At 40.2% G+C, this 72,089-nt stretch overlaps 22 non-coding genes across 22 annotated transcripts; all 22 read left to right on the top strand.

Annotated features, from left to right (window-relative positions):
* Positions 1-15,299: 15,299 nt before the first annotated feature.
* Positions 15,300-15,372, top strand: trnak-uuu (transfer RNA lysine (anticodon UUU)). Its single transcript has one exon. It is a non-coding gene; the product is annotated as a tRNA-Lys (tRNA).
* Positions 15,373-17,082: 1,710 nt separating this feature from the next.
* Positions 17,083-17,155, top strand: trnak-uuu (transfer RNA lysine (anticodon UUU)). Its single transcript has one exon. It is a non-coding gene; the product is annotated as a tRNA-Lys (tRNA).
* A 1,710-nt stretch (positions 17,156-18,865) lies between these two features.
* trnak-uuu (transfer RNA lysine (anticodon UUU)) lies at positions 18,866-18,938 on the top strand. Its single transcript has one exon. It is a non-coding gene; the product is annotated as a tRNA-Lys (tRNA).
* Positions 18,939-20,648: 1,710 nt separating this feature from the next.
* trnak-uuu (transfer RNA lysine (anticodon UUU)) lies at positions 20,649-20,721 on the top strand. Its single transcript has one exon. It is a non-coding gene; the product is annotated as a tRNA-Lys (tRNA).
* Positions 20,722-22,431: 1,710 nt separating this feature from the next.
* Positions 22,432-22,504, top strand: trnak-uuu (transfer RNA lysine (anticodon UUU)). Its single transcript has one exon. It is a non-coding gene; the product is annotated as a tRNA-Lys (tRNA).
* Positions 22,505-24,214: 1,710 nt separating this feature from the next.
* trnak-uuu (transfer RNA lysine (anticodon UUU)) lies at positions 24,215-24,287 on the top strand. The gene has a single exon. It is a non-coding gene; the product is annotated as a tRNA-Lys (tRNA).
* A 1,702-nt stretch (positions 24,288-25,989) lies between these two features.
* Positions 25,990-26,062, top strand: trnak-uuu (transfer RNA lysine (anticodon UUU)). The gene has a single exon. It is a non-coding gene; the product is annotated as a tRNA-Lys (tRNA).
* Positions 26,063-27,759: 1,697 nt separating this feature from the next.
* Positions 27,760-27,832, top strand: trnak-uuu (transfer RNA lysine (anticodon UUU)). The gene has a single exon. It is a non-coding gene; the product is annotated as a tRNA-Lys (tRNA).
* Positions 27,833-29,543: 1,711 nt separating this feature from the next.
* Positions 29,544-29,616, top strand: trnak-uuu (transfer RNA lysine (anticodon UUU)). Its single transcript has one exon. It is a non-coding gene; the product is annotated as a tRNA-Lys (tRNA).
* Positions 29,617-31,333: 1,717 nt separating this feature from the next.
* Positions 31,334-31,406, top strand: trnak-uuu (transfer RNA lysine (anticodon UUU)). Its single transcript has one exon. It is a non-coding gene; the product is annotated as a tRNA-Lys (tRNA).
* A 1,683-nt stretch (positions 31,407-33,089) lies between these two features.
* Positions 33,090-33,162, top strand: trnak-uuu (transfer RNA lysine (anticodon UUU)). The gene has a single exon. It is a non-coding gene; the product is annotated as a tRNA-Lys (tRNA).
* Positions 33,163-34,845: 1,683 nt separating this feature from the next.
* Positions 34,846-34,918, top strand: trnak-uuu (transfer RNA lysine (anticodon UUU)). The gene has a single exon. It is a non-coding gene; the product is annotated as a tRNA-Lys (tRNA).
* A 3,481-nt stretch (positions 34,919-38,399) lies between these two features.
* trnak-uuu (transfer RNA lysine (anticodon UUU)) lies at positions 38,400-38,472 on the top strand. Its single transcript has one exon. It is a non-coding gene; the product is annotated as a tRNA-Lys (tRNA).
* Positions 38,473-40,189: 1,717 nt separating this feature from the next.
* trnak-uuu (transfer RNA lysine (anticodon UUU)) lies at positions 40,190-40,262 on the top strand. Its single transcript has one exon. It is a non-coding gene; the product is annotated as a tRNA-Lys (tRNA).
* A 3,467-nt stretch (positions 40,263-43,729) lies between these two features.
* trnak-uuu (transfer RNA lysine (anticodon UUU)) lies at positions 43,730-43,802 on the top strand. The gene has a single exon. It is a non-coding gene; the product is annotated as a tRNA-Lys (tRNA).
* A 1,717-nt stretch (positions 43,803-45,519) lies between these two features.
* trnak-uuu (transfer RNA lysine (anticodon UUU)) lies at positions 45,520-45,592 on the top strand. The gene has a single exon. It is a non-coding gene; the product is annotated as a tRNA-Lys (tRNA).
* Positions 45,593-47,275: 1,683 nt separating this feature from the next.
* Positions 47,276-47,348, top strand: trnak-uuu (transfer RNA lysine (anticodon UUU)). The gene has a single exon. It is a non-coding gene; the product is annotated as a tRNA-Lys (tRNA).
* Positions 47,349-49,045: 1,697 nt separating this feature from the next.
* trnak-uuu (transfer RNA lysine (anticodon UUU)) lies at positions 49,046-49,118 on the top strand. Its single transcript has one exon. It is a non-coding gene; the product is annotated as a tRNA-Lys (tRNA).
* A 3,494-nt stretch (positions 49,119-52,612) lies between these two features.
* Positions 52,613-52,685, top strand: trnak-uuu (transfer RNA lysine (anticodon UUU)). Its single transcript has one exon. It is a non-coding gene; the product is annotated as a tRNA-Lys (tRNA).
* Positions 52,686-54,382: 1,697 nt separating this feature from the next.
* On the top strand, positions 54,383-54,455 carry trnak-uuu (transfer RNA lysine (anticodon UUU)). Its single transcript has one exon. It is a non-coding gene; the product is annotated as a tRNA-Lys (tRNA).
* Positions 54,456-56,178: 1,723 nt separating this feature from the next.
* On the top strand, positions 56,179-56,251 carry trnak-uuu (transfer RNA lysine (anticodon UUU)). Its single transcript has one exon. It is a non-coding gene; the product is annotated as a tRNA-Lys (tRNA).
* Positions 56,252-57,974: 1,723 nt separating this feature from the next.
* Positions 57,975-58,047, top strand: trnak-uuu (transfer RNA lysine (anticodon UUU)). Its single transcript has one exon. It is a non-coding gene; the product is annotated as a tRNA-Lys (tRNA).
* Positions 58,048-72,089: the final 14,042 nt, after the last annotated feature.

Below are 72,089 nucleotides of genomic sequence, written 5' to 3'. Positions count from 1 at the left end.
CTGAGGGAGTGCTGCACTGCAGGAGGTGCCGTCTTTTGGATGAGACTTTAAACCGAGATCCCATCTGCTCCCGTCCTGACAAAGTGTTTCGACCTGAAACCTTGACGCTATTTCTCTCCACGGATGTTGCCTGGCCTGCTGAGTTTTTCCAGCATTTTCTGTTGTTATTCCCGTCTGCTCTATCAGGTAGTGGGAAAAGATCCTGTGGCACTATTTCGAAGGAGAGCACGGCAGTTCTCCCCGGTGACCAGGTCAATATTTATCCCTCAAACAACATAACAGAAACAGATTATCTGGTCATTAGCACATTGCTGTTTGTGGGAGTAGGCTACCGCGTATCCTACATGACAACTGTTGCTTCACCCCAGAAGGACTTCATTGGCTGTAAACTGCTTGGAGATTTCTGGTGGTCGACATAAGTTCCTCATTATCCTCAGTTGTTCCCAACACCGCCTAATATCAGCAGCTCCACACACCCCACACAATATCCTCAGCTCCACCCCACCCCACCATATATTCTCAACTCCACCCAGCTACTTACCCGGCGCAGCTCCTCCTTAATATCGTCATCTCCTCCCCACCCCAAGAATATCCAAATCTCCTCCTCACCACAACTGATACCTTAGCTCTTCCCCACCCCACCTAAAAGCCTCAGCTGCTCCCCACGCCAAACTAACATCCTCAGCACCTACCTAACCCTGCCAGGTAAGCTCTTCTTCCTACCCGCTTATTATCATCAGCTCTTCCCCATCCCACCTAATATGCTCAGCTCCTCCACAGCCCACCTAATTATCTCAGCTCCTCCCACCCCACCTAATATACTCAGCTCCTCCCCACACCAACTAATATCTCTACTCCCCCCGACCCCACCTCTATCCTCTGCTCCTCCACACCCCAGCAACATCTTCAGCTCCTCCCCACCCCACCTAATATATTCAAACCTACCCACATCAACTAATATCCTCAGCCCCTCCCCACCTCATCTAATATCCTCATCTCCTCCCCACAGCAACTATGATTTCTGCCCCTCCCCACCCCACCTATATCCTCAGCTCATCCACAACCTATCCAATATCCTCAGCTACTCTGCGCCACAACCTAATATCCTCAGCTCATTGCTCACCTGCTCATATCCTCAGATCCTCCACAACCCACCTATTAACCTCAGTTCCTCCCCACCCCACCTAATATCCTCAGCTCCTCCACACCCCACCTAATATCCTCAGCTACCCACCACCCCACCTAACTGCATCAACTCCTCCATCTTCCTAATATTCTCAGCTCCTCCCCAACCCACCTGATAGCCTCAGTTACAACCAGTCCCATTTAACAAGCTCAGCTCCTCCGCAATTCATCTAATATCAACAGCTGCACACGCCTCCACCGAACATCCGCAACATCTCTGCACTTATCTCTGCATACATTCAGCAGCTGCCAATCCAGTGGGTGCGAAGAGCTGTCATAGGTTATCAATCAAATAGAGCAAGATGTTCCTGTCAATTCTTTGCAATTCGATGTAAGAGCAGAAATCCGCTGACAAATCCCTGGAGGAGAAATTGTGATTGACAGCTGTAGCCTGTTTGCAGAAATAGGTGAAGGGAGTACCTTCCCCTCCATAAACTGTCAAAGAACTCCACGTGCTTATGTATGCACGCAGTCTGCAGCTGTCAATCAAACCTTCTCCTCCTGTGAACGGTGCGGGAACTTCCTGCTCTTACATGAAGCTGTAACCAATTGACAGGAAGTTGTTGTTGTTCTATCTGATGCGGAATCTATGATTGTAAATTGTACGAATATAACAGAAGACCCTCCAGTTGTATTTTAAATGTCGTTATTTAACGTCTACGGAAGTTATTTTTTTAATATTGGTCATATTGCACAGATGTGTTCAATAATGGTAATGCTCTGATCGCCCTCTCTGCTCCGTGCAGTAACTGCAGATAATTAGTGACTGAACACGGCGCTGCTACATTTTTCAGTGTAAAGTGGAAATATTTTAGCCCGTATTTTCCGCACGCGCTGAAAACCGATACTGCCGATCTGTCAATAATCCTCTTTAGAGATCGCACGCCTGCCCTGGAGAATGGCCTCTGCAGGTGGAGAATTCCACTTTCTGCAGAATCTCTGCCCACTGATAACATTTATAAATCTTATGCCTGGTAAAGGTAGGTGTGAGGGCTTCTTTTACCAGCATAAGAGTTTCATTTTTCTTTTTAAAAAGGTTATTCGCTCATTTATATTTTAAAAATGCTTTCAGAAAAGCTAAGTTTATTTTTAGCCCCTTAAAAAAGTAATTATTTTTTTCAAAGTTTTAATATATTTAATTTAATGTAATTTTAACTAATTAAGTACGTGAATTAATTTTTTTAACATTTTAGTTTTTTTTGATTGATCACCATTCAAAATTTTGAAAGGTCTAAGCTGAGAGGCCGGTCAAAACTGTGAAGGGTGATTCCCTCCTTCGATTGGTTCCATTGATCCCGGGGACGCTTGCAAACTGCCTGCATTTCAGGGATACCAGGTCCTCTGCGCACGTGCACCAGGTGAAGCACAGGAGTGGAAGTTTCTGGAGCTCCGGAACCCACAGGTAAGGGCGTAATATTTTTTCCAGATTGGGAGCATCCAAACTTAGGAAGCCTCTGATAGAAAAATCAGGGCCAATTGTGCAACAAGAAAGATTGCTAAACTGCGTTTTTGAAGAATTACTTATGACTTTTGAATCGAACCATATAGCTGACTTGAGTCATGCTCTTTCTGAAAAATTGCAGTCGTGTAAATGATGTGTCATAAATCGCAACTTCTACAAGAAGTAACTCAGGAAGTACTACTGAACGGCCAGCTGAGGGCGCCGCCCGAGGAGTATAAATATTCAGGCGTTGGCCCAACGTGGCCAGAGACATTCTGGAAACAGGAAGCTAGTGGCTACTAACTAGACCTCCATGTTTTGTTACAAGTCGATTAAAGCCTTGCATTATTTACAACCAAGTGCATAGTGAGTCTTTATTACGTCAATTTAATCGACTTGTTATCGTCTCCAAGCCTTGGGTGATTCGGCACAGCCAGCTGCAAGTCGAACTGCAGAAAGGGACCTGGGCAAGAAACTGATCCATCATGGAAAAACTCCTTAGACCCACTCGTCTTGACTTGGATGCGAATGCACCTGCGGCAGCGAAGGTATGGAAGCATTCATTTCGTACCTTTAGCAACTTTCTTGAAGAATGTGGGGCAGGTGCCTCTAATAAGTTATGAATGCTTATTAACTACGTATCCCCTCATGTGTATGATTATATTGAGGACTGTATAGACTACGACACTGCTATCGAAATTTTACAGCAGGTGTTTTTCAAGTCCCTGAATGAAATCTTTGCTGGACACCTATTGGCCACAAATCGGCAGCAGCCTGGGGAAGCATTCGAAGAATTCCTCCAGAAACTTCGCAGGCTCAGCAAAGATTGTAACCTTAATGCGGTACAGCTGAACAGTATCAACAGGAACTAATCAGCGATTCCTTTATCAACGGGATTGTGTCCCCTTTTATACATCAGTGCCTGCTGGAAAATAAAACCCTCAATTTACAGGCTGTTTATGACCAGGCGTGTTCCCTGGACTTGGACAAGAAGAATGCAGGCACTTATATCCCACCACATGGACGGGTGGCGACTATCACCCTCAATAATTCTTTCGATAGGTCTCGTGTTGATGCCCCAGCTGATGATGACTCTACTCTAACGGACGACGACCCTACCCTAGAGGCCTTTGCTGATGATGACCCCGCCCTAGCAGCATCCTGGCAATGAGGAAGAAAGTGTTTCTTTTGTGGGGGTGTATTCCATTACAGAAAATTTTGCCCGGCTCGTAATGCGACCTGCAATCATTGCAGCAAGAAAGGACACTTTTCCAAGATATGCCAATCACGGGCCTCTGCTAACAAGAAAGGCCGATCCTCTAAAGTACACCGGTCGAGAGCTCCTGTTAGCTTCACAGCTGCTATCTATGGAGATGCTCCTCCCCCAAGAACCACTGCTAAGGCTACAGCTGCCGAAGGAAAAATTACCCCTCCTCCAATCACAGCTGTTCTTCCCCAAAGTTTGTCCCATGCAGCTACGAAGGTTTCAGTAAATGGGCAGACTCTAAGCGTGCTAATCGACTCCTGCAGCTCTGACAGCTTCATTAGTAAGCGGGCTGTAAGTAGGTTAAAACTTTGCATTTATCTCTCGGACAGGGAGATTGCAATGGCTGTGACGACTCTGACCACCAATTCTTCTGGCTTCTGTCTTGTCAACCTCATCCTCTATGGTCACACGTCTACCTCCACCTGGCTCGGAGTACTCAAAAACTTATGTAGCGATGGGCTTCTGGGACAGGTGTTCCAGAAGCAGCACAAAAGAATCACTTTTGAGTTTGGAGGGTCGAAGTCGGAGCTTACCATTTCTAAAGTGCCGTTTTGTGCGCTCTCGGCGGCCTTACTCGGTGAGCCCTCCCTGTTTGCCAATCTCTCCCCCCGCTGTAAACCCATAGCCACCAAATCACGGCAATTTTCCCAAGACGACCGAGCATTTATCGAGGCAGATATCTCTCGCCTTTTAGCTGACGGTATTATCGAGCCATGTTCAACCCCCTGGCGGGCTCAAGTCATCATTGTGAAAAACCCTTGAAAACAACATAAGACACGTCTGTGTATTGATTATTCACAGAGTAGTAATCAATATATCGGTTTGGATGCCAACCCGATACAACGCATAGATGTCATGGTCAACAACCTTGCCAAATACAAGGTATTTTCAACCTTCGATTTAAAGAGCGTGCACCATCAGGTACCACTGAAAGACTCTGACAAAAAGTATATGGCCTTTGAGGGCACTGGTCGGCTTTATCAGTTTTGTTGCCTTCCATCTGGGGTCACCAATGCGTTGGCCATCTTCCAACGGGCCATGGATGGCCTAGTCCGGCAAGTGAACTTGACATATACCTTTCCATATTTAGACAATATCACTATTGCCGGCCATGATGAAAAGGAGCATGACGCCAATCTTCAGAGATTTTTTGACGTTCTCTGTCGTCACCACTTAACATTAATCGAATCCAAATCAGTGAAATCGGTGCCATCAGTGAACATTCTCGGCTACTGGGTGGGCAACAGTGTTATTAAACCGGACCCAGAGCGACTTCATCCACTTCAGGAGCTCCCTCCCCCTACGAATCTCGGTTCTCTTCGTCAGGCACTTGGCATGTTTGCTTATTATGCAAAGTGGATAGCTCACTTCTCCGATAAGATAGAGCCCCTGCTTCATGCGAAGTCTTTTCCACTAGAAGCAACGTCTATTTCTGCCTTCAACCTCCTCAAACGACAGCTGGAGAAAGCCATGCCTCACTCCATTGACGAAAACCTTCCTTTTGTGGTCGAATGCAATGCATCGGAGGTGGCGATCTCGGCTACCTTGAATCAAGGTGGTCGGCCCATGGCATTCCTTTCCAGAACCATACAGGGTAGCGAACTCCATTACCCCCCCGTCGAGAAGGAGGCTACAGCCATCATCGAGGCTGTATGCCACTGAAGTCATTTTTTTGCTCGGCGTCATTTCACGCTCGTAACTGGCCAGCGTTCCGTGGCCTTCATTTTGGATAACCAGAAGTGCACAAAAATTTAAAATAATAAAATTCAACTCTGCAGGATGGAGCTGGCCGCCTTTGAATATATTATCCTTTACCGACCCGGCAAATAAAATTTTGCCCCTGATACCTTCACACGGGCATTTTGCTCTTCAATATCAACGTCGACTCTGGTGGATCTGCATATGGACTAATGCCATCCTGGCATCACCCTTATCTTGCACTTTGTGCGCTCCAAAAATCTATCATTTTCAACGGAAGACATAAAGAAAACTTGCTCCTCCTGTAGGATTTGTGCAGAATTGAAACCACAATTCTTCTGCCCATCAGATGACTTGCTCATACATGCAATGCAGTCTATGCAGAGGCTCAGCATAGACTTTAAAGGGCCATTGCCTTCGTCGACGCAGAACACCTGCCTACTTACAATGGTAGACGAGCATTCACACTTTCCCTCTGCCTTCCCTGTCCTAATATGCTTACCTCTACGGTAATTAAACGCCTCGATCAGGTCTTTTCCCTTTGCTGGATGGCCAATTTTATCCAAATGGATTGGGGTCCCTCCTTTATGTCGAGTGAACTTAAAAGGTATCTCTCCCAACGGGGAATCATCTTGAGTAAGACGACACCATCTCACCCAATCGACAATGGACAGGTTGAAAGCTACAATGCCATTATCTTGAATGGTGTCTGTCTGGCGCTGAGGTCACGCAACCTACCAGACCAGCAGTGGGAAACTGTGCCGCTGACGTGTTACACTCTATCAGGTCTCTCCTCTCCAACTCCACTAATTTCACACCTCATGAGCGATTCTTCAAGTTCTGGCATCGCTCTACACATGGGACATCTCTACCATCATGGTTGGTGGCTCCAGCCCCGTGCTACTCCAGAGGTTTGTCCGGTCGGCCATGAATGAACCTCTCGTTGACGAGGTGGAGTTAACGGAGGTGAACCCAACATATGCACACGTGCAGTACCCTGATGGCCGGGAGTCCATTGCCTCGCTCAGAGATCTGGCTCCATGCCCAACTGGTCACACAGGCCCGAATGATGTAGGATCCCATGACGATAATGTCAACACTCCGCACCCCTATGAAGATGATGCCCTACCTGGGACATCGAGGGATCTGCCGGCAGTGCTACCGGATCAACTCAGGGAGCCGAACGCTCCCCGTAGGATGGCCACACGAAATGAGGACGCCGGACAATCTCCGGCTACGACCCAGGATGAGGCCAGCTCCGTGCCTGTGAGGACCCGCACCCAGATTCATGATATTCCCAGGCCTCCACAGGACGATCAAGACAACGTGGACTCGACCGACTTAGCGGTACGGGCCAAGCGACCCAGGGCCCAGGACACGGTCCGGGGAGATGTGCCCTCCGGTCACAAGCAGAAAGCTAAATGACTACGGCTATTTTTGGTCTGCCTAGTCTGTTAAAGGAAGAGTGGACTTCCAAACCTTTTAGGGAGGAAGAATTTCATAAATTGAAATTTCCACAGGGAAGTACTACTGAACGGCCAGCTGAGGGCGCCGCCCGAGGAGTATAAATACTAGGGCGTGGGCCCAGCTTGGCCAGAGACAGTCTAGAAACAGGAAGCTAGTGGCTACTAACTAGACCTCCATGTTTTGTTACAAGTCGATTAAAGCCTTGCTTTATGTACAACCAAGTGCGTAGTGAGTCTTTATTAATCACAGGGTACTGAATTTGGATGATCAGCCATGATCGCATTGAATGGCAGAGTAGGCTCGAGGGGCCGAATGGCCTACTCCTGCTCCTATCTTCTATGTTTCTATGTTTCTTTGTTTATCGTTTTGCCTTCTGATCGTTGTTTGCAATGCAATAGGACATTGCAATTGCACCTCACTTTGCATTGTAGCAGTTATTTGCAATGCAATTGCACGTTGTAATTGAATATCCCTGAAACATAATCGCCATTTGCAATGCAATATAACATTGCAGTGGAATATCACTTTGCAGTATAATAGTAATTTGCCATGCAATAGCACATTTCAATGGAATATCACTCTGCAATATAATTCATTTGCAAGGCAATAGTACATTGCAATGGAATATCAATTTGCAAAATAATAGTAATTTGCAATGCAATAGCACATTGCAAATTAGTATCACTTTACAATATAATTGCCATTTGAAATGCAACAGGACATTGCAATGTAATTTTAGCTTGCAATATTATATTAATTTGCAATGCAATAGGATATTGCAATGGAATATCACTTTGCAACATAGTAGACATTTTCAATGCAACAGAACATTGTAATTGATTATCACTGCAATATAATTGTCCTTTGAACTGCAATTAACATTGAAAAAGAATATCACTTTGCAATATAATTGTCATTTGCAATGCAATCAAATATAGCAATGTAATATAACTTTGAAATGGAATAGTGATTGCAATGCAATGATCATTGCAATGGAATATCAGTTTGCAATATAATAGTGCTTTGCAATGTAATAGAAAATTACAAATCAATGTCGCTCTGACTTCTGACCATCGTTTGCAATGCAGTAGAATATTGCAATGGAATATCATTTTGCAATATAATCGTCATTTGCACTGCAATAGCACATTGAAATGGAATATCACTTTGCAATATAATAGTCATTTGCAAAGCAACATGACATTGCAATGGACTAGTAACTTGCAATATAATAGTCATTTGCAAAACAATATCACATGGCAGTATAATATCGCTTTTATAATATGATCGTCATTTGCAATTTAGTAGAACATTGCAATTGATTAGTGCATTGCAAAATAATAGTAATTTGCAATGCAATAGCACCTTGCAATGGAGTATCACTTTACAATATAATTGTCATTTGAAATGCAACAGAAGATTGCAATGGAAATATAACGTTGTAATATATTTGTCCTTTTACACTGCAATAGAACATTGCAATGGAATATCACTTTGCAATATAATCCTCATTTGTAATGCAATCAAACATAGCAATGGAATATAACTTTGCAATATATTAGACATTGCAATGCAATGGAACATTGCAATGGCATTTCAGTTTGCAATATAATAGTCCTTTGCAATGTAATAGAAAATCACAATTTAATTTCGGTTTGACTTCTGATCATCATTTGCAATGCAATAGGTCTTTGCAATTGAACCTCACTTTGCATTGTAGCAGTCATTTGCAATGCAATTGCACATTGCAATGGAATATCACTGCAATATAATCGTCATTTGCAGTGCAGTAGAACATTGCAGTGGAATATCAATTTGCAATATTACAGTAATTTACAATGCAATGCCACATTGCAATGGGATATAACTTTGCAATATAATTGACATTTGCAATGCAATAGCACATTACACTGGAGTATCACTTTGCAATATACTCTTCATTTGCAATGCAATAGAGGTAAGAAATGAAGTATCACTTTGCAATATAATAGTCATCACAATGCAATGGAACATTGCAAAGGAATATTACTTTGCAATATAATAGTCATTGCAGTGCAATGGAACATTGCACTGGAATATCAGTTTGAAATATTATAGTCATTTGCAATGTAATACAAAATTACAATTTAATATCCCTTTGACTTCTGAGCATCATTTCCAATGCAATAGGACCTTGCATTTCAACCTCACTTTGCATTGTAGCAGTCATTTGCAATGCAATTGCACATTGCAATGGAATATCACTGCAATATAATCGTCATTTGCAATGCAATAGAACATTGCAGTGGAATATCAATTTCCAATATAACATTAATTTACAATGCAATGGCACATTGCAATGGAATATCACTTTGCAATATAATTGACATTTGCAATGCAATAAAACATTGCACTGGAGTATGACTTTGCAATATATTCTTCATTTATAATGCAATAGAAGTTTGGAATGCAGTATCACTTTGCAATATAATAGTCATTGCAATTCAATGGAACATTGCAATGGAATCTTACTTTGCAATATAATACTCATTGCAATGCATTGGAACATTGTATTGGAATATCAGTTTGAAATATAATAGTCATTTGCAATACAGTATAACATTGCAATTGAATATAACTTCACCATATAATCATCATTTGCAATACAATAGCACGATGCAAAAGAATATCACGTTGCAATATAATAGTGATTTGCAATGCAATATGGCATTGCAATGGACTAGTAACTTGCAATATAATAGTCATTTGCAAAACAATATCACATGGCAATATAACATTGCCTTGCAATATGATTGTCATTTGCAATGCAGCAGAACATTGCAATTGATTAGCGTGTTGCAAAATAATAGTAATTTGCAATACAACAGCTCATTGCAATGGAGTATCACTTTAAAATATAATTGTCATTTGAAATGCAACCAAACATTGCAATGGAAATATAACTTGCAATATAATATTCATTTTCAATGCAATATGACATTGCAGTGGAACTTCCTTTTGCAACATAGTATTCATTTGCAATGCCACAGAATATTGGAATTGATTATCACTGCAATATAATTGTCATTTGCACTTCAATAGAACATTGCAATGGAATAACACATTGCAATAAAATAGTCATTGCAATGGAATGTCAGTTTGCAATATAATAGTCATTTGCAATGTAATAGAAAATTACAATTTAATAGCCCTTTGACTTCTGTTCGAGATTTGCAATGCAATAGGACTATGCAATTGAACCTCACTTTGCATTGTAGCAGTCATTTGCAATGCAATTGCACATTGCAATGGAACATAACTGCAATATAATTGTCATTTGCAATGCAATAGAACATTGCAGTGGAATATCAATTTCCAATGTAACATTAATTTAAAATGCAATGGCACATTGCAATGGAATAGCACTTTGCAATATAATTGACATTTGCAATGCAATAGAACATTGAACTTGAGTAACATTTTGCAATATACTCTTCATTTGCAATGCAATAGATGTTTGGAATGAAGTATCACTTTGCAATATAATAGTCATTGAAATACAATGGAACATTGCAATGGAATATTACTTTGCAATATAATAGTCATTGCAATACAATGGAACATTGCACTGGAATATCAATTTGCAATATAATAAAGATTTGCAGTGCAATATGACATTGCAATGGACGAGTAACTTGCAATATAATTGGCATTTGCAAAAGAATATCACATGGAAATATAATATCGCTTTGCAATATGATTTTCATTTGCAATGCAGTAGAACATTGCAATTGATTAGCGCATTGCAAAATAATAATAATTTGCCATGCAACAGCACATTGCAATGGAGTATCACTTTAAAATATAATTGTCATTTGAAATGCAACCGAAAATTGCAATGGAAATACAACTTGCAATATTATATTCATTTGCAATGCAATAGGACTTTGCAGTTGAATATCCTTTTGCAACATAGTATTCATTTGCAATGCAACAGAATATTGTAATTGATTATCACTGCAATATAATTGTCATTTGCACTGCAACAGTACATTGCAATGGAACATCACATTGCAATATAATCGTCATTTGCAATACGGTAGAACATTGCATTGGAATATAAATGTGCAATGTAACGTTAATTTACAATGCAATGGCACATTGCAAAGGAATATCACTTTGCAATATAATTGACATTTGCAATGCAATGGAACATTGCACTGGAGTATCACTTTGCAAAACACACTTCATTGCAATGCAATAGAAGTTTGGAATGAAGTAGCACTTTGCAATATCATGGCCATTGCAATGCAATGGAAAATTGCAATGGAATATTACTTTGCAATAGAATAGTCATTGCAAAGCAATGGAAAATTGCACTGGAATATCAGATTGAAATAGAATAGTCATTTGCAATGAAATAGAACATTGCAATGGAATATAACGTTGCAATTTAAACATATTTTGCAATGCAATAGCACATTGCAATGGAATATCACTTTGCAATATAATAGTAATTTGCAAAACAATACCAAATGGCAACATAATATCGCTTTGCAATATGGTAGTCATTTGCAATGCTTTAGAACATTGCAATTGATTAGCGCGTTGCAAAATAATAGTAATTTTCAATGAACAGCACATTGCAATGGAGTATCACTTTACAATATAATTGTCATTTGAAATGCAACAGAACATTGCAATGGAAATATAACTTGAAATATTACATTCATTTGCAATGCAATAGGGCGTTGCAGTGGAATATCCCTTTGCCACATTGTAGTCATTTGCAAAGCAATAGAAATTTGTAATAGATTATCACTGAAATATCATCGTCACTTGCAACACAATAGAATATTGCAATGGAATATCACTTTGCAACATAATAGTCATAGCAATGCAATGGAATTTTGCTATATAATATCAGTTTGTAAGATAATAGTCATTTTCAATGCAATAGAGCATTGCATTGGAATATTAATTTGCAATGGAATAGTAATTTGCAATGCAACAGAACATTGCAATGGAATAAGACATTCCAATGGAATATCACTTTGCAACTTAATGTTCATTGGCAATGTAACAGAACATTGCAATGGAATAGCACTTCAATATAATCGTCATTTGCAATGCAATAGAGCATTGGAATGGAATATCACTTTGCAATATAATGGTTATTTGCAATCCAATATGACATTGCAATGGTCTTTTAACTTGAAATAAATTAATCATTTGCAGAACAAAATCACATTGCAATATAATATCACTTTGCAACATGATCGTCATTTGCAATGCAGAACATTGCAAAGGATTATCATGTTGCAAAATATCAGTAATCTGCAATGCCGTAGCACATTGCAATGGAGTATCACTTTCCAATATAATTGTCATTTGAAGTGCAATAGAAGATTGCAATGGAATTTTAACTTGCAATATTATGTTAATTTGCAATGCAATACGGCGTTGCAATGGAATATCACTTTGCAACAAAGTTGTCATTTGTAATGCAACAGAACATTGTAATGGATTATCCCTGCAATATAATCATCATTTGCAATGCAATAGAGCATTGCAATGGAAAAGCACTTTGCCAAACAATCGTCATTTGCAATGCAAACAAACATTGCAATGAAATATAACTTTGCAATAGAATAGTCATTGCAATACAATGGAGCATTGCAATGGAATATCACTTTGCTATATAATAGTCATTGCAGTGAAATATCACTTTGCAATATAATAGTAATAAGCAATGCAATAGCACATTGCAATGGAATATCAACTTGCAATATGATAATCATTTGCAATTCAATAGCACATTGCAATGGAATATCACTTTTCCATATAATTAAAATGCAATGCAATAGCACATTGCAATGGACTTTATCAAATGTCTTTTGCTCCATGTCTACAAGCTAATAATAATTTGTGAACTGGGACTCATAAACCTCTTTGCTCCTCAACAGTTAATAGCTTCCCATTATTTAGAGAATACTCAGAACTATCTCACTTTGTTCCAAAGTGGCTGGTGTCAAACTTGCGTACATTGAACTCCATTTGCCTTTGTTTTGCCGGCTTACTGTGTCTGTCTCTGTCCATTTGATTACCTCCATTTCCCAACTGCACTACGAGCGGACCGTCTAACTTAGTGCGATCTTCAAAATATAATCTACAGTGCTCCATTGCTCCATCCAAGTCAGTCATAAATACGGTGAATAGTTGATGATCTAAGACAGATATCTGGGGGACGGCACTTGTCACATCTGACTCCGCTGCTAACGAGCATGTCTTTTGTGGGTGGGTTAATATTTCTGACGTGATGGTGGTCTGAGGCAGTCAATCATGAATTTGTGGGAAAAATGTGCTGTGCAGGCTGGATTATGGACAAGTAAATTGAATTTGTCGGAGATGCAATGATGCACTGCAGCCAATGAAAGTACTATTGTGAGCTTGGCATTGCAAGAGCCCAGATAGCTCAGTCGGTAAAACATCAGAATTTTAATCTGAGGATTCAAGTCCCTGTTTGGGCGCTGCTGTTAAATCGCGATACTCAACTTTACATTCGTACTTTGATCATTAAACAAAGAAAATAACAACAGGAGCAGGCCATTTCATGCCTGGAGCCTTTCTGCCATTTAATTAAATCATCGATCGATATCCGTTTGCATACCTTTGCTCCAAATCCCTTAATACCTTTGGTTAACAAACATCTCTCAATCTCAAGATTAAAATTGACAATCGGCCCAGCTTTAATTGCTGTTTGCGGAAGTGTGTTACAAATTTCTGTCACACAAACTTCTCTCCTGAAACGCTTGGATCTAATGTTGAGGCGATGGCCCCTTCTCCCAGATGGGTCAATCATCAGAAATAGCTTTTCGCTATCTACACTGGCATTTCCTCTTAATATCGTGAATACTTAAATCCAATCACCACTTAAGCTTCTAAATTCCAGGAAAAAAAACCGAGTTTGTGCAATATCCCGTTGTAATTTGTCCCTTGGACTCTATGTCTCCTTCACTTTTTAAGCCTAATAATACATTCCCAAGCTGTGATGCCAAGAATTGAACACAGTACCGCAGCTGTGGCCTAACCAGTGCTTTGTATAGCTGTGGCATCATTTCACCCTCTTATATTGTAATCCTACAGATATAAGTATCACTTTTCAATTAGCTTTTTGAATCTTTTCTGTACCTGTCCATGACCATTTAATGATATATGTACAGGGACACAAGTCTAATTGGATATCAACTGTTTCCAGCTTAACATTATAAGGAGTGTATTCTAAATACTCCTATAAAGATCGGTAGTGGATCACGTCACACTTGCTAATATTTAAGTCAATTTGCCAGAAAATTGCACATTCACTTAATCTATGAATATCTGGTTGAATTTCTTGCTTCTATCACAACTGATTATAATACCGCCTATCTTTTTTGTCATCCTCAAACTTAGATGTGTGGCTCTCAATCCCATCAAGTAAGTCGTTAATGAAATCGTTGATTAGTTGAGTTCCCAAAAGTGATCAATCAGAGATACCACTCGTCATATTCTGCCAATTAATGTCCCTGATCATCATCTGCAAACTTTGTCTCCTGCCGTGCCACCAATTTCCTAACGAGGTTAATAATTTGCCATCAATTACATGCGTTTCAAATTTAGCCCAATGTCCCATATGCGGGACTTTATCAAATGTCTTTGCTCCATATCGACAAGCTAATAATATTTTTTGAACTGGGACTCATAAACCTCTTTGCTCCTCAACAGTTAATAGCTTCCCATTATTGCGAAAATACTCAGAACTATGTTACTTTGTTCCAAAGTGGCTGGTGTCACACTTGCGTACATTGAACTCGATTTGCATTTGTTTTGGCCGGCTTACTGTGTCTGTCTCTGTCCATTTGGTTACCTCCATTTCCCAACTGCACCACGAGCGGACCGTCTAACTTAGTGCGATCTTCAAAATATGATGTATAGTGCTCCATTGCTCCATCCAAGTCAGTCATAAATACGGTGAACAGTTGATGATCTAATACAGATATCTGGGGGACGGCACTTGTCACATCTGACTCCGCTGCTAACGTACGTGACTTTTGTGGGTGTGTTAATATTTCTGAAGTGATGCTGGTCTGAGGCAGTCAATCTGGATTTGTGGGAGAAATGTGCAGTACAGGTTGGATTATGGACAAGTAAATTGAATTTATCGGAGATGCAATGATGCACTGCAGCCAATGAAAGTACTTTTGTGAGCTTTGAATTGCAAGAGCCCGGATAGCTCAGTCGGTAGAGCATCAGACTTTTAATCTGAGAGTCCAGGGTTCAAGTCCCTGTTCGGGCGCTGTTTTAAATCGCGATACTCAACTTTACATTCGCACTTTCATCATTTAGCAAAGAAAATAACAACAGGAGCAGTCCATTTCATGCCTGGAGCCTTTCTGCCATTTAATTAAGTCATCGATCGATATCCGTTTGCATTCCTTTGCTCCAGATCCCTTAATACCTTTGGTTAACAAATATCTCTCAATCTCAAGTTCAAAATTGACAACTGGCCCAGCTTTATTTGCTGTTTGCAGAAGTGTGTTACACATTTCTGTCACACAAATTTCTCTCCTGAAACGCTTGGATCTAATGTTGAGGCTATGGCCCCTTCTCCCAGATGGGTCAATCCTCAGAAATAGCTTCTCGCTATCTACACTGGCATTTCCTCTTAATATCGTGAATACTTCAATCAAATCACCACTTAAGCTTCTAAATTCCAGGAAAAAAACCCGAGTTTGTGCAATATCCCGTTGTAATTTGTCCCTTGGACTCCATGTCTCCTTCACTTTTTAAGCCTAATAATACATTCCCAAGCTGTGATGCCAAGAATTGAACACAGTACCGCAGCTGTGGCCTAACCAGTGCTACGTACAGCTGTGGCATCATTTCACCCTCTTATATTGTAATCCTACAGATATAAGTATCACTTTTCAATTAGCTTTTTGAATCTTTTCTGTACCTGTCTATGACGATTTGGTAATATTTGTACAGGGACACAAGTCTATTTGGATCTCAACTGTTTCCAGCTTAACATTATAAGGAGTGTATTCTAAATACTCCTATAAAGATCGGCAGTGAATCACGTCACACTTGCCAGAAAATTGCACATTCACTTAATCTATGAATATCTGGTCAAATTTCTTGCTTCCATCTCAACTGATTATAATGCCGCCTATCTTATTTGTCATCCTCAAACTTGGATGTGTGGCTCTCAATCCCATCAAGTAAGTCGTTAAAGAAATCGGTGATTAGTTGAGTTCCCAAAAGTGATCAATCAGAGACACCACTCGTCATATTCTGCCAATTAATGTACCTGATCATCATCTGCAAACTTTGTCTCCTGCCGTGCCACCAATTTCCTAACCAGGCAAATAATTTGCCTTCAATTACATGCGTTTCAAATTTAGCCCAATGTCCCATATGCGGGACTTTATCAAATGTCTTTGCTCCATGTCTACATGCTAATAATAATTTTGAACTGGGACTCATAAACCTCTTTGCTCCTCAACAGTTAATAGCTTCCCATTATTGCGAAAATACTCAGAACTATATTACTTTGTTCCAAAGTGGCTGGTGTCACACTTGCGTACATTGAACTCGATTTGCATTTGTTTTGGCCGGCTTACTGTGTCTGTCTCTGTCCATTTGGTTACCTCCATTTCCCAACTGCACCACGAGCGGACCGTCTAACTTAGTGCGATCTTCAAAATATGATGTATAGTGCTCCATTGCTCCATCCAAGTCAGTCATAAATACGGTGAACAGTTGATGATCTAATACAGATATCTGGGGGACGGCACTTGTCACATCTGACTCCGCTGCTAACGTACGTGACTTTTGTGGGTGTGTTAATATTTCTGAAGTGATGCTGGTCTGAGGCAGTCAATCTGGATTTGTGGGAGAAATGTGCAGTACAGGTTGGATTATGGACAAGTAAATTGAATTTATCGGAGATGCAATGATGCACTGCAGCCAATGAAAGTACTTTTGTGAGCTTTGAATTGCAAGAGCCCGGATAGCTCAGTCGGTAGAGCATCAGACTTTTAATCTGAGAGTCCAGGTTTCAAGTCCCTGTTCGGGCGCTGTTTTAAATCGCGATACTCAACTTTACATTCGCACTTTCATCATTTAGCAAAGAAAATAACAACAGGAGCAGTCCATTTCATGCCTGGAGCCTTTCTGCCATTTAATTAAGTCATCGATCGATATCCGTTTGCATTCCTTTGCTCCAGATCCCTTAATACCTTTGGTTAACAAATATCTCTCAATCTCAAGTTCAAAATTGACAACTGGCCCAGCTTTATTTGCTGTTTGCAGAAGTGTGTTACACATTTCTGTCACACAAATTTCTCTCCTGAAACGCTTGGATCTAATGTTGAGGCTATGGCCCCTTCTCCCAGATGGGTCAATCCTCAGAAATAGCTTCTCGCTATCTACACTGGCATTTCCTCTTAATATCGTGAATACTTCAATCAAATCACCACTTAAGCTTCTAAATTCCAGGAAAAAAACCCGAGTTTGTGCAATATCCCGTTGTAATTTGTCCCTTGGACTCCATGTCTCCTTCACTTTTTAAGCCTAATAATACATTCCCAAGCTGTGATGCCAAGAATTGAACACAGTACCGCAGCTGTGGCCTAACCAGTGCTACGTACAGCTGTGGCATCATTTCACCCTCTTATATTGTAATCCTACAGATATAAGTATCACTTTTCAATTAGCTTTTTGAATCTTTTCTGTACCTGTCTATGACGATTTGGTAATATTTGTACAGGGACACAAGTCTATTTGGATCTCAACTGTTTCCAGCTTAACATTATAAGGAGTGTATTCTAAATACTCCTATAAAGATCGGCAGTGAATCACGTCACACTTGCCAGAAAATTGCACATTCACTTAATCTATGAATATCTGGTCAAATTTCTTGCTTCCATCTCAACTGATTATAATGCCGCCTATCTTATTTGTCATCCTCAAACTTGGATGTGTGGCTCTCAATCCCATCAAGTAAGTCGTTAAAGAAATCGGTGATTAGTTGAGTTCCCAAAAGTGATCAATCAGAGACACCACTCGTCATATTCTGCCAATTAATGTACCTGATCATCATCTGCAAACTTTGTCTCCTGCCGTGCCACCAATTTCCTAACCAGGCAAATAATTTGCCTTCAATTACATGCGTTTCAAATTTAGCCCAATGTCCCATATGCGGGACTTTATCAAATGTCTTTGCTCCATGTCTACATGCTAATAATAATTTTGAACTGGGACTCATAAACCTCTTTGCTCCTCAACAGTTAATAGCTTCCCATTATTGCGAAAATACTCAGAACTATATTACTTTGTTCCAAAGTGGCTGGTGTCACACTTGCGTACATTGAACTCGATTTGCATTTGTTTTGGCCGGCTTACTGTGTCTGTCTCTGTCCATTTGGTTACCTCCATTTCCCAACTGCACCACGAGCGGACCGTCTAACTTAGTGCGATCTTCAAAATATGATGTATAGTGCTCCATTGCTCCATCCAAGTCAGTCATAAATACGGTGAACAGTTGATGATCTAATACAGATATCTGGGGGACGGCACTTGTCACATCTGACTCCGCTGCTAACGTACGTGACTTTTGTGGGTGTGTTAATATTTCTGAAGTGATGCTGGTCTGAGGCAGTCAATCTGGATTTGTGGGAGAAATGTGCTGTACAGGTTGGATTATGGACAAGTAAATTGAATTTGTCGGAGATGCAATGATGCACTGCAGCCAATGAAAGTACTTTTGTGAGCTTTGAATTGCAAAAGCCCGGATAGCTCAGTCGGTAGAGCATCAGACTTTTAATCTGAGGGTCCAGGGTTCAAGTCCCTGTTCGGGCGCTGTTTTAAATCGCGATACTCAACTTTACATTCGCACTTTGATTATTTAGCAAAGAAAATAACAACAGGAGCAGTCCATTTCATGCCTGGAGCCTTTCTGCCATTTAATTAAGTCATCGATCGATATCCGTTTGCATTCCTTTGCTCCAGATCCCTTAATACCTTTGGTTAACAAATATCTCTCAATCTCAAGTTCAAAATTGACAACTGGCCCAGCTTTATTTGCTGTTTGCAGAAGTGTGTTACACATTTCTGTCACACAAATTTCTCTCCTGAAACGCTTGGATCTAATGTTGAGGCTATGGCCCCTTCTCCCAGATGGGTCAATCCTCAGAAATAGCTTCTCGCTATCTACACTGGCATTTCCTCTTAATATCGTGAATACTTCAATCAAATCACCACTTAAGCTTCTAAATTCCAGGAAAAAAACCCGAGTTTGTGCAATATCCCGTTGTAATTTGTCCCTTGGACTCCATGTCTCCTTCACTTTTTAAGCCTAATAATACATTCCCAAGCTGTGATGCCAAGAATTGAACACAGTACCGCAGCTGTGGCCTAACCAGTGCTACGTACAGCTGTGGCATCATTTCACCCTCTTATATTGTAATCCTACAGATATAAGTATCACTTTTCAATTAGCTTTTTGAATCTTTTCTGTACCTGTCTATGACGATTTGGTAATATTTGTACAGGGACACAAGTCTATTTGGATCTCAACTGTTTCCAGCTTAACATTATAAGGAGTGTATTCTAAATACTCCTATAAAGATCGGCAGTGAATCACGTCACACTTGCCAGAAAATTGCACATTCACTTAATCTATGAATATCTGGTCAAATTTCTTGCTTCCATCTCAACTGATTATAATGCCGCCTATCTTATTTGTCATCCTCAAACTTGGATGTGTGGCTCTCAATCCCATCAAGTAAGTCGTTAAAGAAATCGGTGATTAGTTGAGTTCCCAAAAGTGATCAATCAGAGACACCACTCGTCATATTCTGCCAATTAATGTACCTGATCATCATCTGCAAACTTTGTCTCCTGCCGTGCCACCAATTTCCTAACCAGGCAAATAATTTGCCTTCAATTACATGCGTTTCAAATTTAGCCCAATGTCCCATATGCGGGACTTTATCAAATGTCTTTGCTCCATGTCTACATGCTAATAATAATTTTGAACTGGGACTCATAAACCTCTTTGCTCCTCAACAGTTAATAGCTTCCCATTATTGCGAAAATACTCAGAACTATATTACTTTGTTCCAAAGTGGCTGGTGTCACACTTGCGTACATTGAACTCGATTTGCATTTGTTTTGGCCGGCTTACTGTGTCTGTCTCTGTCCATTTGGTTACCTCCATTTCCCAACTGCACCACGAGCGGACCGTCTAACTTAGTGCGATCTTCAAAATATGATGTATAGTGCTCCATTGCTCCATCCAAGTCAGTCATAAATACGGTGAACAGTTGATGATCTAATACAGATATCTGGGGGACGGCACTTGTCACATCTGACTCCGCTGCTAACGTACGTGACTTTTGTGGGTGTGTTAATATTTCTGAAGTGATGCTGGTCTGAGGCAGTCAATCTGGATTTGTGGGAGAAATGTGCAGTACAGGTTGGATTATGGACAAGTAAATTGAATTTATCGGAGATGCAATGATGCACTGCAGCCAATGAAAGTACTTTTGTGAGCTTTGAATTGCAAGAGCCCGGATAGCTCAGTCGGTAGAGCATCAGACTTTTAATCTGAGAGTCCAGGGTTCAAGTCCCTGTTCGGGCGCTGTTTTAAATCGCGATACTCAACTTTACATTCGCACTTTCATCATTTAGCAAAGAAAATAACAACAGGAGCAGTCCATTTCATGCCTGGAGCCTTTCTGCCATTTAATTAAGTCATCGATCGATATCCGTTTGCATTCCTTTGCTCCAGATCCCTTAATACCTTTGGTTAACAAATATCTCTCAATCTCAAGTTCAAAATTGACAACTGGCCCAGCTTTATTTGCTGTTTGCAGAAGTGTGTTACACATTTCTGTCACACAAATTTCTCTCCTGAAACGCTTGGATCTAATGTTGAGGCTATGGCCCCTTCTCCCAGATGGGTCAATCCTCAGAAATAGCTTCTCGCTATCTACACTGGCATTTCCTCTTAATATCGTGAATACTTCAATCAAATCACCACTTAAGCTTCTAAATTCCAGGAAAAAAACCCGAGTTTGTGCAATATCCCGTTGTAATTTGTCCCTTGGACTCCATGTCTCCTTCACTTTTTAAGCCTAATAATACATTCCCAAGCTGTGATGCCAAGAATTGAACACAGTACCGCAGCTGTGGCCTAACCAGTGCTACGTACAGCTGTGGCATCATTTCACCCTCTTATATTGTAATCCTACAGATATAAGTATCACTTTTCAATTAGCTTTTTGAATCTTTTCTGTACCTGTCTATGACGATTTGGTAATATTTGTACAGGGACACAAGTCTATTTGGATCTCAACTGTTTCCAGCTTAACATTATAAGGAGTGTATTCTAAATACTCCTATAAAGATCGGCAGTGAATCACGTCACACTTGCCAGAAAATTGCACATTCACTTAATCTATGAATATCTGGTCAAATTTCTTGCTTCCATCTCAACTGATTATAATGCCGCCTATCTTATTTGTCATCCTCAAACTTGGATGTGTGGCTCTCAATCCCATCAAGTAAGTCGTTAAAGAAATCGGTGATTAGTTGAGTTCCCAAAAGTGATCAATCAGAGACACCACTCGTCATATTCTGCCAATTAATGTACCTGATCATCATCTGCAAACTTTGTCTCCTGCCGTGCCACCAATTTCCTAACCAGGCAAATAATTTGCCTTCAATTACATGCGTTTCAAATTTAGCCCAATGTCCCATATGCGGGACTTTATCAAATGTCTTTGCTCCATGTCTACATGCTAATAATAATTTTGAACTGGGACTCATAAACCTCTTTGCTCCTCAACAGTTAATAGCTTCCCATTATTGCGAAAATACTCAGAACTATATTACTTTGTTCCAAAGTGGCTGGTGTCACACTTGCGTACATTGAACTCGATTTGCATTTGTTTTGGCCGGCTTACTGTGTCTGTCTCTGTCCATTTGGTTACCTCCATTTCCCAACTGCACCACGAGCGGACCGTCTAACTTAGTGCGATCTTCAAAATATGATGTATAGTGCTCCATTGCTCCATCCAAGTCAGTCATAAATACGGTGAACAGTTGATGATCTAATACAGATATCTGGGGGACGGCACTTGTCACATCTGACTCCGCTGCTAACGTACGTGACTTTTGTGGGTGTGTTAATATTTCTGAAGTGATGCTGGTCTGAGGCAGTCAATCTGGATTTGTGGGAGAAATGTGCTGTACAGGTTGGATTATGGACAAGTAAATTGAATTTGTCGGAGATGCAATGATGCACTGCAGCCAATGAAAGTACTTTTGTGAGCTTTGAATTGCAAAAGCCCGGATAGCTCAGTCGGTAGAGCATCAGACTTTTAATCTGAGGGTCCAGGGTTCAAGTCCCTGTTCGGGCGCTGTTTTAAATCGCGATACTCAACTTTACATTCGCACTTTGATTATTTAGCAAAGAAAATAACAACAGGAGCAGTCCATTTCATGCCTGGAGCCTTTCTGCCATTTAATTAAGTCATCGATCGATATCCGTTTGCATTCCTTTGCTCCAGATCCCTTAATACCTTTGGTTAACAAATATCTCTCAATCTCAAGTTCAAAATTGACAACTGGCCCAGCTTTATTTGCTGTTTGCAGAAGTGTGTTACACATTTCTGTCACACAAATTTCTCTCCTGAAACGCTTGGATCTAATGTTGAGGCTATGGCCCCTTCTCCCAGATGGGTCAATCCTCAGAAATAGCTTCTCGCTATCTACACTGGCATTTCCTCTTAATATCGTGAATACTTCAATCAAATCACCACTTAAGCTTCTAAATTCCAGGAAAAAAACCCGAGTTTGTGCAATATCCCGTTGTAATTTGTCCCTTGGACTCCATGTCTCCTTCACTTTTTAAGCCTAATAATACATTCCCAAGCTGTGATGCCAAGAATTGAACACAGTACCGCAGCTGTGGCCTAACCAGTGCTACGTACAGCTGTGGCATCATTTCACCCTCTTATATTGTAATCCTACAGATATAAGTATCACTTTTCAATTAGCTTTTTGAATCTTTTCTGTACCTGTCTATGACGATTTGGTAATATTTGTACAGGGACACAAGTCTATTTGGATCTCAACTGTTTCCAGCTTAACATTATAAGGAGTGTATTCTAAATACTCCTATAAAGATCGGCAGTGAATCACGTCACACTTGCCAGAAAATTGCACATTCACTTAATCTATGAATATCTGGTCAAATTTCTTGCTTCCATCTCAACTGATTATAATGCCGCCTATCTTATTTGTCATCCTCAAACTTGGATGTGTGGCTCTCAATCCCATCAAGTAAGTCGTTAAAGAAATCGGTGATTAGTTGAGTTCCCAAAAGTGATCAATCAGAGACACCACTCGTCATATTCTGCCAATTAATGTACCTGATCATCATCTGCAAACTTTGTCTCCTGCCGTGCCACCAATTTCCTAACCAGGCAAATAATTTGCCTTCAATTACATGCGTTTCAAATTTAGCCCAATGTCCCATATGCGGGACTTTATCAAATGTCTTTGCTCCATGTCTACATGCTAATAATAATTTTGAACTGGGACTCATAAACCTCTTTGCTCCTCAACAGTTAATAGCTTCCCATTATTGCGAAAATACTCAGAACTATATTACTTTGTTCCAAAGTGGCTGGTGTCACACTTGCGTACATTGAACTCGATTTGCATTTGTTTTGGCCGGCTTACTGTGTCTGTCTCTGTCCATTTGGTTACCTCCATTTCCCAACTGCACCACGAGCGGACCGTCTAACTTAGTGCGATCTTCAAAATATGATGTATAGTGCTCCATTGCTCCATCCAAGTCAGTCATAAATACGGTGAACAGTTGATGATCTAATACAGATATCTGGGGGACGGCACTTGTCACATCTGACTCCGCTGCTAACGTACGTGACTTTTGTGGGTGTGTTAATATTTCTGAAGTGATGCTGGTCTGAGGCAGTCAATCTGGATTTGTGGGAGAAATGTGCAGTACAGGTTGGATTATGGACAAGTAAATTGAATTTATCGGAGATGCAATGATGCACTGCAGCCAATGAAAGTACTTTTGTGAGCTTTGAATTGCAAGAGCCCGGATAGCTCAGTCGGTAGAGCATCAGACTTTTAATCTGAGAGTCCAGGGTTCAAGTCCCTGTTCGGGCGCTGTTTTAAATCGCGATACTCAACTTTACATTCGCACTTTCATCATTTAGCAAAGAAAATAACAACAGGAGCAGTCCATTTCATGCCTGGAGCCTTTCTGCCATTTAATTAAGTCATCGATCGATATCCGTTTGCATTCCTTTGCTCCAGATCCCTTAATACCTTTGGTTAACAAATATCTCTCAATCTCAAGTTCAAAATTGACAACTGGCCCAGCTTTATTTGCTGTTTGCAGAAGTGTGTTACACATTTCTGTCACACAAATTTCTCTCCTGAAACGCTTGGATCTAATGTTGAGGCTATGGCCCCTTCTCCCAGATGGGTCAATCCTCAGAAATAGCTTCTCGCTATCTACACTGGCATTTCCTCTTAATATCGTGAATACTTCAATCAAATCACCACTTAAGCTTCTAAATTCCAGGAAAAAAACCCGAGTTTGTGCAATATCCCGTTGTAATTTGTCCCTTGGACTCCATGTCTCCTTCACTTTTTAAGCCTAATAATACATTCCCAAGCTGTGATGCCAAGAATTGAACACAGTACCGCAGCTGTGGCCTAACCAGTGCTACGTACAGCTGTGGCATCATTTCACCCTCTTATATTGTAATCCTACAGATATAAGTATCACTTTTCAATTAGCTTTTTGAATCTTTTCTGTACCTGTCTATGACGATTTGGTAATATTTGTACAGGGACACAAGTCTATTTGGATCTCAACTGTTTCCAGCTTAACATTATAAGGAGTGTATTCTAAATACTCCTATAAAGATCGGCAGTGAATCACGTCACACTTGCCAGAAAATTGCACATTCACTTAATCTATGAATATCTGGTCAAATTTCTTGCTTCCATCTCAACTGATTATAATGCCGCCTATCTTATTTGTCATCCTCAAACTTGGATGTGTGGCTCTCAATCCCATCAAGTAAGTCGTTAAAGAAATCGGTGATTAGTTGAGTTCCCAAAAGTGATCAATCAGAGACACCACTCGTCATATTCTGCCAATTAATGTACCTGATCATCATCTGCAAACTTTGTCTCCTGCCGTGCCACCAATTTCCTAACCAGGCAAATAATTTGCCTTCAATTACATGCGTTTCAAATTTAGCCCAATGTCCCATATGCGGGACTTTATCAAATGTCTTTGCTCCATGTCTACATGCTAATAATAATTTTGAACTGGGACTCATAAACCTCTTTGCTCCTCAACAGTTAATAGCTTCCCATTATTGAGAAAATACTCAGAACTATATTACTTTGTTCCAAAGTGGCTGGTGTCACACTTGCGTACATTGAACTCGATTTGCATTTGTTTTGGCCGGCTTACTGTGTCTGTCTCTGTCCATTTGGTTACCTCCATTTCCCAACTGCACTACGAGCGGACCGTCTAACTTAGAGCGATCTTCAAAATATGATGTACAGTGCTCCATCCAAGTCAGTCATAAATACGGTGAACAGTTGATGATCTAATACAGATATCTGGGGGACGGCACTTGTCACATCTGACTCCGCTGCTAACGTACGTGACTTTTGTGGGTGTGTTAATATTTCTGAAGTGATGCTGGTCTGAGGCAGTCAATCCGGATTTGTGGGAGAAATGTGCAGTACAGGTTGGATTATGGACAAGTAAATTGAATTTGTCGGAGATGCAATGATGCACTGCAGCCAATGAAAGTACTTTTGTGAGCTTTGAATTGCAAGAGCCCGGATAGCTCAGTCGGTAGAGCATCAGACTTTTAATCTGAGAGTCCAGGGTTCAAGTCCCTGTTCGGGCGCTGTTTTAAATCGCGATACACAACTTTACATTCGCACTTTGATCATTTAGCAAAGAAAATAACAACAGGAGCAGTCCATTTCATGCCTGGAGCCTTTCTGCCATTTAATTAAGTCATCGATCGATATCCGTTTGCATTCCTTTGCTCCAGATCCCTTAATACCTTTGGTTAACAAATATCTCTCAATCTCAAGTTCAAAATTGACAACTGGCCCAGCTTTATTTGCTGTTTGCAGAAGTGTGTTACACATTTCTGTCACACAAATTTCTCTCCTGAAACGCTTGGATCTAATGTTGAGGCTATGGCCCCTTCTCCCAGATGGGTCAATCCTCAGAAATAGCTTCTCGCTATCTACACTGGCATTTCCTCTTAATATCGTGAATACTTCAATCAAATCACCACTTAAGCTTCTAAATTCCAGGAAAAAAACCCGAGTTTGTGCAATATCCCGTTGTAATTTGTCCCTTGGACTCCATGTCTCCTTCACTTTTTAAGCCTAATAATACATTCCCAAGCTGTGATGCCAAGAATTGAACACAGTACCGCAGCTGTGGCCTAACCAGTGCTACGTACAGCTGTGGCATCATTTCACCCTCTTATATTGTAATCCTACAGATATAAGTATCACTTTTCAATTAGCTTTTTGAATCTTTTCTGTACCTGTCTATGACGATTTAGTAATATTTGTACAGGGACACAAGTCTATTTGGATCTCAACTGTTTCCAGCTTAACATTATAAGGAGTGTATTCTAAATACTCCTATAAAGATCGGCAGTGAATCACGTCACACTTGCCAGAAAATTGCACATTCACTTAATCTATGAATATCTGGTCAAATTTCTTGCTTCCATCTCAACTGATTATAATGCCGCCTATCTTATTTGTCATCCTCAAACTTGGATGTGTGGCTCTCAATCCCATCCAGTAAGTCGTTAAAGAAATCGGTGATTAGTTGAGTTCCCAAAAGTGATCAATCAGAGACACCACTCGTCATATTCTGCCAATTAATGTACCTGATCATCATCTGCAAACTTTGTCTCCTGCCGTGCCACCAATTTCCTAACCAGGCAAATAATTTGCCTTCAATTACATGCGTTTCAAATTTAGCCCAATGTCCCATATGCGGGACTTTATCAAATGTCTTTGCTCCATGTCTACAAGCTAATAATATTTTTTGAACTGGGACTCATAAACCTCTTTGCTCCTCAACAGTTAATAGCTTCCCATTATTGAGAAAATACTCAGAACTATATTACTTTGTTCCAAAGTGGCTGGTGTCACACTTGCGTACATTGAACTCGATTTGCATTTGTTTTGGCCGGCTTACTGTCTCTGTCCATTTGGTTACCTCCATTTCCCAACTGCACTACGAGCGGACCGTCTAACTTAGTGCGATCTTCAAAATATGATGTACATTGCTCCATCCAAGTCAGTCATAAATACGGTGAACAGTTGATGATCTAATACAGATATCTGGGGGACGGCACTTGCCACATCTGACTCCGCTGCTAACGTACGTGACTTTTGTGGGTGTGTTAATATTTCTGAAGTGATGCTGGTCTGAGGCAGTCAATCTGGGTTTGTGGGAGAAATGTGCTGTACAGGTTGGATTATGGACAAGTAAATTGAATTTGTCGGAGATGCAATGATGCACTGCAGCCAATGAAAGTACTTTTGTTAGCTTTGAATTGCAAAAGCCCGGATAGCTCAGTCGGTAGAGCATCAGACTTTTAATTTGAGGGTCTAGGGTTCAAGTCCCTATTCGGGCGCTGTTTTAAATCGCGATACTCAACTTTACATTCGCACTTTGATCATTTAGCAAAAAAAATAACAACAGGAGCAGGCCATTTCATGCCTGGAGCCTTTCTGCCATTTAATTAAGTCATCGATCGATATCCGTTTGCATTCCTTTGCTCCAGATCCCTTAATACCTTTGGTTAACAAACATCTCTCAATCTCAAGTTCAAAATTGACAACTGGCCCAGCTTTATTTGCTGTTTGCAGAAGTGTGTTACAAATTTCTGTCACACAAATTTCTCTCCTGAAACGCTTGGATCTAATGTTGAGGCTATGGCCCCTTCTCCCAGATGGGTCAATCCTCAGAAATAGCTTCTCGCTATCTACACTGGCATTTCCTCTTAATATCGTGAATACTTCAATCAAATCACCACTTAAGCTTCTAAATTCCAGGAAAAAAACCCGAGTTTGTGCAATATCCCGTTGTAATTTGTCCCTTGGACTCCATGTCTCCTTCACTTTTTAAGCCTAATAATACATTCCCAAGCTGTGATGCCAAGAATTGAACACAGTACCGCAGCTGTGGCCTAACCAGTGCTACGTACAGCTGTGGCATCATTTCACCCTCTTATATTGTAATCCTACAGATATAAGTATCACTTTTCAATTAGCTTTTTGAATCTTTTCTGTACCTGTCTATGACGATTTAGTAATATTTGTACAGGGACACAAGTCTATTTGGATCTCAACTGTTTCCAGCTTAACATTATAAGGAGTGTATTCTAAATACTCCTATAAAGATCGGCAGTGAATCACGTCACACTTGCCAGAAAATTGCACATTCACTTAATCTATGAATATCTGGTCAAATTTCTTGCTTCCATCTCAACTGATTATAATGCCGCCTATCTTATTTGTCATCCTCAAACTTGGATGTGTGGCTCTCAATCCCATCAAGTAAGTCGTTAAAGAAATCGGTGATTAGTTGAGTTCCCAAAAGTGATCAATCAGAGACACCACTCGTCATATTCTGCCAATTAATGTATCTGATCATCATCTGCAAACTTTGTCTCCTGCCGTGCCACCAATTTCCTAACCAGGCAAATAATTTGCCTTCAATTACATGCGTTTCAAATTTAGCCCAATGTCCCATATGCGGGACTTTATCAAATGTCTTTGCTCCATGTCTACAAGCTAATAATAATTTTTGAACTGGGACTCATAAACCTCTTTGCTCCTCAACAGTTAATAGCTTCCCATTATTGAGAAAATACTCAGAACTATATTACTTTGTTCCAAAGTGGCTGGTGTCACACTTGCGTACATTGAACTCGATTTGCATTTGTTTTGGCCGGCTTACTGTGTCTGTCTCTGTCCATTTGGTTACCTACATTTCCCAACTGCACTACGAGCGGACCGTCTAACTTAGTGCGATCTTCATAATATGATGTACAGTGCTCCATTGCTCCATCCAAGTCAGTCATAAATACGGTGAACAGTTGATGATCTAATATAGATATCTGGGGGACGGCACTTGTCACATCTGACTCCGCTGCTAACGAGCGTGTCTTTTGTGGGTGTGTTAATATTTCTGAAGTGATGCTGGTCTGAGGCAGTCAATCTGGATTTGTGGGAGAAATGTGCTGCACAGGTTGGATTATGGACAAGTAAATTGAATTTGTCGGAGATGCAATGATCCACTGCAGCCAATGAAAGTAGTTTTGTGAGATTTTAATTGCAAAAGCCCGGATAGCTCAGTCGGTAAAGCATCAGACTTTTAATTTGAGGGTGCAGGGTTCAAGTCCCTGTTCGGGCGCTGTTTTAAATCGCGATACTCAACTTTACTTTCGCACTTTGATCATTTAGCAAAGAAAATAACAACAGGAGCAGGCCATTTCATGCCTGGAGCCTTTCTGCCATTTAATTAAGTCATCGATCGATATCCGTTTGCATTCCTTTGCTCCAGATCCCTTAATACCTTTGGTTAACAAACATCTCTCAATCTCAAGTTCAAAATTGACAACTGGCCCAGCTTTATTTGCTGTTTGCGGAAGTGTGTTACAAATTTCTGTCACACAAATTTCTCTCCTGAAACGCTTGGATCTAATGTTGAGGCTATGGCCCCTTCTCCCAGATGGGTCAATCCTCAGAAATAGCTTCTCGCTATCTACACTGGCATTTCCTCTTAATATCGTGAATACTTCAATCAAATCACCACTTAAGCTTCTAAATTCCAGGAAAAAAACCCGAGTTTGTGCAATATCCCGTTGTAATTTGTCCCTTGGACTCTATGTCTCCTTCACTTTTTAAGCCTAATAATACACTCCCAAGCTGTGATGCCAAGAATTGAACACAGTACCGCAGCTGTGGCCTAACCAGTGCTATGTACAGCTGTGGCATCATTTCACCCTCTTATATTGTAATCCTACAGATATAAGTATCACTTTTCAATTAGCTTTTTGAATCTTTTCTGTACCTGTCCATGACCATTTAATAACATTTGTACAGGGACACAAGTCTATTTGGATCTCAACTGTTTCCAGCTTAACATTATAAGGAGTGTATTCTAAATACTCCTATAAAGATCGGCAGTGAATCACGTCACACTTGCTAATATTTAAATCAATTTGCCAGAAAATTGCACATTCACTTAATCTATGAATATCTGGTCAAATTTCTTGCTTCCATCTCAACTGATTATAATGCCGCCTATCTTATTTGTCATCCTCAAACTTGAATGTGTGGCTCTCAATCCCATCAAGTAAGTCGTTAAAGAAATCGGTGATTAGTTGAGTTCCCAAAAGTGATCAATCAGAGACACCACTCGTCATATTCTGCCAATTAATGTACCTGATCATCATCTGCAAACTTTGTCTCCTGCCGTGCCACCAATTTCCTAACCAGGTAAATAATTTGCCTTCAATTACATGCGTTTCAAATTTAGCCCAATGTCCCATATGCGGGACTTTATCAAATGTCTTTGCTCCATGTCTACAAGCTAATAATAATTTTTGAACTGGGACTCATAAACCTCTTTGCTCCTCAACAGTTAATAGCTTCCCATTATTGAGAAAATACTCAGAACTATATTACTTTGTTCCAAAGTGGCTGGTGTCACACTTGCGTACATTGAACTCGATTTGCATTTGTTTTGGCCGGCTTACTGTCTCTGTCCATTTGGTTACCTCCATTTCCCAACTGCACTACGAGCGGACCGTCTAACTTAGTGCGATCTTCAAAATATGATGTACAGTGCTCCATCCAAGTCAGTCATAAATACGGTGAACAGTTGATGATGTAATTCAGATATCTGGGGGACGGCACTTGTCACATCTGAGTCCGCTGCTAACGAGCGTGACTTTTGTGGGTGTGTTAATATTTCTGAAGTGATGCTGGTCTGAGGCAGTCAATCTGGATTTGTGGGAGAAATGTGCTGTACAGGTTGGATTATGGACAAGTAAATTGAATTTGTCGGAGATGCAATGATGCACTGCAGCCAATGAAAGTACTTTTGTGAGCTTTGAATTGCAAAAGCCCGGATAGCTCAGTCGGTAGAGCATCAGACTTTTAATCTGAGGGTCCAGGGTTCAAGTCCCTGTTCGGGCGCTGTTTTAAATCGCGATACTCAACTTTACATTCGCACTTTGATTATTTAGCAAAGAAAATAACAACAGGAGCAGTCCATTTCATGCCTGGAGCCTTTCTGCCATTTAATTAAGTCATCGATCGATATCCGTTTGCATTCCTTTGCTCCAGATCCCTTAATACCTTTGGTTAACAAATAGTTCAAAATTGACAACTGGCCCAGCTTTATTTGCTGTTTGCAGAAGTGTGTTACACATTTCTGTCACACAAATTTCTCTCCTGAAACGCTTGGATCTAATGTTGAGGCTATGGCCCCTTCTCCCAGATGGGTCAATCCTCAGAAATAGCTTCTCGCTATCTACACTGGCATTTCCTCTTAATATCGTGAATACTTCAATCAAATCACCACTTAAGCTTCTAAATTCCAGGAAAAAAACCCGAGTTTGTGCAATATCCCATTGTAATTTGTCCCTTGGACTCCATGTCTCCTTCACTTTTTAAGCCTAATAATACATTCCGAAGCTGTGATGCCAAGAATTGAACACAGTACCGCAGCTGTGGCCTAACCAGTGCTACGTACAGCTGTGGCATCATTTCACCCTCTTATATTGTAATCCTACAGATATAAGTATCACTTTTCAATTAGCTTTTTGAATCTTTTCTGTACCTGTCTATGACGATTTAGTAATATTTGTACAGGGACACAAGTCTATTTGGATCTCAACTGTTTCCAGCTTAACATTATAAGGAGTGTATTCTAAATACTCCTATAAAGATCGGCAGTGAATCACGTCACACTTGCCAGAAAATTGCACATTCACTTAATCTATGAATATCTGGTCAAATTTCTTGCTTCCATCTCAACTGATTATAATGCCGCCTATCTTATTTGTCATCCTCAAACTTGGATGTGTGGCTCTCAATCCCATCCAGTAAGTCGTTAAAGAAATCGGTGATTAGTTGAGTTCCCAAAAGTGATCAATCAGAGACACCACTCGTCATATTCTGCCAATTAATGTACCTGATCATCATCTGCAAACTTTGTCTCCTGCCGTGCCACCAATTTCCTAACCAGGCAAATAATTTGCCTTCAATTACATGCGTTTCAAATTTAGCCCAATGTCCCATATGCGGGACTTTATCAAATGTCTTTGCTCCATGTCTACAAGCTAATAATATTTTTTGAACTGGGACTCATAAACCTCTTTGCTCCTCAACAGTTAATAGCTTCCCATTATTGAGAAAATACTCAGAACTATATTACTTTGTTCCAAAGTGGCTGGTGTCACACTTGCGTACATTGAACTCGATTTGCATTTGTTTTGGCCGGCTTACTGTCTCTGTCCATTTGGTTACCTCCATTTCCCAACTGCACTACGAGCGGACCGTCTAACTTAGTGCGATCTTCAAAATATGATGTACATTGCTCCATCCAAGTCAGTCATAAATACGGTGAACAGTTGATGATCTAATACAGATATCTGGGGGACGGCACTTGTCACATCTGACTCCGTTGCTAACGTACGTGACTTTTGTGGGTGTGTTAATATTTCTGAAGTGATGCTGGTCTGAGGCAGTCAATCTGGGTTTGTGGGAGAAATGTGCTGTACAGGTTGGATTATGGACAAGTAAATTGAATTTGTCGGAGATGCAATGATGCACTGCAGCCAATGAAAGTACTTTTGTTAGCTTTGAATTGCAAAAGCCCGGATAGCTCAGTCGGTAGAGCATCAGACTTTTAATTTGAGGGTCTAGGGTTCAAGTCCCTGTTCGGGCGCTGTTTTAAATCGCGATACTCAACTTTACATTCGCACTTTGATTATTTAGCAAAGAAAATAACAACAGGAGCAGTCCATTTCATGCCTGGAGCCTTTCTGCCATTTAATTAAGTCATCGATCGATATCCGTTTGCATTCCTTTGCTCCAGATCCCTTAATACCTTTGGTTAACAAATAGTTCAAAATTGACAACTGGCCCAGCTTTATTTGCTGTTTGCAGAAGTGTGTTACACATTTCTGTCACACAAATTTCTCTCCTGAAACGCTTGGATCTAATGTTGAGGCTATGGCCCCTTCTCCCAGATGGGTCAATCCTCAGAAATAGCTTCTCGCTATCTACACTGGCATTTCCTCTTAATATCGTGAATACTTCAATCAAATCACCACTTAAGCTTCTAAATTCCAGGAAAAAAACCCGAGTTTGTGCAATATCCCATTGTAATTTGTCCCTTGGACTCCATGTCTCCTTCACTTTTTAAGCCTAATAATACATTCCCAAGCTGTGATGCCAAGAATTGAACACAGTACCGCAGCTGTGGCCTAACCAGTGCTACGTACAGCTGTGGCATCATTTCACCCTCTTATATTGTAATCCTACAGATATAAGTATCACTTTTCAATTAGCTTTTTGAATCTTTTCTGTACCTGTCTATGACGATTTAGTAATATTTGTACAGGGACACAAGTCTATTTGGATCTCAACTGTTTCCAGCTTAACATTATAAGGAGTGTATTCTAAATACTCCTATAAAGATCGGCAGTGAATCACGTCACACTTGCCAGAAAATTGCACATTCACTTAATCTATGAATATCTGGTCAAATTTCTTGCTTCCATCTCAACTGATTATAATGCCGCCTATCTTATTTGTCATCCTCAAACTTGGATGTGTGGCTCTCAATCCCATCCAGTAAGTCGTTAAAGAAATCGGTGATTAGTTGAGTTCCCAAAAGTGATCAATCAGAGACACCACTCGTCATATTCTGCCAATTAATGTACCTGATCATCATCTGCAAACTTTGTCTCCTGCCGTGCCACCAATTTCCTAACCAGGCAAATAATTTGCCTTCAATTACATGCGTTTCAAATTTAGCCCAATGTCCCATATGCGGGACTTTATCAAATGTCTTTGCTCCATGTCTACAAGCTAATAATATTTTTTGAACTGGGACTCATAAACCTCTTTGCTCCTCAACAGTTAATAGCTTCCCATTATTGAGAAAATACTCAGAACTATATTACTTTGTTCCAAAGTGGCTGGTGTCACACTTGCGTACATTGAACTCGATTTGCATTTGTTTTGGCCGGCTTACTGTCTCTGTCCATTTGGTTACCTCCATTTCCCAACTGCACTACGAGCGGACCGTCTAACTTAGTGCGATCTTCAAAATATGATGTACATTGCTCCATCCAAGTCAGTCATAAATACGGTGAACAGTTGATGATCTAATACAGATATCTGGGGGACGGCACTTGTCACATCTGACTCCGTTGCTAACGTACGTGACTTTTGTGGGTGTGTTAATATTTCTGAAGTGATGCTGGTCTGAGGCAGTCAATCTGGGTTTGTGGGAGAAATGTGCTGTACAGGTTGGATTATGGACAAGTAAATTGAATTTGTCGGAGATGCAATGATGCACTTTTGCCAATGAAAGTACTTTTGTTAGCTTTGAATTGCAAAAGCCCGGATAGCTCAGTCGGTAGAGCATCAGACTTTTAATTTGAGGGTCTAGGGTTCAAGTCCCTGTTCGGGCGCTGTTTTAAATCGCGATACTCAACTTTACATTCGCACTTTGATCATTTAGCAAAAAAAATAACAACAGGAGCAGGCCATTTCATGCCTGGAGCCTTTCTGCCATTTAATTAAGTCATCGATCGATATCCGTTTGCATTCCTTTGCTCCAGATCCCTTAATACCTTTGGTTAACAAACATCTCTCAATCTCAAGTTCAAAATTGACAACTGGCCCAGCTTTATTTGCTGTTTGCAGAAGTGTGTTACAAATTTCTGTCACACAAATTTCTCTCCTGAAACGCTTGGATCTAATGTTGAGGCTATGGCCCCTTCTCCCAGATGGGTCAATCCTCAGAAATAGCTTCTCGCTATCTACACTGGCATTTCCTCTTAATATCGTGAATACTTCAATCAAATCACCACTTAAGCTTCTAAATTCCAGGAAAAAAACCCGAGTTTGTGCAATATCCCGTTGTAATTTGTCCCTTGGACTCCATGTCTCCTTCACTTTTTAAGCCTAATAATACATTCCCAAGCTGTGATGCCAAGAATTGAACACAGTACCGCAGCTGTGGCCTAACCAGTGCTACGTACAGCTGTGGCATCATTTCACCCTCTTATATTGTAATCCTACAGATATAAGTATCACTTTTCAATTAGCTTTTTGAATCTTTTCTGTACCTGTCTATGACGATTTAGTAATATTTGTACAGCGACACAAGTCTATTTGGATCTCAACTGTTTCCAGCTTAACATTATAAGGAGTGTATTCTAAATACTCCTATAAAGATCGGCAGTGAATCACGTCATACTTGCCAGAAAATTGCACATTCACTTAATCTATGAATATCTGGTCAAATTTCTTGCTTCCATCTCAACTGATTATAATGCCGCCTATCTTATTTGTCATCCTCAAACTTGGATGTGTGGCTCTCAATCCCATCCAGTAAGTCGTTAAAGAAATCGGTGATTAGTTGAGTTCCCAAAAGTGATCAATCAGAGACACCACTCGTCATATTCTGCCAATTAATGTACCTGATCATCATCTGCAAACTTTGTCTCCTGCCGTGCCACCAATTTCCTAACCAGGCAAATAATTTGCCTTCAATTACATGCGTTTCAAATTTAGCCCAATGTCCCATATGCGGGACTTTATCAAATGTCTTTGCTCCATGTCTACAAGCTAATAATATTTTTTGAACTGGGACTCATAAACCTCTTTGCTCCTCAACAGTTAATAGCTTCCCATTATTGAGAAAATACTCAGAACTATATTACTTTGTTCCAAAGTGGCTGGTGTCACACTTGCGTACATTGAACTCGATTTGCATTTGTTTTGGCCGGCTTACTGTCTCTGTCCATTTGGTTACCTCCATTTCCCAACTGCACTACGAGCGGACCGTCTAACTTAGTGCGATCTTCAAAATATGATGTACATTGCTCCATCCAAGTCAGTCATAAATACGGTGAACAGTTGATGATCTAATACAGATATCTGGGGGACGGCACTTGTCACATCTGACTCCGCTGCTAACGTACGTGACTTTTGTGGGTGTGTTAATATTTCTGAAGTGATGCTGGTCTGAGGCAGTCAATCTGGGTTTGTGGGAGAAATGTGCTGTACAGGTTGGATTATGGACAAGTAAATTGAATTTGTCGGAGATGCAATGATGCACTGCAGCCAATGAAAGTACTTTTGTTAGCTTTGAATTGCAAGAGCCCGGATAGCTCAGTCGGTAGAGCATCAGACTTTTAATTTGAGGGTCTAGGGTTCAAGTCTCTGTTCGGGCGCTGTTTTAAATCGCGATACTCAACTTTACATTCGCACTTTGATCATTTAGCAAAAAAAATAACAACAGGAGCAGGACATTTCATGCCTGGAGCCTTTCTGCCATTTAATTAAGTCATCGATCGATATCCGTTTGCATTCCTTTGCTCCAGATCCCTTAATACCTTTGGTTAACAAACATCTCTCAATCTCAAGTTCAAAATTGACAACTGGCCCAGCTTTATTTGCTGTTTGCAGAAGTGTGTTACAAATTTCTGTCACACAAATTTCTCTCCTGAAACGCTTGGATCTAATGTTGAGGCTATGGCCCCTTCTCCCAGATGGGTCAATCCTCAGAAATAGCTTCTCGCTATCTACACTGGCATTTCCTCTTAATATCGTGAATACTTCAATCAAATCACCACTTAAGCTTCTAAATTCCAGGAAAAAAACCCGAGTTTGTGCAATATCCCGTTGTAATTTGTCCCTTGGACTCCATGTCTCCTTCACTTTTTAAGCCTAATAATACATTCCCAAGCTGTGATGCCAAGAATTGAACACAGTACCGCAGCTGTGGCCTAACCAGTGCTACGTACAGCTGTGGCATCATTTCACCCTCTTATATTGTAATCCTACAGATATAAGTATCACTTTTCAATTAGCTTTTTGAATCTTTTCTGTACCTGTCTATGACGATTTAGTAATATTTGTACAGGGACACAAGTCTATTTGGATCTCAACTGTTTCCAGCTTAACATTATAAGGAGTGTATTCTAAATACTCCTATAAAGATCGGCAGTGAATCACGTCACACTTGTCAGAAAATTGCACATTCACTTAATCTATGAATATCTGGTCAAATTTCTTGCTTCCATCTCAACTGATTATAATGCCGCCTATCTTATTTGTCATCCTCAAACTTGGATGTGTGGCTCTCAATCCCATCAAGTAAGTCGTTAAAGAAATCGGTGATTAGTTGAGTTCCCAAAAGTGATCAATCAGAGACACCACTCGTCATATTCTGCCAATTAATGTACCTGATCATCATCTGCAAACTTTGTCTCCTGCCGTGCCACCAATTTCCTAACCAGGCAAATAATTTGCCTTCAATTACATGCGTTTCAAATTTAGCCCAATGTCCCATATGCGGGACTTTATCAAATGTCTTTGCTCCATGTCTACAAGCTAATAATAATTTTTGAACTGGGACTCATAAACCTCTTTGCTCCTCAACAGTTAATAGCTTCCCATTATTGAGAAAATACTCAGAACTATATTACTTTGTTCCAAAGTGGCTGGTGTCACACTTGCGTACATTGAACTCGATTTGCATTTGTTTTGGCCGGCTTACTGTGTCTGTCTCTGTCCATTTGGTTACCTACATTTCCCAACTGCACTACGAGCGGACCGTCTAACTTAGTGCGATCTTCATAATATGATGTACAGTGCTCCATTGCTCCATCCAAGTCAGTCATAAATACGGTGAACAGTTGATGATCTAATATAGATATCTGGGGGACGGCACTTGTCACATCTGACTCCGCTGCTAACGAGCGTGTCTTTTGTGGGTGTGTTAATATTTCTGAAGTGATGCTGGTCTGAGGCAGTCAATCTGGATTTGTGGGAGAAATGTGCTGCACAGGTTGGATTATGGACAAGTAAATTGAATTTGTCGGAGATGCAATGATCCACTGCAGCCAATGAAAGTAGTTTTGTGAGCTTTTAATTGCAAAAGCCCGGATAGCTCAGTCGGTAAAGCATCAGACTTTTAATTTGAGGGTGCAGGGTTCAAGTCCCTGTTCGGGCGCTGTTTTAAATCGCGATACTCAACTTTACTTTCGCACTTTGATCATTTAGCAAAGAAAATAACAACAGGAGCAGGCCATTTCATGCCTGGAGCCTTTCTGCCATTTAATTAAGTCATCGATCGATATCCGTTTGCATTCCTTTGCTCCAGATCCCTTAATACCTTTGGTTAACAAACATCTCTCAATCTCAAGTTCAAAATTGACAACTGGCCCAGCTTTATTTGCTGTTTGCGGAAGTGTGTTACAAATTTCTGTCACACAAATTTCTCTCCTGAAACGCTTGGATCTAATGTTGAGGCTATGGCCCCTTCTCCCAGATGGGTCAATCCTCAGAAATAGCTTCTCGCTATCTACACTGGCATTTCCTCTTAATATCGTGAATACTTCAATCAAATCACCACTTAAGCTTCTAAATTCCAGGAAAAAAACCCGAGTTTGTGCAATATCCCGTTGTAATTTGTCCCTTGGACTCTATGTCTCCTTCACTTTTTAAGCCTAATAATACACTCCCAAGCTGTGATGCCAAGAATTGAACACAGTACCGCAGCTGTGGCCTAACCAGTGCTATGTACAGCTGTGGCATCATTTCACCCTCTTATATTGTAATCCTACAGATATAAGTATCACTTTTCAATTAGCTTTTTGAATCTTTTCTGTACCTGTCCATGACCATTTAATAACATTTGTACAGGGACACAAGTCTATTTGGATCTCAACTGTTTCCAGCTTAACATTATAAGGAGTGTATTCTAAATACTCCTATAAAGATCGGCAGTGAATCACGTCACACTTGCTAATATTTAAATCAATTTGCCAGAAAATTGCACATTCACTTAATCTATGAATATCTGGTCAAATTTCTTGCTTCCATCTCAACTGATTATAATGCCGCCTATCTTATTTGTCATCCTCAAACTTGAATGTGTGGCTCTCAATCCCATCAAGTAAGTCGTTAAAGAAATCGGTGATTAGTTGAGTTCCCAAAAGTGATCAATCAGAGACACCACTCGTCATATTCTGCCAATTAATGTACCTGATCATCATCTGCAAACTTTGTCTCCTGCCGTGCCACCAATTTCCTAACCAGGTAAATAATTTGCCTTCAATTACATGCGTTTCAAATTTAGCCCAATGTCCCATATGCGGGACTTTATCAAATGTCTTTGCTCCATGTCTACAAGCTAATAATAATTTTTGAACTGGGACTCATAAACCTCTTTGCTCCTCAACAGTTAATAGCTTCCCATTATTGAGAAAATACTCAGAACTATATTACTTTGTTCCAAAGTGGCTGGTGTCACACTTGCGTACATTGAACTCGATTTGCATTTGTTTTGGCCGGCTTACTGTCTCTGTCCATTTGGTTACCTCCATTTCCCAACTGCACTACGAGCGGACCGTCTAACTTAGTGCGATCTTCAAAATATGATGTACAGTGCTCCATCCAAGTCAGTCATAAATACGGTGAACAGTTGATGATGTAATTCAGATATCTGGGGGACGGCACTTGTCACATCTGAGTCCGCTGCTAACGAGCGTGACTTTTGTGGGTGTGTTAATATTTCTGAAGTGATGCTGGTCTGAGGCAGTCAATCTGGATTTGTGGGAGAAATGTGCTGTACAGGTTGGATTATGGACAAGTAAATTGAATTTGTCGGAGATGCAATGATGCACTGCAGCCAATGAAAGTACTTTTGTGAGCTTTGAATTGCAAAAGCCCGGATAGCTCAGTCGGTAGAGCATCAGACTTTTAATCTGAGGGTCCAGGGTTCAAGTCCCTGTTCGGGCGCTGTTTTAAATCGCGATACTCAACTTTACATTCGCACTTTGATTATTTAGCAAAGAAAATAACAACAGGAGCAGTCCATTTCATGCCTGGAGCCTTTCTGCCATTTAATTAAGTCATCGATCGATATCCGTTTGCATTCCTTTGCTCCAGATCCCTTAATACCTTTGGTTAACAAATAGTTCAAAATTGACAACTGGCCCAGCTTTATTTGCTGTTTGCAGAAGTGTGTTACACATTTCTGTCACACAAATTTCTCTCCTGAAACGCTTGGATCTAATGTTGAGGCTATGGCCCCTTCTCCCAGATGGGTCAATCCTCAGAAATAGCTTCTCGCTATCTACACTGGCATTTCCTCTTAATATCGTGAATACTTCAATCAAATCACCACTTAAGCTTCTAAATTCCAGGAAAAAAACCCGAGTTTGTGCAATATCCCGTTGTAATTTGTCCCTTGGACTCCATGTCTCCTTCACTTTTTAAGCCTAATAATACATTCCCAAGCTGTGATGCCAAGAATTGAACACAGTACCGCAGCTGTGGCCTAACCAGTGCTACGTACAGCTGTGGCATCATTTCACCCTCTTATATTGTAATCCTACAGATATAAGTATCACTTTTCAATTAGCTTTTTGAATCTTTTCTGTACCTGTCTATGACGATTTAGTAATATTTGTACAGGGACACAAGTCTATTTGGATCTCAACTGTTTCCAGCTTAACATTATAAGGAGTGTATTCTAAATACTCCTATAAAGATCGGCAGTGAATCACGTCATACTTGCCAGAAAATTGCACATTCACTTAATCTATGAATATCTGGTCAAATTTCTTGCTTCCATCTCAACTGATTATAATGCCGCCTATCTTATTTGTCATCCTCAAACTTGGATGTGTGGCTCTCAATCCCATCCAGTAAGTCGTTAAAGAAATCGGTGATTAGTTGAGTTCCCAAAAGTGATCAATCAGAGACACCACTCGTCATATTCTGCCAATTAATGTACCTGATCATCATCTGCAAACTTTGTCTCCTGCCGTGCCACCAATTTCCTAACCAGGCAAATAATTTGCCTTCAATTACATGCGTTTCAAATTTAGCCCAATGTCCCATATGCGGGACTTTATCAAATGTCTTTGCTCCATGTCTACAAGCTAATAATATTTTTTGAACTGGGACTCATAAACCTCTTTGCTCCTCAACAGTTAATAGCTTCCCATTATTGAGAAAATACTCAGAACTATATTACTTTGTTCCAAAGTGGCTGGTGTCACACTTGCGTACATTGAACTCGATTTGCATTTGTTTTGGCCGGCTTACTGTCTCTGTCCATTTGGTTACCTCCATTTCCCAACTGCACTACGAGCGGACCGTCTAACTTAGTGCGATCTTCAAAATATGATGTACATTGCTCCATCCAAGTCAGTCATAAATACGGTGAACAGTTGATGATCTAATACAGATATCTGGGGGACGGCACTTGTCACATCTGACTCCGCTGCTAACGTACGTGACTTTTGTGGGTGTGTTAATATTTCTGAAGTGATGCTGGTCTGAGGCAGTCAATCTGGGTTTGTGGGAGAAATGTGCTGTACAGGTTGGATTATGGACAAGTAAATTGAATTTGTCGGAGATGCAATGATGCACTGCAGCCAATGAAAGTACTTTTGTTAGCTTTGAATTGCAAGAGCCCGGATAGCTCAGTCGGTAGAGCATCAGACTTTTAATTTGAGGGTCTAGGGTTCAAGTCTCTGTTCGGGCGCTGTTTTAAATCGCGATACTCAACTTTACATTCGCACTTTGATCATTTAGCAAAAAAAATAACAACAGGAGCAGGACATTTCATGCCTGGAGCCTTTCTGCCATTTAATTAAGTCATCGATCGATATCCGTTTGCATTCCTTTGCTCCAGATCCCTTAATACCTTTGGTTAACAAACATCTCTCAATCTCAAGTTCAAAATTGACAACTGGCCCAGCTTTATTTGCTGTTTGCAGAAGTGTGTTACAAATTTCTGTCACACAAATTTCTCTCCTGAAACGCTTGGATCTAATGTTGAGGCTATGGCCCCTTCTCCCAGATGGGTCAATCCTCAGAAATAGCTTCTCGCTATCTACACTGGCATTTCCTCTTAATATCGTGAATACTTCAATCAAATCACCACTTAAGCTTCTAAATTCCAGGAAAAAAACCCGAGTTTGTGCAATATCCCGTTGTAATTTGTCCCTTGGACTCCATGTCTCCTTCACTTTTTAAGCCTAATAATACATTCCCAAGCTGTGATGCCAAGAATTGAACACAGTACCGCAGCTGTGGCCTAACCAGTGCTACGTACAGCTGTGGCATCATTTCACCCTCTTATATTGTAATCCTACAGATATAAGTATCACTTTTCAATTAGCTTTTTGAATCTTTTCTGTACCTGTCTATGACGATTTAGTAATATTTGTACAGGGACACAAGTCTATTTGGATCTCAACTGTTTCCAGCTTAACATTATAAGGAGTGTATTCTAAATACTCCTATAAAGATCGGCAGTGAATCACGTCACACTTGCCAGAAAATTGCACATTCACTTAATCTATGAATATCTGGTCAAATTTCTTGCTTCCATCTCAACTGATTATAATGCCGCCTATCTTATTTGTCATCCTCAAACTTGGATGTGTGGCTCTCAATCCCATCAAGTAAGTCGTTAAAGAAATCGGTGATTAGTTGAGTTCCCAAAAGTGATCAATCAGAGACACCACTCGTCATATTCTGCCAATTAATGTACCTGATCATCATCTGCAAACTTTGTCTCCTGCCGTGCCACCAATTTCCTAACCAGGCAAATAATTTGCCTTCAATTACATGCGTTTCAAATTTAGCCCAATGTCCCATATGCGGGACTTTATCAAATGTCTTTGCTCCATGTCTACAAGCTAATAATAATTTTTGAACTGGGACTCATAAACCTCTTTGCTCCTCAACAGTTAATAGCTTCCCATTATTGAGAAAATACTCAGAACTATATTACTTTGTTCCAAAGTGGCTGGTGTCACACTTGCGTACATTGAACTCGATTTGCATTTGTTTTGGCCGGCTTACTGTGTCTGTCTCTGTCCATTTGGTTACCTACATTTCCCAACTGCACTACGAGCGGACCGTCTAACTTAGTGCGATCTTCATAATATGATGTACAGTGCTCCATTGCTCCATCCAAGTCAGTCATAAATACGGTGAACAGTTGATGATCTAATATAGATATCTGGGGGACGGCACTTGTCACATCTGACTCCGCTGCTAACGAGCGTGTCTTTTGTGGGTGTGTTAATATTTCTGAAGTGATGCTGGTCTGAGGCAGTCAATCTGGATTTGTGGGAGAAATGTGCTGCACAGGTTGGATTATGGACAAGTAAATTGAATTTGTCGGAGATGCAATGATCCACTGCAGCCAATGAAAGTAGTTTTGTGAGCTTTTAATTGCAAAAGCCCGGATAGCTCAGTCGGTAAAGCATCAGACTTTTAATTTGAGGGTGCAGGGTTCAAGTCCCTGTTCGGGCGCTGTTTTAAATCGCGATACTCAACTTTACTTTCGCACTTTGATCATTTAGCAAAGAAAATAACAACAGGAGCAGGCCATTTCATGCCTGGAGCCTTTCTGCCATTTAATTAAGTCATCGATCGATATCCGTTTGCATTCCTTTGCTCCAGATCCCTTAATACCTTTGGTTAACAAACATCTCTCAATCTCAAGTTCAAAATTGACAACTGGCCCAGCTTTATTTGCTGTTTGCGGAAGTGTGTTACAAATTTCTGTCACACAAATTTCTCTCCTGAAACGCTTGGATCTAATGTTGAGGCTATGGCCCCTTCTCCCAGATGGGTCAATCCTCAGAAATAGCTTCTCGCTATCTACACTGGCATTTCCTCTTAATATCGTGAATACTTCAATCAAATCACCACTTAAGCTTCTAAATTCCAGGAAAAAAACCCGAGTTTGTGCAATATCCCGTTGTAATTTGTCCCTTGGACTCTATGTCTCCTTCACTTTTTAAGCCTAATAATACACTCCCAAGCTGTGATGCCAAGAATTGAACACAGTACCGCAGCTGTGGCCTAACCAGTGCTATGTACAGCTGTGGCATCATTTCACCCTCTTATATTGTAATCCTACAGATATAAGTATCACTTTTCAATTAGCTTTTTGAATCTTTTCTGTACCTGTCCATGACCATTTAATAACATTTGTACAGGGACACAAGTCTATTTGGATCTCAACTGTTTCCAGCTTAACATTATAAGGAGTGTATTCTAAATACTCCTATAAAGATCGGCAGTGAATCACGTCACACTTGCTAATATTTAAATCAATTTGCCAGAAAATTGCACATTCACTTAATCTATGAATATCTGGTCAAATTTCTTGCTTCCATCTCAACTGATTATAATGCCGCCTATCTTATTTGTCATCCTCAAACTTGAATGTGTGGCTCTCAATCCCATCAAGTAAGTCGTTAAAGAAATCGGTGATTAGTTGAGTTCCCAAAAGTGATCAATCAGAGACACCACTCGTCATATTCTGCCAATTAATGTACCTGATCATCATCTGCAAACTTTGTCTCCTGCCGTGCCACCAATTTCCTAACCAGGTAAATAATTTGCCTTCAATTACATGCGTTTCAAATTTAGCCCAATGTCCCATATGCGGGACTTTATCAAATGTCTTTGCTCCATGTCTACAAGCTAATAATAATTTTTGAACTGGGACTCATAAACCTCTTTGCTCCTCAACAGTTAATAGCTTCCCATTATTGAGAAAATACTCAGAACTATATTACTTTGTTCCAAAGTGGCTGGTGTCACACTTGCGTACATTGAACTCGATTTGCATTTGTTTTGGCCGGCTTACTGTCTCTGTCCATTTGGTTACCTCCATTTCCCAACTGCACTACGAGCGGACCGTCTAACTTAGTGCGATCTTCAAAATATGATGTACAGTGCTCCATCCAAGTCAGTCATAAATACGGTGAACAGTTGATGATGTAATTCAGATATCTGGGGGACGGCACTTGTCACATCTGAGTCCGCTGCTAACGAGCGTGACTTTTGTGGGTGTGTTAATATTTCTGAAGTGATGCTGGTCTGAGGCAGTCAATCTGGATTTGTGGGAGAAATGTGCTGTACAGGTTGGATTATGGACAAGTAAATTGAATTTGTCGGAGATGCAATGATGCACTGCAGCCAATGAAAGTACTTTTGTGAGCTTTGAATTGCAAAAGCCCGGATAGCTCAGTCGGTAGAGCATCAGACTTTTAATCTGAGGGTCCAGGGTTCAAGTCCCTGTTCGGGCGCTGTTTTAAATCGCGATACTCAACTTTACATTCGCACTTTGATTATTTAGCAAAGAAAATAACAACAGGAGCAGTCCATTTCATGCCTGGAGCCTTTCTGCCATTTAATTAAGTCATCGATCGATATCCGTTTGCATTCCTTTGCTCCAGATCCCTTAATACCTTTGGTTAACAAATAGTTCAAAATTGACAACTGGCCCAGCTTTATTTGCTGTTTGCAGAAGTGTGTTACACATTTCTGTCACACAAATTTCTCTCCTGAAACGCTTGGATCTAATGTTGAGGCTATGGCCCCTTCTCCCAGATGGGTCAATCCTCAGAAATAGCTTCTCGCTATCTACACTGGCATTTCCTCTTAATATCGTGAATACTTCAATCAAATCACCACTTAAGCTTCTAAATTCCAGGAAAAAAACCCGAGTTTGTGCAATATCCCGTTGTAATTTGTCCCTTGGACTCCATGTCTCCTTCACTTTTTAAGCCTAATAATACATTCCCAAGCTGTGATGCCAAGAATTGAACACAGTACCGCAGCTGTGGCCTAACCAGTGCTACGTACAGCTGTGGCATCATTTCACCCTCTTATATTGTAATCCTACAGATATAAGTATCACTTTTCAATTAGCTTTTTGAATCTTTTCTGTACCTGTCTATGACGATTTAGTAATATTTGTACAGGGACACAAGTCTATTTGGATCTCAACTGTTTCCAGCTTAACATTATAAGGAGTGTATTCTAAATACTCCTATAAAGATCGGCAGTGAATCACGTCACACTTGCCAGAAAATTGCACATTCACTTAATCTATGAATATCTGGTCAAATTTCTTGCTTCCATCTCAACTGATTATAATGCCGCCTATCTTATTTGTCATCCTCAAACTTGGATGTGTGGCTCTCAATCCCATCCAGTAAGTCGTTAAAGAAATCGGTGATTAGTTGAGTTCCCAAAAGTGATCAATCAGAGACACCACTCGTCATATTCTGCCAATTAATGTACCTGATCATCATCTGCAAACTTTGTCTCCTGCCGTGCCACCAATTTCCTAACCAGGCAAATAATTTGCCTTCAATTACATGCGTTTCAAATTTAGCCCAATGTCCCATATGCGGGACTTTATCAAATGTCTTTGCTCCATGTCTACAAGCTAATAATATTTTTTGAACTGGGACTCATAAACCTCTTTGCTCCTCAACAGTTAATAGCTTCCCATTATTGAGAAAATACTCAGAACTATATTACTTTGTTCCAAAGTGGCTGGTGTCACACTTGCGTACATTGAACTCGATTTGCATTTGTTTTGGCCGGCTTACTGTCTCTGTCCATTTGGTTACCTCCATTTCCCAACTGCACTACGAGCGGACCGTCTAACTTAGTGCGATCTTCAAAATATGATGTACATTGCTCCATCCAAGTCAGTCATAAATACGGTGAACAGTTGATGATCTAATACAGATATCTGGGGGACGGCACTTGTCACATCTGACTCCGTTGCTAACGTACGTGACTTTTGTGGGTGTGTTAATATTTCTGAAGTGATGCTGGTCTGAGGCAGTCAATCTGGGTTTGTGGGAGAAATGTGCTGTACAGGTTGGATTATGGACAAGTAAATTGAATTTGTCGGAGATGCAATGATGCACTGCAGCCAATGAAAGTACTTTTGTTAGCTTTGAATTGCAAAAGCCCGGATAGCTCAGTCGGTAGAGCATCAGACTTTTAATTTGAGGGTCTAGGGTTCAAGTCCCTGTTCGGGCGCTGTTTTAAATCGCGATACTCAACTTTACATTCGCACTTTGATCATTTAGCAAAAAAAATAACAACAGGAGCAGGCCATTTCATGCCTGGAGCCTTTCTGCCATTTAATTAAGTCATCGATCGATATCCGTTTGCATTCCTTTGCTCCAGATCCCTTAATACCTTTGGTTAACAAACATCTCTCAATCTCAAGTTCAAAATTGACAACTGGCCCAGCTTTATTTGCTGTTTGCAGAAGTGTGTTACAAATTTCTGTCACACAAATTTCTCTCCTGAAACGCTTGGATCTAATGTTGAGGCTATGGCCCCTTCTCCCAGATGGGTCAATCCTCAGAAATAGCTTCTCGCTATCTACACTGGCATTTCCTCTTAATATCGTGAATACTTCAATCAAATCACCACTTAAGCTTCTAAATTCCAGGAAAAAAACCCGAGTTTGTGCAATATCCCGTTGTAATTTGTCCCTTGGACTCCATGTCTCCTTCACTTTTTAAGCCTAATAATACATTCCCAAGCTGTGATGCCAAGAATTGAACACAGTACCGCAGCTGTGGCCTAACCAGTGCTACGTACAGCTGTGGCATCATTTCACCCTCTTATATTGTAATCCTACAGATATAAGTATCACTTTTCAATTAGCTTTTTGAATCTTTTCTGTACCTGTCTATGACGATTTAGTAATATTTGTACAGGGACACAAGTCTATTTGGATCTCAACTGTTTCCAGCTTAACATTATAAGGAGTGTATTCTAAATACTCCTATAAAGATCGGCAGTGAATCACGTCACACTTGCCAGAAAATTGCACATTCACTTAATCTATGAATATCTGGTCAAATTTCTTGCTTCCATCTCAACTGATTATAATGCCGCCTATCTTATTTGTCATCCTCAAACTTGGATGTGTGGCTCTCAATCCCATCCAGTAAGTCGTTAAAGAAATCGGTGATTAGTTGAGTTCCCAAAAGTGATCAATCAGAGACACCACTCGTCATATTCTGCCAATTAATGTACCTGATCATCATCTGCAAACTTTGTCTCCTGCCGTGCCACCAATTTCCTAACCAGGCAAATAATTTGCCTTCAATTACATGCGTTTCAAATTTAGCCCAATGTCCCATATGCGGGACTTTATCAAATGTCTTTGCTCCATGTCTACAAGCTAATAATATTTTTTGAACTGGGACTCATAAACCTCTTTGCTCCTCAACAGTTAATAGCTTCCCATTATTGAGAAAATACTCAGAACTATATTACTTTGTTCCAAAGTGGCTGGTGTCACACTTGCGTACATTGAACTCGATTTGCATTTGTTTTGGCCGGCTTACTGTCTCTGTCCATTTGGTTACCTCCATTTCCCAACTGCACTACGAGCGGACCGTCTAACTTAGTGCGATCTTCAAAATATGATGTACATTGCTCCATCCAAGTCAGTCATAAATACGGTGAACAGTTGATGATCTAATACAGATATCTGGGGGACGGCACTTGTCACATCTGACTCCGCTGCTAACGTACGTGACTTTTGTGGGTGTGTTAATATTTCTGAAGTGATGCTGGTCTGAGGCAGTCAATCTGGGTTTGTGGGAGAAATGTGCTGTACAGGTTGGATTATGGACAAGTAAATTGAATTTGTCGGAGATGCAATGATGCACTGCAGCCAATGAAAGTACTTTTGTTAGCTTTGAATTGCAAGAGCCCGGATAGCTCAGTCGGTAGAGCATCAGACTTTTAATTTGAGGGTCTAGGGTTCAAGTCCCTGTTCGGGCGCTGTTTTAAATCGCGATACTCAACTTTACATTCGCACTTTGATCATTTAGCAAAAAAAATAACAACAGGAGCAGGCCATTTCATGCCTGGAGCCTTTCTGCCATTTAATTAAGTCATCGATCGATATCCGTTTGCATTCCTTTGCTCCAGATCCCTTAATACCTTTGGTTAACAAACATCTCTCAATCTCAAGTTCAAAATTGACAACTGGCCCAGCTTTATTTGCTGTTTGCAGAAGTGTGTTACAAATTTCTGTCACACAAATTTCTCTCCTGAAACGCTTGGATCTAATGTTGAGGCTATGGCCCCTTCTCCCAGATGGGTCAATCCTCAGAAATAGCTTCTCGCTATCTACACTGGCATTTCCTCTTAATATCGTGAATACTTCAATCAAATCACCACTTAAGCTTCTAAATTCCAGGAAAAAAACACCGAGTTTGTGCAATATCCCGTTGTAATTTGTCCCTTGGACTCCATGTCTCCTTCACTTTTTAAGCCTAATAATACATTCCCAAGCTGTGATGCCAAGAATTGAACACAGTACCGCAGCTGTGGCCTAACCAGTGCTACGTACAGCTGTGGCATCATTTCACCCTCTTATATTGTAATCCTACAGATATAAGTATCACTTTTCAATTAGCTTTTTGAATCTTTTCTGTACCTGTCTATGACGATTTAGTAATATTTGTACAGGGACACAAGTCTATTTGGATCTCAACTGTTTCCAGCTTAACATTATAAGGAGTGTATTCTAAATACTCCTATAAAGATCGGCAGTGAATCACGTCACACTTGCCAGAAAATTGCACATTCACTTAATCTATGAATATCTGGTCAAATTTCTTGCTTCCATCTCAACTGATTATAATGCCGCCTATCTTATTTGTCATCCTCAAACTTGGATGTGTGGCTCTCAATCCCATCAAGTAAGTCGTTAAAGAAATCGGTGATTAGTTGAGTTCCCAAAAGTGATCAATCAGAGACACCACTCGTCATATTCTGCCAATTAATGTACCTGATCATCATCTGCAAACTTTGTCTCCTGCCGTGCCACCAATTTCCTAACCAGGCAAATAATTTGCCTTCAATTACATGCGTTTCAAATTTAGCCCAATGTCCCATATGCGGGACTTTATCAAATGTCTTTGCTCCATGTCTACAAGCTAATAATAATTTTTGAACTGGGACTCATAAACCTCTTTGCTCCTCAACAGTTAATAGCTTCCCATTATTGAGAAAATACTCAGAACTATATTACTTTGTTCCAAAGTGGCTGGTGTCACACTTGCGTACATTGAACTCGATTTGCATTTGTTTTGGCCGGCTTACTGTGTCTGTCTCTGTCCATTTGGTTACCTACATTTCCCAACTGCACTACGAGCGGACCGTCTAACTTAGTGCGATCTTCATAATATGATGTACAGTGCTCCATCCAAGTCAGTCATAAATACGGTGAACAGTTGATGATCTAATATAGATATCTGGGGGACGGCACTTGTCACATCTGACTCCGCTGCTAACGAGCGTGTCTTTTGTGGGTGTGTTAATATTTCTGAAGTGATGGTGGTCTGAGGCAGTCAATCCGGATTTGTGGGAGAAATGTGCTGCACTGGTTGGATTATGGACAAGTAAATTGAATTTGTCGGAGATGCAATGATCCACTGCAGCCAATGAAAGTACTTTTGTGAGCTTTGAATTGCAAAAGCCCGGATAGCTCAGTCGGTAAAGCATCAGACTTTTAAGTTGAGGGTGCAGGGTTCAAGTCCCTGTTCGGGCGCTGTTTTAAATCGCGATACTCAACTTTACTTTCGCACTTTGATCATTTAGCAAAGAAAATAACAACAGGAGCAGGCCATTTCATGCCTGGAGCCTTTCTGCCATTTAATTAAGTCATCGATCGATATCCGTTTGCATTCCTTTGCTCCAGATCCCTTAATACCTTTGGTTAACAAACATCTCTCAATCTCAAGTTCAAAATTGACAACTGGCCCAGCTTTATTTGCTGTTTGCGGAAGTGTGTTACAAATTTCTGTCACACAAATTTCTCTCCTGAAACGCTTGGATCTAATGTTGAGGCTATGGCCCCTTCTCCCAGATGGGTCAATCCTCAGAAATAGCTTCTCGCTATCTACACTGGCATTTCCTCTTAATATCGTGAATACTTCAATCAAATCACCACTTAAGCTTCTAAATTCCAGGAAAAAAACCCGAGTTTGTGCAATATCCCGTTGTAATTTGTCCCTTGGACTCTATGTCTCCTTCACTTTTTAAGCCTAATAATACACTCCCAAGCTGTGATGCCAAGAATTGAACACAGTACCGCAGCTGTGGCCTAACCAGTGCTATGTACAGCTGTGGCATCATTTCACCCTCTTATATTGTAATCCTACAGATATAAGTATCACTTTTCAATTAGCTTTTTGAATCTTTTCTGTACCTGTCCATGACCATTTAGTAATATTTGTACAGGGACACCAGTCTATTTGGATCTCAACTGTTTCCAGCTTAACATTATAAGGAGTGTATTCTAAATACTCCTATAAAGATCGGCAGTGAATCACGTCACACTTGCTAATATTTAAATCAATTTGCCAGAAAATTGCACATTCACTTAATCTATGAATATCTGGTCAAATTTCTTGCTTCCATCTCAACTGATTATAATGCCGCCTATCTTATTTGTCATCCTCAAACTTGAATGTGTGGCTCTCAATCCCATCAGGTAAGTCGTTAAAGAAATCGGTGATTAGTTGAGTTCCCAAAAGTGATCAATCAGAAACACCACTCGTCATATTCTGCCAATTAATGTACCTGATCATCATCTGCAAACTTTGTCTCCTGCCGTGCCACCAATTTCCTAACCAGGTAAATAATTTTCCTTCAATTACATGCGTTTCAAATTTAGCCCAATGTCCCATATGCGGGACTTTATCAAATGTCTTTGCTCCATGTCTACAAGCTAATAATAATTTTTGAACTGGGACTCATAAACCTCTTTGCTCCTCAACAGTTAATAGCTTCCCATTATTGAGAAAATACTCAGAACTATATTATTTTGTTCCAAAGTGGCTGGTGTCACACTTGCGTACATTGAACTCGATTTGCATTTGTTTTGGCCGGCTTACTGTCTCTGTCCATTTGGTTACCTCCATTTCCCAACTGCACTACGAGCGGACCGTCTAACTTAGTGCGATCTTCAAAATATGATGTACAGTGCTCCATCCAAGTCAGTCATAAATACGGTGAACAGTTGATGATGTAATTCAGATATCTGGGGGACGGCACTTGTCACATCTGACTCCGCTGCTAACGAGCGTGTATTTTGTGGGTGTGTTAATATTTCTGAAGTGATGCTGGTCTGAGGCAGTCAATCTGGATTTGTGGGAGAAATGTGCTGTACAGGTTGGATTATGGACAAGTAAATTGAATTTGTCGGAGATGCAATGATGCACTGCAGCCAATGAAAGTACTTTTGTGAGCTTTGAATTGCAAAAGCCCGGATAGCTCAGTCGGTAGAGCATCAGACTTTTAATCTGAGGGTCCAGGGTTCAAGTCCCTGTTCGGGCGCTGTTTTAAATCGCGATACTCAACTTTACATTCGCACTTTGATTATTTAGCAAAGAAAATAACAACAGGAGCAGTCCATTTCATGCCTGGAGCCTTTCTGCCATTTAATTAAGTCATCGATCGATATCCGTTTGCATTCCTTTGCTCCAGATCCCTTAATACCTTTGGTTAACAAATATCTCTCAATCTCAAGTTCAAAATTGACAACTGGCCCAGCTTTATTTGCTGTTTGCAGAAGTGTGTTACACATTTCTGTCACACACATTTCTCTCCTGAAACGCTTGGATCTAATGTTGAGGCTATGGCCCCTTCTCCCAGATGGGTCAATCCTCAGAAATAGCTTCTCGCTATCTACACTGGCATTTCCTCTTAATATCGTGAATACTTCAATCAAATCACCACTTAAGCTTCTAAATTCCAGGAAAAAAACCCGAGTTTGTGCAATATCCCGTTGTAATTTGTCCCTTGGACTCCATGTCTCCTTCACTTTTTAAGCCTAATAATACATTCCCAAGCTGTGATGCCAAGAATTGAACACAGTACCGCAGCTGTGGCCTAACCAGTGCTACGTACAGCTGTGGCATCATTTCACCCTCTTATATTGTAATCCTACAGATATAAGTATCACTTTTCAATTAGCTTTTTGAATCTTTTCTGTACCTGTCTATGACGATTTAGTAATATTTGTACAGGGACACAAGTCTATTTGGATCTCAACTGTTTCCAGCTTAACATTATAAGGAGTGTATTCTAAATACTCCTATAAAGATCGGCAGTGAATCACGTCACACTTGCCAGAAAATTGCACATTCACTTAATCTATGAATATCTGGTCAAATTTCTTGCTTCCATCTCAACTGATTATAATGCCGCCTATCTTATTTGTCATCCTCAAACTTGGATGTGTGGCTCTCAATCCCATCAAGTAAGTCGTTAAAGAAATCGGTGACTAGTTGAGTTCCCAAAAGTGATCAATCAGAGACACCACTCGTCATATTCTGCCAATCAATGTACCTGATCATCATCTGCAAACTTTGTCTCCTGCCGTGCCACCAATTTCCTAACCAGGTAAATAATTTGCCTTCAATTACATGCGTTTCAAATTTAGCCCAATGTCCCATATGCGGGACTTTATCAAATGTCTTTGCTCCATGTCTACAAGCTAATAATAATTTTTGAACTGGGACTCATAAACCTCTTTGCTCCTCAACAGTTAATAGCTTCCCATTATTGAGAAAATACTCAGAACTATATTACTTTGTTCCAAAGTGGCTGGTGTCACACTTGCGTACATTGAACTCGATTTGCATTTGTTTTGGCCGGCTTACTGTCTCTGTCCATTTGGTTACCTCCATTTCCCAACTGCACTACGAGCGGACCGTCTAACTTAGTGCGATCTTCAAAATATGATGTACATTGCTCCATCCAAGTCAGTCATAAATACGGTGAACAGTTGATGATCTAATACAGATATCTGGGGGACGGCACTTGTCACATCTGACTCCGCTGCTAACGAGCGTGTCTTTTGTGGGTGTGTTAATATTTCTGAAGTGATGCTGGTCTGAGGCAGTCAATCTGGATTTGTGGGAGAAATGTGCTGCACAGGTTGGATTATGGACAAGTAAATTGAATTTGTCGGAGTTGCAATGATGCACTGCAGCCAGTGAAAGTACTTTTGTGAGCTTTGAATTGCAAGAGCACGGATAGCTCAGTCGGTAGAGCATCAGACTTTTAATCTGACGGTCCAGGGTTCAAGTCCCTGTTCGGGCGCTGTTTTAAATCGCGATACTCAACTTTACATTCGCACTTTGATCATTTAGCAAAGAAAATAACAACAGGGGCAGGCCATTTCATGCCTGGAGCTTTTCTGCCATTTAATTAAGTCATCGATCGATATCCGTTTGCATTCCTTTGCTCCAGATCCCTTAATACCTTTGGTTAACAAACATCTCTCAATCTCAAGTTCAAAATTGACAACTGGCCCAGCTTTATTTGCTGTTTGCGGAAGTGTGTTACAAATTTCTGTCACACAAATTTCTCTCCTGAAACGCTTGGATCTAATGTTGAGGCTATGGCCCCTTCTCCCAGATGGGTCAATCCTCAGAAATAGCTTCTCGCTATCTACACTGGCATTTCATCTTAATATCGTGAATACTTCAATCAAATCACCACTTAAGCTTCTAAATTCCAGGAAAAAAACCCGAGTTTGTGCAATATCCCGTTGTAATTTGTCCCTTGGACTCTATGTCTCCTTCACTTTTTAAGCCTAATAATACATTCCCAAGCTGTGATGCCAAGAATTGAACACAGTACCGCAGCTGTGGCCTAACCAGTGCTATGTACAGCTGTGGCATCATTTCACCCTCTTATATTGTAATCCTACAGATATAAGTATCACCTTTCTATTAGCTTTTTGAATCTTTTCTGTACCTGTCCATGAACATTTAATAATATTTGTACAGGGACACAAGTCTATTAGGATCTCAACTGTTTCCAGCTTAACATTATAAGGAGTGTATTCTTAATACTCCTATAAAGATCGGCAGTGAATCACGTCACACTTGCTAATATTTAAATCAATTTGCCAGAAAATTGCACATTCACTTAATCTATGAATATCTGGTCAAATTTCTTGCTTCCATCTCAACTGATTATAATGCCGCCTATCTTATTTGTCATCCTCAAACTTGGATGTGTGGCTCTCAATCCCATCAAGTAAGTCGTTAATGAAATCGGTCATTAGTTGAGTTCCCAAAAGTGATCAATCAGAGACACCACTCGTCATATTCTGCCAATTAATGTACCTGATCATCATCTGCAAACTTTGTCTCCTGCCGTGCCACCAATTTCCTAACCAGGTAAATAATTTGCCTTCAATTACATGCGTTTCAAATTTAGCCCAATGTCCCATATGCGGGACTTTATCAAATGTCTTTGCTCCATGTCTACAAGCTAATAATAATTTTTGAACTGGGACTCATAAACCACTTTGCTCCTCAACAGTTAATAGCTTCCCATTATTGAGAAAATACTCAGAAATATATTACTTTGTTCCAAAGTGGCTGGTGTCACACTTGCGTACATTGAACTCGATTTGCATTGGTTTTGGCCGGCTTACTGTGTCTGTCTCTGTCCATTTGGTTACCTCCATTTCCCAACTGCACTACGAGCGGACCGTCTAACTTAGTGCGATCTTCAAAATATGATGTACAGTGCTCCATCCAAGTCAGTCATAAATACGGTGAACAGTTGATGATCTAATACAGATATCTGGGGGACGGCACTTGTCACATCTGACTCCGCTGCTAACGAGCGTGACTTTTGTGGGTGTTTTAATATTTCTGAAGTGATGCTGGTCTGAGGCAGTCAATCTGGATTTGTGGGAGAAATGTGCAGTACAGGTTGGATTATGGACAAGTAAATTGAATTTGTCGGAGATGCAATGATGCACTGCAGCCAATGAAAGTACTTTTGTGAGCTTTGCATTGCAAGAGCCCGGATAGCTCAGTCGGTAGAGCATCAGACTTTTAATCTGAGGGTCCAGGGTTCAAGTCCCTGTTCGGGCGCTGTTTTAAATCGCGATACTCAACTTTACATTCGCACTTTGATCATTTAGCAAAGAAAATAACAACAGGAGCAGGCCATTTCATGCCTGGAGCCTTTCTGCCATTTAATTAAGTCATCGATCGATATCCGTTTGCATTCCTTTGCTCCAGATCCCTTAATACCTTTGGTTAACAAACATCGCTCAATCTCAAGTTCAAAATTGACAACTGGCCCAGCTTTGTTTGCTGTTTGCAGAAGTGTGTTACAAATTTCTGTCACACAAATTTCTCTCCTGAAACGCTTGGATCTAATGTTGAGGCTATGGCCCCTTCTCCCAGATGGGTCAATCCTCAGAAATAGCTTCTCGCTATCTACACTGGCATTTCCTCTTAATATCGTGAATACTTCAATCAAATCACCACTTAAGCTTCTAAATTCCAGGAAAAAAACCCGAGTTTGTGCAATATCCCGTTGTAATTTGTCCCTTGGACTCTATGTCTCCTTCACTTTTTAAGCCTAATAATACATTCCCAAGCTGTGATGCCAAGAATTGAACACAGTACCGCAGCTGTGGCCTAACCAGTGCTATGTACAGCTGTGGCATCATTTCACCCTCTTATATTGTAATCCTACAGATATAAGTATCACTTTTCAATTAGCTTTTTGAATCTTTTCTGTACCTGTCCATGACCATTTAATAATATTTGTACAGGGACACAAGTCTAATTGGATATCAACTGTTTCCAGCTTAACATTATAAGGAGTGTATTCTAAATACTCCTATAAAGATCGGCAGTGAATCACGTCACACTTGCTAATATTTAAATCAATTTGCCAGAAAATTGCACATTCACTTAATCTATGAATATCTGGTCAAATTTCTTGCTTCCATCTCAACTGATTATAATGCCGCCTATCTTATTTGTCATCCTCAAACTTGGATGTGTGGCTCTCAATCCCATCAAGTAAGTCGTTAATGAAATCGGTCATTAGTTGAGTTCCCAAAAGTGATCAATCAGAGACACCACTCGTCATATTCTGCCAATTAATGTACCTGATCATCATCTGCAAACTTTGTCTCCTGCCGTGCCACCAATTTCCTAACCAGGTAAATAATTTGCCTTCAATTACATGCGTTTCAAATTTAGCCCAATGTCCCATATGCGGGACTTTATCAAATGTCTTTGCTCCATGTCTACAAGCTAATAATAATTTTTGAACTGGGACTCATAAACCACTTTGCTCCTCAACAGTTAATAGCTTCCCATTATTGAGAAAATACTCAGAAATATATTACTTTGTTCCAAAGTGGCTGGTGTCACACTTGCGTACATTGAACTCGATTTGCATTGGTTTTGGCCGGCTTACTGTGTCTGTCTCTGTCCATTTGGTTACCTCCATTTCCCAACTGCACTACGAGCGGACCGTCTAACTTAGTGCGATCTTCAAAATATGATGTACAGTGCTCCATCCAAGTCAGTCATAAATACGGTGAACAGTTGATGATCTAATACAGATATCTGGGGGACGGCACTTGTCACATCTGACTCCGCTGCTAACGAGCGTGACTTTTGTGGGTGTTTTAATATTTCTGAAGTGATGCTGGTCTGAGGCAGTCAATCTGGATTTGTGGGAGAAATGTGCAGTACAGGTTGGATTATGGACAAGTAAATTGAATTTGTCGGAGATGCAATGATGCACTGCAGCCAATGAAAGTACTTTTGTGAGCTTTGCATTGCAAGAGCCCGGATAGCTCAGTCGGTAGAGCATCAGACTTTTAATCTGAGGGTCCAGGGTTCAAGTCCCTGTTCGGGCGCTGTTTTAAATCGCGATACTCAACTTTACATTCGCACTTTGATCATTTAGCAAAGAAAATAACAACAGGAGCAGGCCATTTCATGCCTGGAGCCTTTCTGCCATTTAATTAAGTCATCGATCGATATCCGTTTGCATTCCTTTGCTCCAGATCCCTTAATACCTTTGGTTAACAAACATCGCTCAATCTCAAGTTCAAAATTGACAACTGGCCCAGCTTTGTTTGCTGTTTGCAGAAGTGTGTTACAAATTTCTGTCACACAAATTTCTCTCCTGAAACGCTTGGATCTAATGTTGAGGCTATGGCCCCTTCTCCCAGATGGGTCAATCCTCAGAAATAGCTTCTCGCTATCTACACTGGCATTTCCTCTTAATATCGTGAATACTTCAATCAAATCACCACTTAAGCTTCTAAATTCCAGGAAAAAAACCCGAGTTTGTGCAATATCCCGTTGTAATTTGTCCCTTGGACTCTATGTCTCCTTCACTTTTTAAGCCTAATAATACATTCCCAAGCTGTGATGCCAAGAATTGAACACAGTACCGCAGCTGTGGCCTAACCAGTGCTATGTACAGCTGTGGCATCATTTCACCCTCTTATATTGTAATCCTACAGATATAAGTATCACTTTTCAATTAGCTTTTTGAATCTTTTCTGTACCTGTCCATGACCATTTAATAATATTTGTACAGGGACACAAGTCTAATTGGATATCAACTGTTTCCAGCTTAACATTATAAGGAGTGTATTCTAAATACTCCTATAAAGATCGGCAGTGAATCACGTCACACTTGCTAATATTTAAATCAATTTGCCAGAAAATTGCACATTCACTTAATCTATGAATATCTGGTCAAATTTCTTGCTTCCATCTCAACTGATTATAATGCCGCCTATCTTATTTGTCATTCTCAAACTTGGATGTGTGGCTCTCAATCCCATCAAGTAAGTCGTTAATGAAATCGGTGATTAGTTGAGTTCCCAAAAGTGATCAATCAGAGACACCCCTCGTCATATTCTGCCAATTAATGTACCTGATCATCATCTGCAAACTTTGTCTCCTGCCGTGCCACCAATTTCCTAACCAGGCAAATAATTTGCCTTCAATTACATGCGTTTCAAATTTAGCCCAATGTCCCATATGCGGGACTTTATCAAATGTCTTTGCTCCATGTCTACAAGCTAATAATAATTTTTGAACTGGGACTCATAAACCTCTTTGCTTCTCAACAGTTAATAGCTTCCCAATATTGAGAAAATACTCAGAACTATATTACTTTGTTCCAAAGTGGCTGGTGTCACACTTGCGTACATTGAACTCGATTTGCATTTGTTTTGGCCGGCTTACTGTGTCTGTCTCTGTCCATTTGGTTACCTCCATTTCCCAACTGCACTACGAGCGGACCGTCTAACTTAGTGCGATCTTCAAAATATGATGTACAGTGCTCCATCCAAGTCAGTCATAAATACGGTGAACAGTTGATGATTTAATACAGATATCTGGGGGACGGCACTTGTCACATCTGACTCCGCTGCTAACGAGCGTGTCTTTTGTGGGTGTGTTAATATTTCTGAAGTGATGCTGGTCTGAGGCAGTCAATCTGGATTTGTGGGAGAAATGTGCTGTACAGGTTGGATTATGGACAAGTAAATTTAATTTGTCGGAGATGCAATGATGCACTGCAGCCAATGAAAGTATTTTTTGAGCTTTGGATTGCAAGAGCCCGGATTGCTCAGTCGGTAGAGCTTCAGACTTTTAATCTGAGGGTCCAGTATTCAAGTCCCTGTTCGGGAGCTGCTTTCATATCGCGATATTGAACTTTACAGTCGTGCTTTGATCCTATAACAACAGGAGCAGGCCCTTTACTGCCTGGAGCATTTCTGCCATTTAATTAAATCGTCGATCGATATCCGTTTGCATTCCTTTGCTCGAGATCCTTTAATACCTTTGGTTAACAAACATCTCTCAATCTCAAGTTTAAAATTGACAATTGGCCCAGCTTTAATTGCTGTTTGCGGAAGTGTGTTACAAATTTCTGTAACGCAAACTTCTCTCCTGAAAGGCTTGGATCTAATGTTGAGGCTATGGCCCCTACTCCCAGATAGGTCAATCATCAGAAATAGCTTCTCGCTATCTACACTAGCATTTCCACTTAATATCGTGAATACTTCAATCAAATCACCACTTAAGCTTCTAAATTCCAGGGAAAAAAACCCGAGTTTGTGCAATATCCCGTTGTAATTTGTCCCTTGGACTCTATGTCTCCTTCTGGTAAATCTACGCTTCACTTTTTAAGCCTAACACTACATTCCTAAGCTGTGATGCCAAGAATTGAACACAGTACCGCATCTGTGGTCTAACCAGTGCTTTGTATCGCTGTGGCATCATTTCACCCTCTTATATTGTAATCCTACAGATATAAGTATCACTTTTCAATTAGCTTTTTGTATCTTTTCTGCAATGCATTAGTACATTGAGATGGTATATCACTTTGCAATGTAATAGACATTTGCAGTGCAATAGCACTTTAAACTGGAATATCACTTTCTAATATAATAATCTTTTGCAGTGCAATAGAACATTGCAATGGAATATCATTTTGCAATATACAATCATTAGCAATGCAATACGACATTACAATGGAATACCCCTTTAAAATATCGTAGTCATATGCAATAGAACATTGCAATGGAAATCGCTTTGCCTTTGTGGTGATTATTCTTTATGTTTAGTAAGAAGTGTTGTGATTGGTTGTTTGTTTCCTGCCTTGGGATATATGCTGTAATCTCATTGGTAGTTGATGTCATGTGATTTGTGGTGGCCATCTTAAATTCAGTTCATTCCAGCCTTTAGTTGGGACTGGGTGTTGAAGATGTGCTACCGGATTTTTAAGTTAATAAAGCCTAGATTAGATAGGCAAATCTATTCTTTATTTCAATTTATTAACTTTATGTCAGAATGGAGCGATATCTTCAAACAGAACGATTCAATGCTGACCCTAATTCTGCAGGAGTGGATGATAAATGGAAACATTGGTATTGTACATTTAAAAAATTTTTGGGCGTGTTGGATCAAGAGTCTCTAAATAAGCTGAATATGCTGATCAACTACATTGCTCCGGATGTGTATAAGTATATTTTGGACTGTAAAACTTACGAAGTGGCTATTTCTACATTGGAAAAATTTTTGTTTAACCAAAGAATGAGGTATTTGCACGTCACCTTCTATCTGCCCGTAGACAGCAGGTGGGAGAATCTTTGGATACTTATTTACAAGCACTTCGGTGCCTTAGTGTTAACTTTATTTATAAGGCCATGACGGCTGAAGAATATAAGGAAGAATCTGTACGGGATGCTTTTATTAATGGATTACTGTCTAGATCAATTCGTCAGCGGTTGTTAGAAAATAAGACTTTGGATCTTAAGAGTGCTTTTGAACAAGCTTCTACATTGGATGTGGCTCAGAGAAGTTCGGATTCTTTTGCTCTTTTTAATCAGCCTGTGACTGTGGTTTCGGCAGTTCTGGATGAAAAGGAATTATGTGAACTTAATAGGAGTGGTTTACTAGATTCTGAAACAGTTTCTACTTCAGCGGCTGTTGCCTCTAGGATTCAGAAGTGTTATTTTTGTGGGAACGTCTGGCACCCTCATCTGAATTGTCCTGCTCGGGAGGCTGTGTGTAGTAAATGCAGCAAGAGAGGTCATTATGCACGTGTGTGTAAATCATCAGGTTCAATTACCTCCTCTGTGACTATTCAGCCTTTAGATAGGGCGTTTATTGCATCAATTTATGCTGCATTTGCTCATGGCCTAAACAAAGCTTTAGTTACGGCCCAAGTTAATGGGTTGGAAGTGAAGGCCCTTATAGATACGGGCAGTACCGAGAGTTTTATAAGTCTTCAGTTTGCAAAGGAGAAGCATTTGAAAATTTCGCCTGTTTCCTATCAGGTGTGTATGGCTCAGCCGACTCTCACTTCACAAGTAGCTGGTTGTTGCCTTGTGAAATTGATTCTTCTAGGTAATACGTATACTGATGTACGCCTATCTGTTTTGCCTAATCTCTGTGCAGATATTTTGATTGGTCATGATGTGCTTCAGTTACACGAGAGTCTCAGTCTTTCATTTGGAGGGACTAAGCCACCTTTATCTATTTGTGGATTAACCTCTTTATCCATTTCTCCATTATCACTTTTTTCCAATTTGATGCCGGATTGTAAGCCAATTGCTACCAAGTCAAGAAGGTATAGCAGTCAGGATAGAGAATTTATTAATTCTGAAGTTCAACGTCTCTTATTGGAAGGAATCATTGAACCTAGTTGTTCGCCTTGGCGGGCATAGGTAGTTGTCACGACTAACGAGAGACATAAGAAACGAATGGTGATAGACTATTCCCAAACTATTAATAGGTATACTCAATTAGATGCGTACCCTTTGCCTAAGATTGATGAGCTTATCAATAAAGTATCTCAGTATAAGGTTTTTAGCACTATTGACCTAAAGAGTGCTTATCATCAGATTCCTATTGTTAAGAAGGATCAACCATATCCGGCCTTTGAGGCTGGTGGAAAGCTGTATCAGTTTTGCCGAATATCATTTGGTGTTACTAATGGTGTTGCTTGTTTTCAACGGGCAATGGATGATTTTATATGTGATAACTCTCTCTCTGACACCTTTTCATATTTAGATGACATCACAGTGTGTGGCAAATGAAGGGTGGAGCATGATTCTAATTTAGAAAGATTCCTTCAAGCTGCGGAAAAAGTTGGTTTAACTTTCAATAAAGAGAAGTGTACCTTTTCGACCACTGAGGTAAATCTACTGGGGTACATTATCTCGGGAAACAAAATTAAACCAGACCCAGAACGTCTGCGACCATTGATTGATTTACCTTGTCCTACTAATTCTAAGGCTTTGCAACGAGTTGTTGGACTGTTTTCTTACTATTCTAATTGGATTGCAAATTTTTTACAGAAGATCCGGCCTCTTATTCGGGTTACGACATATCCTCTATCATGGGAGGCCAGGACGTGTTTTGGTAATTTTAAAAAGGATATCCTTGGAGCAGTTGTGCATTCTATTGATGAGCAGGTACCTTTTGTGATTGAGACAGACGCTTCTGATTTTGCAATTGGGGCTACTCTGTGATGCGCTATCAATTACTCATAAAAGACTGAGAGTTAAGAGAGTAACTAAAGGTTTTTATTAACAAAAGAATGAAGGTCTGCCTCGAGTGGTCGACCGGTCCAGAATACAAAGGGCTGGGGAGCAGTCACTTTTATACTAGGACTTGTGGGAGGAGTCAGCCGAGGCATGTCCAGGCATGTACACAGTGGAATACAAACAGTGGTTTACCACACTCTGAACCAAAATTGAAGACCTGTGGCCTTTTTCTCACGTACCTTGAACAATAGTGAAAAAAGGCATTCTTCAATAGAGAAAGAGGCGTATGCAATAGTAGAAGCACTGCGTAAATGGAGACATTATTTATCGGGGGCGACATTTTACGTTGGTAACTGATCAAAAGTCTGTGTCCTTTATGGTTGTTGTCAAACATTTTGGAAAGATTAAGAATGATAAAATAATGAGGTGGAGGATTGAGTTGGCATGTTACCATTTTGATATAGTTTATCGTCCGGGGAAGGATAATGTTGCTGCTGATGCGCTGTCGAGGGCTTATTGTTCTGTGATTCACGGAGATACGCTTATTAATCTTCACAATGCCTTATGCCATCCTGGGGTTACGAGGATGATACACTTGGTACGCAGTAAGAATTTGCCCTTTTCAGTTGAAGACGTCAAGCGGATGACTTCATCATGTTCTATCTGTGCTCAGTGTAAACCGAATTTCTTTAAGCCTCAACGAGCTCATCTTATAAAGGCTACTTCTCCTTTTGAACGTTTGAGCGTCGATTTCAAGGGGCCTCTTCCTTCAACTACTCAAAACCGATATATATTTACTGTTGTGGATGAGTTTTCAAGGTTCCCTTTTGCTTTTCCTTGCGCAGATGTATCAGCTGCTACAGTTATCAAATGTCTGACTCAACTTTTTGTCATCTTTGGGATGCCTGCGCATATCCATTTGGATCAGGGAAGTTTTTTTATATCTTCCCAGTTGAAGGAATTCCTCCAGAGTCGGGGAATTTCTACTAGCAGAACTACCCCGTATAATCCCCAGGGTAATGGACAGTGCGAATGATACAATGGGGTGATCTGGAAGGCAGTTATGTTGGCTTTGACATCCCGGAACCTTAAGAATACACAGTGGGAAATGGTACTGCCTGACGCCCTGCATTCCATTAGATCATTGCTTTCAACGGCTACTAATGTGACCCCCCATGAAAGGCTCTTTAACTATCCGCGGAGATCTACTACAGGATATTCGGTACCTTCATGGCTTACTATGCAGGGACCTGTGCTGCTTCGACGCCATGTTAGATTGTCAAAATATGATCCTTTAGTGGAGGAGGTGGAGCTGTTGGAGGCAAATTCCCAATATGCTCATATTCGATTCCAAGATGGGAAAGAAAGTACCGTTTCAATTAAAGACTTGGCTCCTTGTGGTGGCCAGCCCTCTTCTGAGGATATTAACAATAGTCATGATTCAGATAATGTGGATGCTGTTGCAGATACTACGAATATTTCCATTCCGACTGCAGATAATTATACTTCTATTAGTCAGCCCTCGATGGACGTTCATGACCGTCCCAGTTTACCTCCTGATGGGATTTCTAATCCGGAAACCGTTGAAAATCGGGATATGGATAGCCTTCCTGCAGGAGATACTTCTGTGTCTCCTGGTGTGGGAGGGCAAGGAATTTCACCAAGGTTAAGAAGGTCGACACGAGCAAGATATCCGGTCGACCGATTGAAAATGGACTTTTAAATTGATAGTAATGTTTTAAAATTGTTGAAATATTATATTATATTGTTTTAGTTGAGAGATACTTAATACTTATGTGCAATGTTATTATTTGTTGTTGCTCACTTAGTATTGTCATGTTGAATAGTTTTATTTTGTCTGTGCATAGTTTTAGTTGTAAATCATTAATTATAAATTGTAAAGGTTATTTAGGTTGGAGTATTTTTTAAAATGGGGGTGAATGTGATGATTATTCTTTATGTTTAGTAAGAAGTATTGTGATTGGTTGTTTGTTTCCTGCCTTGGGATATATGCTGTAATCTCATTGGTAGTTGATGTCATGTGATTTGTGGTGGCCATCTTAAATTCAGTTCTTTCCAGCCTTTAGTTGGGACTGGGTGTTGAAGATGTGCTACCAGATTTTTAAGTTAATAAAGCCTAGATTAGAAAGGCAAATCTATTCTTTATTTCAGCCATAGAATCATTATTTGCAACTCAATAGCACATTGCAATGGAATATCACTTTGCAGTATAAAAGTCATTTGCAGTGGTACAGAACATTGCAATGGAATATCATTTTGCAATATGACGGTCATTCGCAATGCAATAGGACATTACAATGGAATAACACGTAACAATATCGTAGTCATTTGCAATGCAATAGAATATTGCAATGGAATATCATTTTGCAATATAATAGTGCTTTGTAGAGGAAACTTCCTTTGCAATGGAAGCAGGCTTTGCATTACAATAGTCATTTGCAATGAAATTGCACTTTGCAATGGAATATTCCTTCGTAATATATTATTCATTTGAGGTGCAATAGCAGAAAGCAATGTAATATCACCTTGCAATATAATAGTCGCTTGCAATGCAACAGAACATTGCAATGAAACATCATTTTGAATATAATTGTCATTTGCGATGCAACAGAACAATGCAATTGAATATCCCTTGGCAATATAATAGTGCTTTGGAGTGGAGTCTGCCTTTGCAATGGAATCTGACTTTGCTCTATGTTCGTCACATAACAATCACGTAATCCTTTGCAATGCAGCAAGACATTACAATGGAACATCAATTTTATTGTAATAGACATTTGCAATGCAATAGAACATAGAGATGGAATATCACTTTGCAATATGATAGACATTTGCAATGCAATAGCACATTGCACTGGCACATCACTTTGCAATATAATTGTAATTTGCCTTGCAACAGAACCTTGTAATGGAATCTCATTTTACAATACAACAATCATTAGGAATGCAGTAGGATATTACAATGGAATACCACTCAAAAATATCGTAGTCATTTGCAATGCAATAGAACATTGCAATGGAATATCGCCTTGCAATAAAATCATCATTTGCGATGCAACAGCACTTTGCAATGGAATATAATAGTCATTTGCCGTGCAATGGAACATTGCAATGGAAAATCATTTTGCAATATAACAGTCATTAGCAATGAAATAGCACATTACAATGGAACACCACTTAACAATATCGTAGTCATTTGTAATGCAATAGAACATTGAAATGGATAATCAATTTACTATAACTGTCATTATCAATGCAACAGGACATTAGAATGGACTATCATTTTGCAATATAACAATCATTTGCAATGAAATAGGACATTACAATGGAACACCACTTGTAGTGTCCGAGTATCAATAATACACGGACTGCAGGAGAACAATGAAACAGGTATTTACTGAACAGAGGGTAAACTTAAGACTGACGTACAGAAGCCTGCTATGGCTTTTTATACAGGTGTGGTCACTGCCGGTATTGCAGTATAAATCAGTTCTTCTCTTAAAGGTACATACACAACACCACATAAAAATATCGTAGTCATTTGTAATGCAATATTTCATTGCGATAGTTTATCACTTTGCAATACACTAGTCATTTTCAATGCAGTAGTACATTGCAATGGACTATTATTTTGCAATATAACAATCATTTGCAATGCAATAGGACATTACAATGGAATACCACTTAACGAAATGATAGTCATTTGCAATGCAATAGCACATTGCAATGGAATATCAGTTAGCAATATAATTTTCATTTGAAATGCAATAGCACATTGCAATGGAATATCATTTTGGAAAATAAAGTCATTGGCAAGCAGTCGAACATTGCAATGGAAAATCCCGTTATAAAATAATAATCATTTGCAATGCAATAGCACATTGTAATGGAATATCACTTTGCAATATAATCCTAATTTGCAAGGCAATAGATTATTAGGACGGAATATATATTTGCTACATAAAAGTCATTTGCAATGCAATACCACGTTACAATGGAATATCATTTTCAAATCAAATCAAATCAAAATCAAATCAACTTTTATTGTCATTTTATTGTCATTGTTAGTGCACAAGTGCAGTACAACGAAATGTAGGCTTGCAGCTCCCGAGAGTCCTGAGAGTATCCCCAGTATATAATAGTCATTTGCAATGCAATAGAACCTTGGAATGAAATATCACACTGTAATATAAGAATCATTAGCAATGCAATAGGACAGCAAAGTGGCATCGTGGTTAGCCCTGTTGCCTCACAGCGCCAGGGACGCGGGTTCGCATCCTGCCTCGGGTGACAGTCTGTGTGAAGTTTGCACATTCTCCCCATGTTTGTGTGGGGTTTCTCCGGGTGCTCCGGTTTCTTCCCACAGTCCAAAGATGTGTGGATTAGGTTGATTGGCCATGATAAATTAACCATTAGTGTTAGGGAGATTAAAATATACGGGGATATGTGTTGGTGTAGGGGTTACGGGAATCGGGTGGGATATGGCTTGATGGGCCGAAATGGCCTCTATTTGCATTGTGGGGTTTCTGTGATTACAATGCAATACTATTTTAAGATATCGTAATCATTTGCAATGCAATAGCACGTTGCAATGGAATTTCATTTTGCAATACAATAGTCATTTGCAATGCAAAAAATATTGGAATGGAATATCTGTTGGCAATATCATAGTCATCTGCAATGCAATAGCACATTGTAATGGATTATCGCTACACAATATGATCATCATTTGCAATGCAATAGCACATTGCAATGGAATATCGCTTTGCAATATAACCGTCATATGCAATGCAATAGAATATTGCAATGGAATACCACTTAGCAATATAATTGTCATTTGAAAAGCAATAGAACGTTGAAATGGAATTTCATTTTGGAATATAATAGTCTATTTCAATGCAATAGAATATTGCAATGGAAATTCCCATTATAATGTAATAGTCATTTGCAATGCAATATCACATTGTAATGTAATATCGCTTTGCAGTATAACCCCCATTTGCAATGCAATAGCACATTGTAATGGAATATCACTTTGCAATATAATCATAAGCTGCAATGCAATAGAATATTAGGATGTAATATATCTTTGCTGTATATTGAGTTCTTTGCAGCCGAGAGCGAGAGTCCCGAAGGCTGTGTTGAATGCCCGGTGCCAGGGTTAAGGACATCTCCTCTGGACTGGAGAGAAACTTTGAGTGGGAGGGGGAGGATCCAGTTGTCGTGGTCCATGTTGATACCAACGACATAGATAGAAAAAGGAAGGAGGTTCTGCTGAGGGAGCTTCAGCAGCTAGGGGCCAAATTAAAAAGCAGAACCACAAGGGTAATAATCTCTTATTACCTGAGCCACGAGCGAATTTGGCTAGGACAAATAAAATTAGAGATTTAAATGCGTGGCTCAAAGACTGGTGTGGGAGAAATGGGTTTTGCTTCCTGGGACACTGGCACTAGTACTGGGGAAGGAGGGAACTGTTCCATTAGGATGGGCTTCACTTGGCCAGTGCTGGGACTAGAGTCCTGGCGGATCATATAACTACGGCTGTAGAGAGGGCTTTAAACTAACTAGTGGGGGGGAGGTTCCTAGAGAGCAAATAATAAAAATGACAACAGAGAAGGTCATAGACTTAGGTAGTAGTGGGGAAATTAAAAACCAGAGCGTGTCAGGAAGGGGCAGAAGGTATGGAGTAAAAGGTAAGGTAATAAAAAGGGCAAAAGCAGGAACTAAGTGTCACAAAACATATTTGAAAGTTCTCTATCTGAATGCACGTAGCATTCGTAACAAAATAGACGAGTTAATGGCACAAATAACTACATATGGGTATGATCTTGTGGCCATTACAGAAAAATGGCTGCAGGTGACAATGCCTGGGAACTAAACATACCAGGTTATTTAACGATCAGGAAGGACAGGCAGGAAGGGAGGGGAGGTGGGGTGGCTATGTTAATAAAGGAAGGAATCACTGTAATACACAGAAATGATATTGGGTCAAAAGATCAGGATAATGAAACAGTTTGGGTGGAGGTAAGGAATAATAAGGGAAAAAAAAACACTGGTGGGCGTAGTCTATAGGCCTTCGAACATTTGCAACTCCGTTGGACGGAGTATCAATCAGGAAATAGTTGAGGCTTGTAATAGGGGAGCATTTATAATTATGGGGTATTTTAACTATCATATTAATTGGACAAATCAAATTGGGCAGGGCTGCCTTGAGGATGAGTTCATTGAGTGTATTAGTGATGGGTTTCTTGAGCAGTATGTAACTGAACCGACCAGGGGGCAGGCAACCTTAGATCTGGTCCTGTGTAACGAGACAGGATTAAATAAAAATGTCCTAGTAAAGGATCCCCTTGGAATGAGTGACCATAACATGGTTGAATTCCATATTCAATTAGAGGGTGAAAAGGATGGATCTCAAACAAGCGTGCTAAGCTTGAATAAAGGAGATTATGAAGGTATGAGAGCGGAGTTGAGTCGAGTGGATTGGGAAAATAGATTAAAGGGTAAGACGATACATGATCAGTGGTGTACATTTAAGGAGTTATTTTACAACTTCCAAAAAATATATATTCCACCGAGAAGAAAAGGGAGTAAAAGAAAAGACAGCCATCCGTGGCTAAGTAAAGAAATTAAGGATAGTATTCGACTAAAAACAAGGGCATATAAGGTAGCCAAATCTAGTGGGAGGATAGAGGATTGGGAAAACTTTAAAAGACAGCAAGAAATAACAAAAAGATGGATTAAGAAAGGGAATATAGATAATGAAAGTAAATTAGCAAAAAATATAATAACAGATAGTAAGAGTTTTTATAGTTATATAAAAAGAAAAAGGGTGGCTAAAGTAAATGTTGGTCCCTTAGAGGATGAGACCGGGAAATTAATGGTGGGAAATATGGAGATGGCAAAAACACTGAATGAATATTTTATATCAGTCTTTACAGTAGAAGACACTAAGAATATCCCAACACTGGACAAACAGGGGGCTACAGGGGGGGAGGAGCTAAACACGATCAAAATCACTAAGGAAGTGGTACTCGGTAAAATAATGGGACTCAAGGCGGATGAATCACCTGGACCTGATGGCTTACATCCTAGGGTCTTGAGGGAAGTGGCAGTAGGGATTGTGGATGCATTGGTAATAATTTTCCAAAACTCCCTGGACTCGGCAAAGGTCCCGGCAGACTGGAAAACTGCTAATGTAACACCCTTATTTAAAAAGGGCAGTAGACAGAAGGCTCGAATTTATAGACCGGTTAGCCTAACATTTGTGGTAGGTAAAATTTTGGAGTCCATTATTAAGGAGACAGTAACAGGACATTTGGATAATCATAATTTAATTGGACAAAGTCAGCATGGCTTTACGAAGGGGAAGTCATGTTTGACAAATTTGCTGGAGTTCTTTGAGGAAGTAACGTATAGGGTGGATAAAGGGGAACCAGTGGACGTAGTGTATTTAGTCTTCCAAAAGGCATTTGACAAGGTGCCACACAAAAGATTATTGCTTAAGATAAAAAATCACGGGATTGGGGGTAATATTCTGGCATGGATAGAGGATTGGCTATCTAACAGAAGGCAGAGAGTTGGGATAAATGGTTCATTCTCAGACTGGCAATCAGTAACTAGTGGTGTTCTGCAGGGGCCAGTGCTGGGTCCCCAACTCTTTACAATCTAATATAACGATTTGGAGGAGGGGACCGAGTGTAACATATAAAATTTGCAGATGATACTAAGATGGGAGTGAAAGTAGTGAGTGAGGAGGACATTAAAAACCTGCAAGGGGACATAGGCAGGCTAAGTAAGTGGTCAGAGATTTGGCAGATGGAATACAATGCTGGAAAGTGTGAGGTTTTGCACTTTGGCAGGAAAAATCGTAGAGCAAGTTATTATCTTAATGGCAAGAAACTGAAAGTACTGAAGTACAAAGGGATCTGGGGGTCCTGGTGCACGAAACTCAAAAGGTTAGTATGCAGGTACAGCAAGTGATTAAGAAGGCCAATGGAATGTTGGCTTTCATTGCCAGGGGGATAGAATATAAAAATAGGGAGGTATTGCTTCAGTTGTACAAGGTATTGGTGAGACCGCACCTGGAATACTGCGTACAGTTTTGGTGTCCATACTTAAGAAAGGACATACTTGCACTCGAGTCAGTACAAAGAAGGTTCACTCGGTTAATCCCGGGGATGAGGGGATGGACATATGAGGAGAGGTTGAGTAGATTGGGACTCTACTCATTGGAGTTCAGAAGAATGAGAAGCGATCTTATTGAAACATATAAGATTGTGACGGGGTTGGATCGGGTGGATGCGGGGAGGATGTTCCCGATGATGGGTGAAACTAGAACTAGGGGGCATAGTCTTAGAATAAGGGGCTGCTCTTTCAAAACTGAGATGAGGAGGAACTACTTCACTCAGAGGGTGGTAAGTCCATGGAATATGCTGCCCCAAAAAGCTGTAGAAGCTACATCATTACATAAATTTAAAACAGAAATAGACAGTTTCCTAGAAGCAAAGGGAATTAAGGGTTACGGGGAGCGGGCAGGAATTTGGACATGAGTCTAGGTTCGGATCGGTCATGGCCCTGTGGGTAGCGGAGCGGGCCCATGGGCTGTGTAGCCTGATCTGGATCCTAATTCGTGTGTCTAATTCTGTTAGATTCAGGAGATGTTTCTGTGATAGTGGATTGGCGGTTAGGATCAGATCAGCCATGATCTTATTGAAAGGCGGAGCAGGCTCGAGGGGCCGATTGGCCTACTCCTGCTCCTTTTTCTTATGTTCTTCTTATGTTCTTATAATAGTCACATTGCAATGGAATATCATTTTGGAATATAATCGTAATTTGCAATGCAGTAGAACCTTGCAATG

The sequence above is a fragment of the Somniosus microcephalus genome, unplaced genomic scaffold (assembly GCF_052327205.1).
Source record: "Somniosus microcephalus isolate GS21.2 unplaced genomic scaffold, FLI_Smic_1.0 unresolved_chr5, whole genome shotgun sequence".
Taxonomy (NCBI): domain Eukaryota; kingdom Metazoa; phylum Chordata; class Chondrichthyes; order Squaliformes; family Somniosidae; genus Somniosus; species Somniosus microcephalus.
Note: the sequence above shows the minus strand (reverse complement) of the source record. Positions and strands in the feature narration are given on the sequence as shown.